This window comes from Coregonus clupeaformis, unplaced genomic scaffold, assembly GCF_020615455.1.
Source record: "Coregonus clupeaformis isolate EN_2021a unplaced genomic scaffold, ASM2061545v1 scaf2015, whole genome shotgun sequence".
Lineage (NCBI taxonomy): Eukaryota > Metazoa > Chordata > Actinopteri > Salmoniformes > Salmonidae > Coregonus > Coregonus clupeaformis.
The window spans coordinates 1-72089 of NW_025535469.1; the positions used below are offsets into that span (position 1 = coordinate 1).

Consider the following 72089-nt stretch of genomic DNA (forward strand, 5'->3'; position numbering starts at 1 on the left):
GGTTAATTCAGAATAAAGAGACTGTAGGATAACTCAGAATAAAGAGACTGTAGTTTAATTCAGAATAAAGAGACTGTAGGTTAATTCAGAATAAAGAGACTGTAGGTTAATACAGAATAAAGAGACTCACATTGTAAGAACTGTTCTCTGGTCTTGGGCTCTGGAGGCAGTACAACATCCACTATATTCACTACAGACACACAAACACATTCACAGAGAGAGGGAATGTTATCATCATACCATATTCCACATGTATATGACTAGTAGGGAATTTTCAATGGTCTAAAGTTGATGTTCTTATTATTTTCAACACACCTGTAGTGGAGATCTTGGTCCATTCTCCTTTAAGGACGTCTTCTAGTTTCTCTCTCAGTTCAGACACAGTCTTACTCACATCTCCAAAGTACTGAAGAGGACGGGCAACGATGCTGGGTAAGTCTGAAGATACACTGGTACTGGAGAGAGACTGATAACTCTGGAGAGAGAGAGAGAGAGAGAGAGAGAGAGAGAGAGAGAGAGAGAGAGAGAGAGAGAGAGAGAGAGAGAGAGAGAGAGAGAGAGAGAGAGAGAGAGAGAGAGAGAGAGAGAGAGAGAGAGAGAGAGAGAGAGAGAGAGAGAGAGAGAGAGAGAAAATAACCAAATTATTGAGAGTTTCACATAGAGTTTTAATTTCATATCACATGTAACAAGGCAGTTTAAATACCTGGAGGAAATGGATGTGATCCTCTGTGTGTGAGAGCTTCTCCAGCTCAGTGCTTCTCTTCCTCAGCTCAGCTATATCCTGCTTCAGTTGCTCCAGGAGTCCTTCAGCTTGACTCACTTGAGCCTTCTCTTGGGCTCTGATCAGCTCCTTCACCTCAGAGCACCTTCTCTCAATGGAGCAGATCAGCTCAGTAAAAATCTTATCACTGTACTCCACTGCTGCCTGTGCAGAGCGCTGGAGAGAGAGAGAGAGAGAGAGAGAGAGAGAGAGAGAGAGAGAGAGAGAGTCTGTCATTGCAGAAAGAGGACACCCCTCCCCAACTCCCAGGTCAACCCGAGCCAACCAGCTATTGGTGTCCAGGGCTCCATGTAATACCCTCCACTGGAGGACCCCTGACCTTTCCAGCACTGGGAGCTTATAGAGCACCCTCCACCTATACCCTAACTCCTACTGCACCAGATTCTTCTTTATCATGTGCATTGATGCCATGCTCTGGTTCTGAGCTCTTCACCACACCTTCCACCTCACTTAACTTTCCCTCATTCATTTCCATTGGTTAAATTAAGCAGTATATTCTCTGAAAGGGGTCCAGACAGCCTGTTCCCAACAGTGGGTTCAGTGGGATTGGATAGGGGCCCCTCTCCCTCTCTCTGACTGGAGGAGAGAAGTGAAATTATGCATCTCCTCTGGTCAATAATACTCACCTTGAGAGACTTTACAGCCTGTTGGAGCTCCTTCTCTCTCTCCTGGAATCTCTGCTGGACCTTCTGCTGACTCATTCCCAGCTGCCTCTGTGGAGAATCACTCTTCAATGAGCTATCAAGCTTTATTTGTCCAGTAGATCAATAGTATAGTAATGGGACATAGGGCCCATAGAAGATAGGGATTAATATGTTGAGGAAGTGTTTGTGTGAAATTATATTATTATATTGTTATGTGAATGATTATAGTTTTAACAGTGCACAAAACAATGAGCTCATTGGGTGTTTGATAACGAATGATAATGGTGTTTGATAACGAATGATAATGGTGTTTGACTTGTTGATACTTATTCATGTTACCATACTAGAACTTATTGATTACATTACATGTATAAGGAATATATATGTTGAGGTCAATGAAGGGTGAATAGGAACTTGGTGTATGGAAAGTTACTGAGTGAGACAAGAGGAAGTGCAGAAATATTCTGTTCAAACATGTTAGTGTTGAATATCAATGTTCCTAAAGAGGGAGCCAAAGGGCAACAGTCTAGTTTCAGTTTCTGATAAGGCAGGCCAGCTGCAGAAGGTCAAGTCAACAGATGAAGTGAGAAGAAACCTCTGGGAGGGGGGCCAAAGGGGCCCACCCCAACGACCCTCCTACTACAGTCCTATCTCACACACTTCCACTTCCACGCCCACGAAGGTTCTAGCATCAGGCAGGGCCATGACTACACCAGTGAGAGGAACCAATAAATTTCCTGCCTAGCAACAGAGATGCATGGCTGTCTAGACGTGTAAGGAGTTGACCCAGCCTAGTAGGAGGTTATAAATATATGTGCTTGTGTAATCATACATTGTCTTTGCAGCTGTATGACCCAGTGGGTGAATAAACTTGGTTTGAGATTTTTCTAGTCTTCCGTTTGAGTTTTTACTCTGTTTGTTCAGAACAGACTTTAGAAAATGGTGACGCATTTGAAGAATCTGGGTTAACATATCTATATACTCAAGGTTTGTGTTCATATTTGGTCTGCCTTGGATCGATTTCAAACAGCCTTTGTTTCTACTGTACCTTTAATTATTTGTTAATCAGACAGTCACCAACAAGTTGTTCTGGTCTTACCTGTTTCTCAGTCCTCTCTGCTGCAGCTGACACTGTATCATGGCCTTTATGTTCATCCGTCACACACAGCAGACAGATACACTGCTGATCGGTACGACAGTAAACCTCCATCAGTTTGTCATGATGAGAGCAGATCTTCTCCTGTAGTTGTGCGGTGGCTTTGACCAGCTTGTGCTTCTTGAAAGCAGGAGATTCATAGTGAGGTTGGAGGTGAGTCTCACAGTAAAAGGCCAGACACACCAGACAGGACATGAGGGCTTTCTGCTTTCTGGTCCCAGTGCAGACATCACACGTCACATCTCCAGGTCCAGCATAGCACAGAGCAGGAGGGGAAGCAGCCTGGAGTCCTGTCTTCTCCAGTTTCTCCACCACTTCAGCCAACACGATGTTTCTCTTCAGAACAGGCCTTGGTCTGAAGGTCTGTCTGCACTGGGGACAGCTGTAGACACCTTTCAGATAATCCTGATCCCAGCTTTCTTTAATACAGCCCATACAGTAGCTGTGTCCACAGGCAGTAGTCACCGGATCCTTCAGTAGATCCAGACAGATGGAGCAACAGAACAGTTCCTGATTCTCTGCCATTTTGGTGCTCTCTCCCGTAGGTTAAGCAATATCAGTGTCAAAGATGACTTTCTGTTCAGTGTCAAAGATTACTTTCTGTTTCATGGAACTCTACACCAGAGGACAGGAAGTGGCTTCCTACTTGACTGTGAATTCTGTATGTAGAGGGGATGTGGTTTATTTGATGAGGAAGCGTGACAGAGTGTTGGGTAGTAGGCAGAGATGGTTAGTATTTATGTTACATGTATTTGAAATACGTATTTTAATTACTTCTGAATAATTTGTCATTAGAATTACACTGGGCTGAACTACACTCCAATGCATTTTGTGTTTTTTTATTTTCCAAATAAATACTAAATACTTTTCTATATCATTTATCATAGCGGTTCACATGTTGTGGCCCCCCTTTCACCCTGCATTGGTAACAGAAGTCTGATAGCACTATGGTGTGATAAGAACGTCTGTTAAATGAACTAAATATAAATGTATATGTAAAAATTTTGATAAATACTTTGTTGAGGGAAAATGTACTTGATATGATTGTAATATTTTGTTGTCTCACCTAGCTGTCTTAAGATGAAGGCACTAATTAAAAGTCACCCTGGATAAGTGCGTCTGCTAAATGACTAAAATGTAAATGTCGATGTAAAAATGAATAATTGCAAAGCATGCTGAGTATTATTCTAAAGAGCTCCACCCCTAAACAAGGCCAATAATAATACCCAGTGTGCTTTACAGTTAATTTGGTATGTTCATTTTCACATATACATTTACATTTGAGTCATTTAGCTTATCCAGACTGGCTTGCTTAACTAAGGTAGATAGCAAAATACAGTATCACTGTCATAGCAAGAAAAAAGGTTTTGTCACCGTTACTGAGAATGTTGTTGCTGTTCGGACCGGTTACTTGCAAATGTATTTTTGTATTTAAAATGAATACATTACATTTAATTAAATACATTACAAAATACAAGTATTTAGTAGTTTATTTTGATACATTGATCTTGATAGTATTTTGTATCTGTATTTTGTAATTGTATGTAGTAATTTCTACCCATCCGTGGTAGTAGAATACTCTGTCTGCAGGGGGTTTTTAGGACCAGGACACTGGAGGCAAAGGATCGGTTTAAACAGGAAAATGTCCTGGAGTTTTATTAAAAATAAATGTTTCACAAATCACTTTGAAAAGGCATTGAAAAGGCAAAATAAAATACCTATCTCTCCTCAGAGCATAATTACTGGGCAATCACTTACAAACTCAAGAGATCAGGGTGTTGTTTCAGTTCTCGGAACAGGGTTCTGAGAACTGACACATCTCAGTTTTCAACCCTAATGCTGAGCTGTTGTGACTTCTATCTCAACAACAGGATGATGCCCCTCACCCAGAAGCTCTTTTGGCACTCCTCCTAGAACATTTGGTTTAGACAGAGGACCAGAAAGAGGAACTTGTGCGACACACTGTTCTAATAAAGTTTTACTGGCAGAATGTTTTCTTCATTATATCTTCTTCACACAATAACTACGTTAGTACCTTTAAGACTAACGATGTTCTCCAATTACAAGTCAATTCTTCACAAATGTTATCCACAAGTTCATCTGACTGGGGAAGTAAATATAGGGCTTCATTGACAACATTCTGAAGTATCCCTTTAAGTCAAAACTATAACTGAAATGTCTTTGGCCACCATACCAATCAAAACTACATCAAAAGAGTTCATCAAGAGGTCCATAGTCTTTGAGATAGTGGCTGGGTTGGAGACCCACCAGCCGCATGGTGGCTCACCAAACGGGCATAGAGAGTTGACTGCAGCAAGGTGTACTGCTTAACTAGGATGTGGCCCTAATTGGAGAGTGGCTTTAGGGTGGAGTACGCTTCCAACAGCAGGCATTCCCTTCAACATGTTACAGAAGATAATGTGGAGACAGAGATGGGCAGTATCTCTGTTATACGTATTTGAAATACATATTTCAATGACTTTTGAGTATTTTGTCATTTGTATTTCACTGGCCTGAACTAAAATCCTATGTATTTGGAACAAGATACTTTTGAGACCTGTAATTTGTAAAAACATTTTGTTGTTGTAAAATACAACATATTTTTCTATACCATTCTTTATAGGGGTTGGACATTTTGTGTTCCCCTTTCATCCTGCATTGGTATCAGAAGTCTGATGGCACTATGGTTTGATAAAGTGACTAGTAAATGACAAAAATGTGTACTCTGTATGTAGAGGGGGTGTGGTTTCTTTGATAAGGAAGTGTGACAGATTTTTTGGTAGTCGGCAGAGATAGTTTGTATTTATGTTACATGCATTTGAAATACATATATTAATTACTTCTGAGTATTTAGTCATTTGAATTATGCTGGGATGAACTACACTCCAATGTATTTTGAAAATACAAAATACTTTTCTATACCATTTTTTATAGCGGTTCACATCTTGTGGCCCCTCTTTCACCCTGCATTGGTATCAGAAGTCTGATAGCACTATGGAGTGATAAGAGCGTCTGCTAAATGAACCAAATAAACACGTACAAAAGAACAGTTGAAAAGCATGCTGGGTATTATAATAATGAGCTCTGCACCCAAAAGAAGGCCAATAATAATACCCAGTGTACTTTGCAATTGTTCATTTTTACATTGTCATTTTAGTCATTTAGCAGAGACTCATATCCAGAGAGACTTACAATCAGTGCATTCAACTAAGGTAGATGAACAATCTCATATCACAGTATATCCAGAGACTTACCATCAGTACATTCAACTAAGGTAGATGAACAATCTCATATCACAGTCATAGAAAGTTAAAAGCTGTTTTCTTCCGTCACTGAGAATGTTGTTGTAGTGAAGGTGTGTACTAGCAAATTTATTTACCTGTATGTATTTGTATTTTATCTACATACAACTGCAAAAGTATTTTGTATTTTAGTTTGATACATTAGTCTTTAGAGTATCTGGTATTTTTAACAAGATCCATTTTTGATGTACAGTATATTTTGCCCATCTCTGTGTTGATATATCGTCTCTCAGTGACTAACTGATTTGGTTATGGCTACCTAGATTAATGTGGAGATCACAACACCCTTCTCCCCCGACAGAGTCATCAGTAAGCACACACACGGCACACACACAGACACACACAGACACACACACGGACAGACAGACAGACAAACAGACAAACAGACACACACACACACACAGACACACAGACAGAGACACACACACGCACAGACTCACACAGACACAGACACATACACGACACACACACACAGACACACACACATGCACAAATACCATCCACATCAATGAGCCAGTCAATGTTAATGTCTCTCTCTCTCCCTCTCTCTCTCTCTGTTTCCCTCCCTCTCCCCTCCTCTCCTCTCTCAGTGCTGGGTCATGCGTGTGCGGCCCTGTCTGTCCTGGTAGCGGGCCTGTCTGAGGTCCACAGGAAGGGCTATCCTCTGACGGAGCAGGCCCTGTCAGGGAAGGTGCTCCAGGTGTCCTCCATGGCCTGCTTCTAGCTGGCTCCCCAGTACATCCTACTGGGGCTGGCTGAGCACGTATTTCTGACACACCTATTGCTGCTACATTGTTCGTACACAGAGACAAACTGGGTTTGAGATTTCGAATGTCAATGGACACCATATGTAGTTAGGATGAAGTTAGAATGTGGAGTTTTGGAACCAACTGCCAACACGGAGGATAGTATTCTGAACTCTGGAAGCTAGGGTTAGGATGCCCCCTACTGGTGTATTAGAGACAGACAAGAGACGTTTGAACCAAATGAATGCTTCTTTCTCTTCCCAGCCTTCCTCTCTTCTCTGTTCCAGGCTCTGTGATCTCCTTCCACCTGACACCCAGTCATATCAGAGGCATCTCCCTGCACTTCCTCCCCCTGTCCTACAGAGGGAGCTGTTTCCTGGGAGCCCTCATCATCCAGCTGGTCTACCTACTCTCTGGAGGTAAAGGCTTCACTTACAGATGCATCATCATAACCATAGAAACTGAAGAGGAACATACATTCATGTTGGAATGGTTGATGGGGGTCTGTCTGCATTATGGGGATTCAGTCCTATGGCCACTGATAGCACTGTTCTCCAGTCCAACTACAGGTAACTTGTACCCAAACACACTGCATGAAGGGAATCTGGAGCATTTCTTCTTCTTCTTAGCCATGTTGATGACCATAAACACTCTGATGTTCTGGTGGATATCTTCCAGGTACAGTATGAGAACCTCTCATGTATCAATATAGTCACTGTAGATGAGGCAGAGGACATGAGGAGGAGAGGAAGCCATTAGAGTTCTTTCAGTCTTGGACTTCAAGATTTTCAGTCAAACAAATTTGAGATTTTCCTTGACCCCTTGAGGTGACCTGAACAAAGTTTCAATATAGTCTGTGCAGATGAGACAGATGACAATATTGAGACAGGTGACAGTATTGAGACATGTGACAGTATTGAGACAGATCCACCCTAGCAGTCTCTCCTCCCCTGTGTCCCAGGTACCTAGACCTGAGTGTGGTGCAGAGTAGAAGAGTAGGAAGCAGCCTTCTGGCAGAGAAACTCCTGCAGTACAAGACCTGCCTGTGATTCTACGACACCATGGAACGCTCCTCCACAACAGTCTCCATAGAAACAGTGTTGTGACCTCTACACTACCTTTGTCCCCTGTAGCGCTGGACTTCCACTTGGTTTATTTATGTATGTACTGTGTATTCTTTTCATTGACAGTCAGTTTTAGACAGTTTAGATGGTCATAGACTTCAACCTTTGTGTTCCTTCCTGCTCCAATGTAATGTGTAAGTCTATTATGTGTCATCTATTTGTCTAAATGTATATACTGGTACATAGATGACTGGAAATAGCTGATTCATTGGGTCAATCAATTCAATAATAGAGCAATTCCAATGTCATGATGATGAGTTTTATTTTTAAAGATCACATTGATTCAGTAATTGATTCAGAAAACTGAATTGTTTGTATTCATACATGTACATGGGTGATTTAAAGATATTCTCATCTGAACATAAATGGATCAACAATGATCCCAGTTTCTGATTTGACTGGTTTGCCAGTACTACAGTTTACATCAAGAGAAATAGTGACACATTTACAGAGGATTGCAACAGCCAAGAGGTGATAAGGTAGACAGTAAAAGTCTGAAGCCTGAGTGTCAGTCTGTATGTGCTATCATGCCATCTGTTTAGCAAGAGCACTAACAGATCTGGGACCAGGCTACAAAGAATGTGATATGTCTAATGATTTTTTTTTCTCCCACTCTACCTCCCAGTAGCAGACTCCAGACAGGCCCTCTCTACACAGCACCTGTCTCCAGTAGTCAGGATAGGGCTGAGCTTTGTCAGTGGCTGTCACCTTCCAGTTTACATCAGGCAGGCTGAGTTCTGGATGAGCTGTATTCAGATCCAATGTCAGCTGGAGGACGTCTGACTGATGAACAACAAAACCCAATAAGTAAAAGAAAGAACATGTATGTTGTCTTTGAGAGGGTGTTTGAATATCACTTACAGAGGGACAACTCTTCTTTGGTCTTCAGCTCAGGAGACATTTGGAATTCTGTCACTATTTAAAATGTAAAATGCAACTTCATATCACATGTAACAAGGCAGTTTACTTACCTGGAGGAAATGGATGTGATCCTCTGTGTGTGAGAGCTGCTCCAGCTCAGTGCTTCTCTTCCTCAGCTCAGCTATCTCCTGCTCCAGTTGCTCCAGATGTCCTTCAGCCCGTCTCACTGCAGTCTTCTCCTGGCCTCTAATCAACCTTTTCACCTCAGTGAGTATTCTCTCAATGGACCCGATCAGTTCAGTAAAGATTGTCTCATACTTACTAACTTCTGCCTGTACAGAGCACTGATAACTCACAAAGAGAGAGGAGGGGGTCAATTTCCACTGTTACTGGATTCCAGACAACCTGTTCCCCAGTGTTGTCTTGGTACTATTTCACAAGTGTGTGGTAAAGTTTCACAACTCTTAGAAAATTCACAAAACATGTTCCAGTATTCTTACAGTATGATCTATTGACAGTATACTCTGTTCTACCCTCAGAATTGACAGAAGACCCCATGGTGGTGGTCGTGTGCTGACCGACCAGCAGGAGTGGGCAGTGGTGGAAATGGTGAGGGCCAGGAATGACATACGTCTGTCTGAAATAAAGCAGGCCATTGAGGAGAATGATGACACCTTTGCCAATGTGGATCATCAGCCTACCAACAATCACCTGCCTTTTGAAGAGGCACCAGGTATCTATGAAACACATTGACCTGGAGCCTTCTGAGAGAAACAACTGTGGGCCGAGTATGTTCAGGTACAGCACTATATACTGTATTACTGTTGCTATTAATGCACATGCTACTTCACAATATCATATTGGAACTATACTGTAAAAATAACTAACCAAAATATATTTTTAGAGGGTGATGGTGTTGATGCTGCTGTGAACCATCACTAGTATATCTTTGTTGATGAAGCGGGCTTCAACCTGGCCAAAACGGGCGCCGTGGGCGGAACCTCATCTGCCAACGGGCGTCCGTCCAAGTGCCTGGACAACGTGGGGAAACATTTCAAGAGCAGCAGCTATCTCTGAAGATGGTGTGGTAGGACGTAGACCATTACTTGATCCTACCACGCTGCACACCTCATTGTGTTTCTCAATGAAATGGAGCAGGCCTGTCAAGGTGAAGGGGTCACCTACAGTGGGGAGAACAAGTATTTGATAGACTGCCGATTTTGCAGGTTTTCCTACTTACAAAGCATGTAGAGGTCTGTCATTTTTATCATAGGTACACTTCAACTGTGAGAGACGGAATCTAAAACAAAAATCCAGAAAAGCACATTGTATGATTTTTAAGTAATGAATTTGCATTTTATTGCATGACATAAGTATTTGATACACCAGAAAAGCAGAACTTAATATTTGGTACAGAAACCTTTGTTTGCATTTACAGAGATCATACGTTTCCTGTAGGTCTTGACCAGGTTTGCACACACTGCAGCAGGGATTTTGGCACACTCCTCCATACAGACCTTCTCCAGATCCTTCAGGTTTCGGGGCTGTCGCTGGGCAATACGGACTTTCAGCTACCTCCAAAGATTTTCTATTGGGTTCAGGTCTGGAGACTGGCTAGGCCACTCCAGGACCTTGAGATGCTTCTTACGGAGCCACTCCTTAGTTGCCCTGGCTGTGTGTTTCGGGTCGTTGTCATGCTGGAAGACCCAGCCACAACCCATCTTCAATGCTCTTACTGAGGGAAGGAGGTTGTTGGCCAAGATCTCGCGATACATGGCCCCATCCATCCTCCCCTCAATACGGTGCAGTCGTCCTGTCCCCTTTGCAGAAAAGCATCCCCAAAGAATGATGTTTCCACCTCCATGCTTCACGGTTGGGATGGTGTTCTTGGGGTTGTACTCATCCTTCTTCTTCCTCCAAACACGGCGAGTGGAGTTTAGACCAAAAAAGCTCTTTTTTGTCTCTTCAGACCACATGACCTTCTCCCATTCCTCCTCTGGATCATCCAGATGGTCATTGGCAAACTTCAGACGGGCCTGGACATGCGCTGGCTTGAGCAGGGGGACCTTGCGTGCGCTGCAGGATTTTAATCCATGATGGCGTAGTGTGTTACTAATGGTTTTCTTTGAGACTGTGGTCCCAGCTCTCTTCAGGTCATTGACCAGGTCCTGCCGTGTAGTTCTGGGCTGATCCCTCAACTTCCTCATGATCATTGATGCCCCACGAGGTGAGATCTTGCAAGGAGCCCCAGACCGAGGTTGATTGACCGTCATCTTGAACTTCTTCCATTTTCTAATAATTGCGCCAACAGTTGTTGCCTTCTCACCAGGCTGCTTGCCTATTGTCCTGTAGCCCATCCCAGCCTTGTGCAGGTCTACAATTTTATCCCTGATGTCCTTACACAGCTCTCTGATCTTGGCCATTGTGGAGAGGTTGGAGTCTGTTTGATTGAGTGTGTGGACAGGTGTCTTTTATACAGGTAACGAGTTCAAACAGGTGCAGTTAATACAGGTAATGAGTGGAGAACAGGAGGGCTTGTTAAAGAAAAACTAACAGGTCTGTGAGAGCCGGAATTGTTACTGGTTGGTAGGTGATCAAATACTTACAGTGGGGAAAAAAAGTATTTAGTCAGCCACCAATTGTGCAAGTTCTCCCACTTAAAAAGATGAGAGAGGCCTGTAATTTTCATCATAGGTACACGTCAACTATGACAGACAAAATGAGAAAAAGAAATCCAGAAAATCATATTGTAGGATTTTTAATGAATTTATTTGCAAATTATGGTGGAAAATAAGTATTTGGTCACCTACAAACAAGCAAGATTTCTGGCTCTCACAGACCTGTAACTTCTTCTTTAAGAGGCTCCTCTGTCCTCCACTCGTTACCTGTATTAATGGCACCTGTTTGAACTTGTTATCAGTATAAAAGACACCTGTCCACAACCTCAAACAGTCACACTCCAAACTCCACTATGGCCAAGACCAAAGAGCTGTCAAAGGACACCAGAAACAAAATTGTAGACCTGCACCAGGCTGGGAAGACTGAATCTGCAATAGGTAAGCAGCTTGGTTTGAAGAAATCAACTGTGGGAGCAATTATTAGGAAATGGAAGACATACAAGACCACTGATAATCTCCCTCGATCTGGGGCTCCACGCAAGATCTCACCCGTGGGGTCAAAATGATCACAAGAACGGTGAGCAAAAATCCCAGAACCACACGGGGGGACCTAGTGAATGACCTGCAGAGAGCTGGGACCAAAGTAACAAAGCCTACCATCAGTAACACACTACGCCGCCAGGGACTCAAATCCTGCAGTGCCAGACGTGTCCCCCTGCTTAAGCAGGTACATATCCAGGCCCTTCTGAAGTTTGCTAGAGTGCATTTGGATGATCCAGAAGAGGATTGGGAGAATGTCATATGGTCAGATGAAACCAAAATATAACTTTTTGGTAAAAACTCAACTCGTCGTGTTTGGAGGACAAAGAATGCTGAGTTGCATCCAAAGAACACCATACCTACTGTGAAGCATGGGGGTGGAAACATCATGCTTTGGGGCTGTTTTCTGCAAAGGGACCAGGACGACTGATCCGTAAAGGAAAGAATGAATGGGGCCATGTATCGTGAGATTTTGAGTGAAAACCTCCTTCCATCAGCAAGGGCATTGAAGATGAAACGTGGCAGGGTCTTTCAGCATGACAATAATCCCAAACACACCGCCCGGGCAACGAAGGAGTGGCTTCGTAAGAAGCATTTCAAGGTCCTGGAGTGGCCTAGCCAGTCTCCAGATCTCAACCCCATAGAAAATCTTTGGAGGGGAGTTGAAAGTCTGTGTTGCCCAGCAACAGCCCCAAAACATCACTGCTCTAGAGGAGATCTGCATGGAGGAATGGGCCAAAATACCAGCAACAGTGTTTGAAAACCTTGTGAAGACTTACAGAAAATGTTTGACCTGTGTCATTGCCAACAAAGGGTATATAACAAAGTATTGAGAAACTTTTGTTATTGACCAAATACTTATTTTCCACCATAATTTGCAAATAAATTCATTAAAAATCCTACAATATGATTTTCTGGATTTCTTTTTCTCATTTTGTCTGTCATAGTTGACGTGTACCTATGATGAAAATTACAGGCCTCTCTCATCTTTTTAAGTGGGAGAACTTGCACAATTGGTGGCTGACTAAATACTTTTTTCCCCCACTGTATGTCATGCAATAAAATGCAAATTAATTACTTAAAAATCATACAATGTGATTTTCTGGATTTATGTTTTAGATTCAGTCTCTCACAGATGAAGTGCACCTATGATAAAAATTACAGACCTCTACATGCTTTCTAAGTAGGAAAACCTGCAAAATCGGCAGTGTATCAAATACTTGTTCTCCCCACTGTATGTTATTGTGTGGGACAATGTCAGGTTCCACCATTCAGAGGTGGTCCAGGCATGGTTTCAGGTCGCTCCCTGATTCGTGACCCTATACCAGCCCCGGTACTCTCCTTCCTCAACCTTATTAAATTATTTTTTTCATCATGGAGGTGGAAGGTGTACGATCGCCATCCCCATGAGCGTGCCACCCTCCTTCTGGCCATGGATGAGGCATGTGATGACATCAATGCAGACCAATGTCAAGCTTTGATTCAACATGCCGAAAGGTTTCTACAGCGGTGCATGAACAATGAGGACATTTACTGATGTGGATGAGAATTTATGGCCAAATGCTCAAGATAGGCTTGATGCTAATTAATGAGTGCTAAACATTATTTTATTTTCATTCATTTAATGTTTCATTTAATGTCTCACATCTAATTACAGACAGTACTGTGTGTTGCAATTACATCATAAAAATAAAAATAAATCCCCATGAATGATTGTAGAGGATGTCATCATTGATCACACCTTTGATTACACATTGGACAGATATCATGGAAATGATAGATTCTGTCAATTTTGTTGGGTAATGTAAGTGTATTGCCTAATGTGAAGTGTATTTTACAGTACTGTAGCATATTACTTTCAGCACTTCTAAGGGTTAATTGAAACACTTATCTTGCAGTGATTTCTATTGGTAGTTAATGATATATTTTCAATTGAGTAGTTTTAAGTTGTTTTGGTGATTAAACCAATGCTCTCATTACATTTATTTATATTTTGAATCAATGGTTGTGGGTGAGAGATGTTTCCAATCCAAATGAATGCACAATGACAGGTTTTGAATGAAAGACTGGCTGCTTAACAAGCGTGACCAGCTTGGAGTTTTATACTAAGAGTTGTGAAAATGTACCACCTGCTTGTGAAAATAGTACCAAAGTGATTAAAACAAAACCGTGATAGGATTTTTTGGGGGGATGAATTGTTAATTGATATTCAATAAGGAACACAGAGGGAAAACACAACAGAAGAAAAAAGGGGGACGCAACCACTACAGTGAGGGAAAAAAGTATTTGATCCCCTCTCAAATCAGAAGGATTTCTGGCTCCCAGGTGTCTTTTATACAGGTAACGAGCTGAGATTAGGAGCACACCCTTAAAAGGAGTGCTCCTAATCTCAGCTTTTTACCTGTATAAAAGACACCTGTCCACAGAAGCAAACAATCAATCAGATTCCAAACTCTCCACCATGGCCAAGACCAAAGAGCTCTCCAAGGATGTCAGGGACAAGATTGTAGACCTACACAAGGCTGGAATGGGCTACAAGACCATCGCCAAGCAGCTTGGTGAGAAGGTGACAACAGTTGGTGCGAATATTCGCAAATGGAAGAAACACAAAAGAACTGTCAATCTCCCTCGGCCTGGGGCTCCATGCAAGATCTCACCTCGTGGAGTTGCAATGATCATGAGAACGGTGAGGAATCAGCCCAGAACTACACGGGAGGATCTTGTCAATGATCTCAAGGCAGCTGGGACCATAGTTACCAAGAAAACTATTGGTAACACACTACGCCGTGAAGGTTTGAAATCCTGCAGCGCCTGCAAGGTCCCCCTGCTCAAGAAAGCACATATACATGCCCGTCTGAAGTTTGCCAATGAACATCTGAATGATTCAGAGGAGAACTGGGTGAAAGTGTTGTGGTCATATGAGACCAAAATGGAGCTCTTTGGCATCAACTCAACTCGCCGTGTTTGGAGGAGGAATGCTGCCTATGACCCCAAGAACACCATCCCCACCGTCAAACATGGAGGTGGAAACATTATGCTTTGGGGGTGTTTTTCTGCTAAGGGGACAGGACAACTTCACCGCATCAAAGGGACGATGGACGGGGCCATGTACCGTCAAATCTTGGGTGAGAACCTCCTTCCCTCAACCAGGGCATTGAAAATGGGTCGTGGATGGGTATTCCAGCATGACAATGACCCAAAACACACGGCCAAGGCAACAAAGGAGTGGCTCAAGAAGAACCACATTAAGGTCCTGGAGTGGCCTAGCCAGTCTCCAGACCTTAATCCCATAGAAAATCTGTGGAGGGGAGCTGAAGGTTCGAGTTGCCAAACGTCAGCCTCGAAACCTTAATGACTTGGAGAAGATCTGTAAAGAGGAGTGGGACAAAATCCCTCCTGAGATGTGTGCAAACCTGGAGGCCAACTACAAGAAACGTCTGACCTCTGTGATTGCCAACAAGGGTTTTGCCACCAAGTACTAAGTCATGTTTTGCAGAGGGGTCAAATAATTATTTCCCTCATTAAAACGCAAATCAATGTATAAAATTTTTGAAATGCGGTTTTCTGGATTTTTTTTTGGTTATTCTGTCTCTCACTGTTCAAATAAACCTACCATTAAAATTATAGACTGATTATTTCTTTGTCAGTTTGCAAACGTACAAAATCAGCAGGGGTTCAAATACTTTTTTCCCTCACTGTAACATTACAGTATGATATTCTAATGAGGCAACCACTAACATTACAGTATGATATTCTAATGAGGCAACCACTAACATTACAGTATGATATTCTAATGAGGCAACCACTAACATTACAGTATGATATTCTAATGAGGCAACCACTAACATTACAGTATGATATTCTAATGCGGCAACCACTAACATTACAGTATGATTTTCTAATATTCTAACGAGGCAACCACTAACATTACATTATGATATTTTAATGAGGCAACCACTAACATTACAGTATGATATTCTAATATTCTAATGAGGCAACCACTAACAATACAGTATGATATTCTAATGAGGCAACCACTAACATTACATTATGATATTCTAATGAGGCAACCACTAACATTACAGTATGATATCTAATGAGGCAACCAATAACATTACAGTAATCATACTCAAATCCCCTTTATTGGGCAGGAGAGTCAAAGCCTCCCGTCTACAGCTTAGCGACAGCTCCCCCACCCCGACGCACTCACACAACACACGTCCTGTAAAATAATTCCCCAGAACTTTTTATAAAAATCCACAGGCAGACCGTCTGAGAGACAGCAGCTGAGAGTTTGTGAAAGGCCAGGGAAATGTCTATTTGATTTATCTGTGACAGAGAGAGTTTGGAAAGGTCTGTGAGCAGAACCTGAGAAAACCCAGGATAATAATAATAATATGCCATTTAGCAGACGCTTTTATCCAAAGCGACTTACAGTCATGTGCATACATTTTTACATATGGGTGGTCCCGGGGATCGAACCCACTACCCTGGCATTACAAGCGCCATGCTCTACCAATTGAGCTACAGAGGACCACAGAGTTCTGCCTTCTATAAATCAGAGTACAACTCCACAGCCTCATCTCCTCACAACAGAAGTTACCCACCCAGGATCAGGCTCCCTCATCTCCCCACAACAGAAGTTACCCACCCATCAGGCTCCCTCATCTCCCCACAACAGAAGTTACCCGCCCATCAGACAAACGTAAAACAAGGGATTTTCTTGGTTTCCCCACTCTGTTTTTCCAACCCCCTCTGGTGAAACAGAGAACTGAGCCCTGTACTATAATATAATATAATGTGCCATTTTGCAGACGCTTTTATCCAAAGCGACTTACAGTCATGCGTGCATATATATATATATATTTTTTTGTGTATGGGTGGTCCCGGGGATCGAACCCACTACCCTGGCGTTACAAGCGCCGTGCTCTACCAGCTGAGCTACAGAGGACCAGGTGCAGACACATTTATGAAAGCAAAGACAAGGTCATTATTTGGGCTCTAAACACTAACAACCTACCCTTACACACCTCTTTTGCTACCCCTGCACTAAGATTTCTGTCATGGCATTTAAATGTTTTTGGTTTACATATTCCCCCAGTCTTTGCCGCCGTTCATGTTAAGGAAGTCTAACCGTGAAATCTCCATAAGAGGTGGGAGGGAAATCACCACAATCAGAAACCAGTAGAGAAGCTCATAAAGCCGCCATGCCAGAAAAAAACATCAATTTAAGCAGATTCTGAAGACATGCCCTTAAGAACCCATGACCCATTTTCTCAGCCTATACCGCTTCCTGGGTGAGAGGACACTAAACCCTCATTCTTCATCACGTGTTGTACTGACCTTACAAACCTTCCAGGATCAATCAAATAAGACTCCAGCAGAACCTTCTTTTTCCCCTTTAGTCTCCATCAGGAACCTAGAAAGTTATCTCACCGTATATACTGGGCCCTCAGCCTGACTGGCTGTCAGCACTGGATCCAATGAGCCGTCTGAAAACGAGACGCCTTGACATCCGCTCCCGCAGACTCACCTCCCCCCTCTTCCTCCTCCTCCATTGGCACGGTACCGTCCTCCTCCTCCCCAGTCTCTGCCCCCCCTGCACTTCCCCCCTGATCAGAGCCTCTTCCCAAATGACAGGTAATATTTCCTGGGATGAGCCCACCAAGCCTTTGCCCACCGGAGTCTCTGTTACTACAGAAACCTGCCTCAGCTCATGTAGCCCAGCTGCAACCCTCCCCACCACCGCTTTCTCCACGGCCTGCGCACCACCACTTGGCCATGCACTACTACCGCGTAGCTCAGTTGGTAGAGCATGGCGCTTGCAACACCAGGGTTGTGGGTTCGTTTCCCATGGGGGGACAGTATGAAAATGTATGCACTCACTAACTGTAAGTCGCTCTGGATAAAAGCATCTGCTAAATGACTAAAATGTAAAAAATGTACTCTCCTCCCTCCTGGTACCCCTGCCATTGTTTTGCAATTTTGAGTAATCACTATTTTAGTACGGATTAGTAAGGAAAAACACTATTCAGTACTACTGCAGTTGCTTTATAATTCCAATAGATGGCAGCATAAGACCATGAATGACATTTCAGAAGATTTATTTAGTTTTCTCCCTGGATACACCACCACTCCACCTCACAGAAAACTCCTCCTGCCTGAGCTTTTTACTGTCCCTTTCCACACTGCTAACGCAAGAGAAAGGACTGAAAAAGCATTTAACACATTACTGTGAAGTAATATAATGATGATTCATGTTTATTATTACCTGTTTTTATGGTCATGTTTTGAAATTATACTTCATTACTATAATGATTATCAATACGCCTGAACATTAATTCAGTCACCTCTGGTCGACAAAAACGTATTTTCCTAGTACATTAATTGTCAAATTCATCAACCAGCATCGAGCACTCTGCCTTCTCACGCAAGCAAATATGCTAACCGCGACGGTTGCATTATGTAATTTATTGGTGGGCTGGAAGATGCAGTGTTTTATCTTTTCTATTCAGAGGCTATTTACTCCCAATATGAGATAATTTTATATAGAAGGTTTTTATAATGCATGTTTACTAGGGTTGAGGTTAGCGCATCTGAGTAGGGATTATTTGGGTTCAATACCTGTCCTACCTATCAATCATATTGCTGCTTGTAGCCTATAACTGATGATCCCCACACTAGAAACACCGAAAACTATCTGTGCTAGCAAACCCTGTGTTCCACCCCTCCCCTGTGTAACCTTGAAGTTTGTTAAGAAAAACACTTGTCTATGAAAACAGACATGTTTAACGGATTCCGCTTGGCACCCAGCCGAGAGCACACGAAAACCACTTGCAAATTTACCAAAACTAACCAACTACTTGCGGTCTGTTCGTAAAAAATAAACGGAGGCAGATTAGCCACCACAACTCTTATCGAAAGAGGAGACATCTGCACCAACACACCCCTCACAAAAATCCCACTCGCAACAAGACAAACCTTTTTCATTAACACAACCACCGCCTTGTTCATTCTGGATGCAGAGTGCAGATGTTCTGCTCCAACCTGTTCGCCGACCATGAGCAAAACTTCCTCTACACCTTTCTCCAGAACGCACCCGAAGCGACAGCGTTTCTTCTCCACACGGTTGAGGCCATCACGCCGCCCTAACAAACTACCCCCCCCCTCAACTCTAAACGATAAACAGTGGAAACCAATAAACAAACCCTCCACCATCAGAAAATAAATTCAGAAAATACGCAAGAACCAAAAGAAAAAAGAATAGTAGCCCTCCTCACGAACCACAAAACTCTCACACAACCAACTTCTTCTTCTATGATATAATGGCGGTCCACAAACCAACGTTAAAGGTGCATGCCGCCACCTACTGTGCTGGAGTTTGTGGTCAATCACAGTTTACAACATTTCTAAATCCTCCTACCTAACTCAGTACTTCTGAGAAAAGAAAGAAGAGCCCTACTAACTTCTAATAGACCCTCCCCCATCCCCAAAATCCCTTCCAACCCCCCCAACCCCGTCCAACCTCAATGACCCTACACATCTTTCCCTCTCTTCAACATACTTACAACAATATAACAACACATGCTCCACCGTTTCATCGACCGTACCTTCCAGACACAAATCATTCCCATGCTTGCCAACCAGATGTAATGACGAGTTCAATGTACAATGTCCTAAGCGCAATCGAGTAAACACCACCTCTTCCTTCCTAATCTGACCTTTGAATCTTGGTCCATCGACCTTTCTGTAAAACTGTCAACTATTCATATAAATGCCGGCCCTTGTGCTCAGAGTACCATCTCTTCTGCCACACATCTTTCAAAATGGCTCTGATCTTACATTTGGCCTCACCTCTACCCAGTGGAACATTAATATCAATTATATCTCGTTTCAAAGCTCTTTTAGCTAACTGGTCTACAATTTCATTCCCTTCCACACCCGAATGTGCTGGGACCCAGCAGAATCTCACTACTAAACCCATTCTCTCAATTCTCCATAATAACATTAATACCTCCAATAGCAGGTCACTCCTATTAGATTTACCAGATGATAAACTATTCAATACAGACAGAGAATCTGACCATACTATAATTCTAACAGGTTGTACGTCCTCCACCCACTGGAGGGCAACTATTATCACCAACAGTTCAACTGAGTATACTGACAGTTCATCTGTTAGTCTTCTACATATCTGCACATCAAATTCAGGAACGTAAACGCCTGCTCCTGTGAGCCCACTGTCTGGGTCCTTGGATCCATCTGTGAAAAGTGGTAGAAAAGCATAAAAACTTCTACCAATGTAATTGTCAACCAGTTTCACTATATCACTGACTTCTGACCAATCTTTCCTTTTCTCTACCAAGGTTAGATCAACAACAGGGTCTGGGAGTAACCATGGAGGAACATCCCCTATCACCACAGAAGGGCCAACCTCCAACTCCCTCAAACCACTCTCATCAGCAAGCTTTCCAACTGTCCAACCAAAACCACTGCCTTGTCTACTAGTATATTCCCAACAGTCATCTAGAACAGTAGCAGTGGGATGCTCAACCTCACAGCCTTTCAACCTAACCCAATAAGATAATGACCATTTTTTACGCTGTATATCCAAAGGCATCTCTCCTGCCTCCACCAGTAAGGCACATACAGATGTTGATTTAAATGCACCAATACATATCCTTAAAGCTATATACTGGATTCTGTCCAGCTTCTGAAGCCAAGTCTTTACCTCTGTTCCATAAACTGTACACCAGTAATCAATTGTCGTCCTGATCAGAGCTCTATAAATATCCATCAACAATTGTCTGTCAGCACCCTATTCATAACCAGAGACCCACACAACCAACTACCATGAAAGTTAATGAATGAGAGAGACATGAACATCGTTACAATACTGTACATAGACATAATGTAACGGTTCTTCTTCTTTGATGATTAACGGCGGTTGGAATCCAATATGTTGCATTACCGCCCCCAACTGGACTATAATATAAATCCATTATACTTTGTGACACAAAATGGGAAAAGGGGAAATTATTATAATAATAAAAAAACACCCTTCCAACTAACCCTACACTCATTAAATACCCACTACCCAATTCCACTACTTTGACCCTATCTGCTCCTGCACCATGCCAACGGCCTGGGAGGACAGGAAACCACAACTCAACACACCCTGTAACTCTTCTGAAGTCTAATCTTGTATGCCCAAATAGTTCTCTGCAGCTGCCACCACAACATCTATTTTCTGTGATTTACATTCAATTTCATTCAATTTCTGCTGTACAGTTGATAACCATTGCTATGAACGGCAAGAAGCTAACTTTACTGAAGCATATATCACTCGTTGATCTATCCCTCTGTGCTGGCACAGATCTACTACTCACAGGGATCCTCTCAGGATCTCTCACCCTTGACCCATTCTCCTCTACTTTCTTCACTGTCTCAGCATACGACACCTTCTGCACTACTCTGACTCTAGCCACCTCAACCTGCCTCTCTCGCACCGGACACTTCAGATCCCCAGCAACATGGGCATCCCAACAGTTGACACACACAACTTTATCGACCGAAACTACACAATCCTCTATCCCATGCCCTCCTGCACACTTCCCACATCTTGGAATCTCCCTCCTACAAACTGCTGCAACATGACCATAAACGTTGCACCTGAATCAGCACAGTGGATTCGCCACAAAAGCTCTAACAGGATAACTTATATTTCCTACCATGACTGTTGGGTAAAGACTCAAAACTCAAAAGGACTGACAGTGACTCCTCTGTTTCACCACGCTCACCACCAGGTCTGTGTTGCACCAAACGAAACACAAACAAATATCACTACAGGTTACCTTCACTGATTCAACTGCACCCAACTCCTTTCCCACCCACCCTGAAACTACAAATGGATCTGCCAAAAGGTATGGATCCACGTTCTCCTACAATGTATCTCCTACTGCACCATATTCTTCTTTATCATTTCCATTGATGCCAGGCTCTGGTTCTGAGCTCATCACCACACCTTCTACCTCACTTAACTCTCCCTCATCCATTTCCATTTCACCTCCTGAACTCAGTCTGGCGAATGGCTCACTCTGTTTGCACTTGAGTTATAACATTTGAACGTTTTTATTCCTTTGAAACTTTTGTGAGTGTAATGTTTACTGTTCATTTCTGATTGTTTATTTCACTTTTGTTTATTATCTATTTCACTTGCTTTGGCAATGTAAACATATGTTTCCCATGCCAATAAATCCCTTTGAATTGATTTGAATTGAGAGAGAGAGAGAGCTCCATGTTAATGTAAAGGGGACATGAGTCAGTCATGATTTCTCAAGGTTATGTGATGAGGTAGCCCTGCCTGCGACTTCAAAATCAGTGTCGGCCCTCAACTCAATAGGGAACGTCCTCTTGGTGTAACGGTCAAGATGATGGTTTCTTCCTCAGTAGACCCGGGTTCATATCCCGCCGGTGACATTAAGCAGTCTATTCTCTGAAAGGGGTCCAGACAGCCTGTTCCCAACAGTCGGGTCAGTGGGATTGGATAGGGGCCCCTCTCTCTCTCTCTCTGACTGGAGGAGAGATGTGAAATGGTGTGTCTCCTCTGGTCAACAATACTCACCTTGAGAGACTCCACAGCCTGTTGGAGCTCCTTCTCTCTCTCCTGGAATCTCTGCTGGACCTTCTGATGACTCATCCCCAGCTGCCTCTGTGGAGAATCACTCGTCAATGAGCTATCAAGCTTTATTTGTCCAGTAGATCAATAGTATAGTAATGGGACATAGGGCCCATAGAAGATAGGGATTAATATGTTGAGGAAGTGTTTGTGTGAAATTATATTATTATGTGAATGATTATAGTTTTAACACCAGACAGGACATGAGGGCTTTCTGCTTTCTGGTCCCAGTGCAGAAATCACACGCCACATCTCCAGGTCCAGCATAGCACAGAGCAGGAGAAGCAGCTTGGAGTCCTGTCTTCTTCAGTTTCTCCACCACTTAGGCGAGCACAGCACTCCTGTTCAGAATAGGTCTTGGGGTGAAGGTATGCCTGCACTGCACTCAAGCTGGTTTATTTAGTACCCCAGCGCAGGTTAAGTAGTGGAAAGAACATGTTGGGTTATTTTGACCCAGACAGATTGGTTGCGTGAATAACCCAATAGTTTGGGTTGTTAGTATTAACAGAACACGTGTTAATTTATCCATCAGTTGGGTATTTTTTACTCTCATGCTTGGTTGACCTAGCAACTGGGTCTGTTTTAATGTCATGCTTGGTTGACCTAGCAACTGGGTCTGTTTTAATGTCATGCTTGGTTGACCTAGCAACTGGGTCTGTTTTAATGTCATGCTTGGTTGACCTAGTAACTGGGTCTGTTCTAATGTCATGCTTGGTTGACCTAGCAACTGGGTCTGTTTTAATGTCATGCTTGGTTGACCTAGCAACTGGGTCTGTTTTAATGTCATGCTTGGTTGACCTAGCAACTGGGTCTGTTTTAATGTCATGCTTGGTTGACCTAGCAACTGGGTCTGTTTTAATGTCATGCTTGGTTGACCTAGCAACTGGGTCTGTTTTAATGTCATACTTGGTTGACCTAGCAACTGGGTCTGTTTTAATGTCATGCTTGGTTGACCTAGCAACTGGGTCTGTTTTAATGTCATGCTTGGTTGACCTAGCAACTGGGTCTGTTTTAATGTCATGCTTGGTTGACCTAGCAACTGGGTCTGTTTTAATGTCTTGCTTGGTTGACCTAGCAACTGGGTTTGTTTTAATGTCATGCTTGGTTTACCTAGCAACTGGGTCTGTTTTAATGTCATGCTTGGTTGACCTAGCAACTGGGTCTGTTTTAATGTCATGCTTGGTTGACCTAGCAACTGGGTCTGTTTTAATGTCATGCTCGGTTGACCTAGCAACTGGGTCTGTTTTAATGATTTGCTCGGTTGACCTAGCAACTGGGTCTGTTTTAATGTCATGCTTGGTTGACCTAGCAACTGGGTCTGTTTTAATGTCATGCTTGGTTGCCCTAGCAACTGGGTCTGTTTTAATGTCATCCTTACTGTAGGTTATTTTAAGGCGTTTACATACTGTAAACTCAAATTTTCCTTATTAAATTCTTCTATAATATGTAGAGTATTTATTACATATTATAATAAGGTATACCACTATATTATAGCCCAACAATGAGACATACGTGGACTTTTAGGAAACTCTATAAGCATAATTGAAGCTACAAAAATGTCAATGTTCAACCTTAACGTGCTAACTACGCAACAGACCAGATGAACAGGAATTATATTTACTCTCATGGGTGGCTAAAAATAACTATCTGAAAGCCACACCCCTACTAAACTATGCCTACAGTCTTCTGATCTGACCTGCTGGGTCATATCTCAATAACCAAGCAACAATAACACAACACCCAGCATCCATAACCCAGCAGTTTTTAAAGAAAACAACCCAACTTAGTGACCCAACGCCTGCAACCCAACATTTGGGTCAACCAAACAACCCAGCATTTTTTAGAGTGTGGGGACAGGTGTAGACACCTTTCAGATCATCCTGATCCCAGATTTCTTTAATACAGCCCATACAGTAGCTGTGTCCACAGGCAGTAGTCACCGGATCCTTCAGTGGATCCAGACAGACGGAGCAACAGAACAGTTCTAGATTGTCAGCCATTTTAGTGCTTTCACCTGAAGGTTGAGCAACAGGGTGTCAAAGATGACTTTCTGTTTCATGGAACTCTACACCAGAGGACAGGGAGTGGCTTCCTCTTGACTGTGTACTCTGTATCTACAGGTTTTTGGGGGATGGAAGTCAAGCTAAGAAGATGACGTTGCATACAGCTGTGTCCACAAGGAATAGTAACTGGATCCTTTGGTAAATCCAGACAGCAGAGTGGATATTTTAAAAGGGCCTCTGCAATGTCCATACAACAAACTGCACAGCAGAGTATCAGAGATAACTTTAATTTCTTTGAAAGTCTGAGTGGTGGGGGAGGCCTTTTAGATCTGTTTGGAGACGTTAGTCCTGGATGGATGCACTGAGGTATATAGGGATGGAAGCCATAGTGACGTGTAACCAAATATAAGGTTGTGGTAAAACATTACAACGTTTTAAAGGTTCCATAAATGTACAGTGACCTATTCAGAAGCCACAGTGGTGAATGATGAATATGTCAAATCAAAAGTTTTATTTCATTTTCAGTCATGTAAAATGATCATAAATTGTAAAGAAACATGTGGATGCAGTGGGGTGCAAATACCTCTGTAGAATTAATTAAGCGAGAAATGGCAGTGGAAACGCTTAATGCAAAAATATTGATATAATAACCATCATATTGAAGTAAACTTGGAGTCACACGATGATATGTGGTGTGGTCCTCCCACTACAACTCGGGAAACCATGCAGTTTATTAAGCTACAGATGAAATAAGTTATGATGAACTTCACAGGGTGGTGAAAGTGCACAGTGATGAGCTTGATGCTCCTTTCCAATAAATATCGAGGGTCTTTTTGTCCATAATAATGTCATCATGTAGGCAGCCTATCCAGAGTGGGCGTGTTCACTATATAATGCCCCCAAAACATCTGACAAAACCATCGGTAGAGTTGAAAATGTGATGGAAACCCATTTAACATAACTTTTTAAACCGGTACATGGGAATTTAACTGCAAAAATATATTAGTATTTTCTAAAATATATATTTGTATGTGCATTACGTCATCACGCACAGCCATTTATCTTCAACACGTCAATTTGATGGAAACATCTCTGCTGGTAAAATGCACATGTTTTTATGAAGATTTTACAATGTTCACATGAAAATCTGACACCAGTCAAATGGAAACAGATTTTCATGCGAATATTCAAAAATCTGCATAAAAACAATATCCTCATCTATAAACAATATCCAAATAGAATAGAATGGTAAATTACGTATTGAATCATTTTGGAGTCACTTGTATTGTAAATAAGAACATAATATGTTTAAGTGGCTCCAAAATAACACAATACATTATTTACCATTCAATTCTATTGGGCACAACATCATCTGAAACACAACCGAAACACACTGCAAATGCATCCAACAAGAGTCCCAAGCTTGATGTAGTCATAGCCTGCTAGGAATATGGGACCAAATACTAAACTTTTGACAAACTGTAATACACTATAAGTGAATTTGTCCAAATACTTATGACACCTACATATGGAGGGCCTAGATAAATACAGTATATTCATTTCTAAACAGTAAAACAGACATTAATGAAAATAGCCTCAAATAAAAGGTGACATTCTGTACTGTCGCCTCATATAAAACATTTAATATCAAATCTAAAATGCTGGAGTATAGAGCCACATTCATAGTTGAATAAATTCAAAAACCAAGGGTGGGTCAAAATTATTCAATAAAACAACTTGGCCATGAAGAAGTTTCAGTAGATTAGGAACTGCTTCCTATAAAGCTATGTGGTGTATAATGTAGCTGGACATTGTAAAGTCTGCTTCCTATAGAGCTATGTGGAGTATAATGTAGCTGGACATTGTAAAGTCTGCTTCCTATAGAGCTATGTGGAGTATAATGTAGCTGGACATTGTAAAGTCTGCTTCCTATAAAGCTATGTGTAGTATAATGTAGCTGGACATTTTAAAGTCTGCTTCCTATAAAGCTATGTGGTGTATAATGTAGCTGGACATTGTAAAGTCTGCTTCCTATAAAGCTATGTGGAGTATAATGTAGCTCGACATTGTAAAGTCTGCTTCCTATAAAGCTATGTGGTGTATAATGTAGCTGGACATTGTAAAGTCTGCTTCCTATAAAGCTATGTGGAGTATAATGTAGCTGGACATTGTAAAGTCTGCTTCCTGTAAAGTTATGTGGTGTATAATGTAGCTGGACATTGTAAAGTCTGCTTCCTATAAAGCTATGTGGAGTATAATGTAGCTGGACATTGTAAAGTCATACACACAATTATATTACTTCTTATTGACATTCAACCTGGGAATGAAAATTTAAGGAATTAATGTACACACGTACAAAACAAATCCTGCAACAAAGGATCAGGTGTGAATGTTCTGGGGGGTCTAAGTGTACCCCTAACCAGTTTGAATACAATGTTTGATTTCACCCCCAGACCCCAAAACACACCCCATTCAAAACAGTTTCAACAGCCCTCCACCCGATGTAACTCAATATTAAGAAGGCATACAGTCAGTGTACAGCCCAATGCACTACCCCCAGGATCACAACAAGCCCCTCACACCTGGGACAACACACACAATGTGAATGGAAATATATTATTATATTTTCTATATATTACAATCACAAGAAAGGGTGTTGGTTATTTTAGTTTTACAAGTAACCTTTCTTGCACATGTCCTTACTTTAAAAATAAGCATGTTTGGTCTTGTTTGAATCAGCCCATTCTCTAGTTATAAATAAAATAACCATGATTGGCAGAATGTTTAATTCACATCTCTGGCTATTAATAGATTGTGGAACTATGAAAAATAGGGAATAATGTTCCCAACACACCCACCTCACAGTTCCTACACAGACTCTGAGGCACCATGCAGGTCTGACACCAGAGGAGGCTGGTGGGAGGAGCTATAGGAGGACGGGCTCATTGTAATGGCTGGAATGGAATCAATGGAAGGTATCAAACACAAACATACAAAACCACATGTTTGACTGAGTTCCATTTATTCCATTCCAGACATCACAATGAGCCTGTCCTGCTATAGCTTCTCCCACCAGACTCCACTGCCTGACAACCATTCTATTGTCTTGAGGACTTTACATCCATTTGGTCTGATCAAAGAGCAGGACACCCTTTCAAATAGATACATCATCTCAGCCTTGATGACTAAACTAATCAAAGACTAACACACACACACACCACAGTAATCAGCGAGGCAGAGAGCGAGAGAGAGAGAGAGAGAGAGAGAGAGAGAGAGAGAGAGAGAGAGAGAGAGAGAGAGAGAGAGAGAGAGAGAGAGAGAGAGAGAGAGAGAGAGAGAGAGAGAGAGAGAGAGAGAGAGAGAGAGAGAGAGAGAGAGAGAGAGAGACGGGACATCAGGTAAAGTTCTGGAGATGAGGGAATATGTGTGCAGAAAGAAACCCTCCAGTATGGTTAGGCCCAGTATGGACTATCAATACAAGTGACCATTTAGAATGTGATCCAGTTCAATGGGTCTTAACATAACTGGGGGATGTCAGCCATGAAGTTGTCTAAACACAACTGGAATATAATTTGTTTCTGATTCATTGTTAATGGATTTTTTATTAGGAACACAGGGGGAAAACCTAACACAACAACACACAACACACAACCAATAAAAACACAAAGGGGGAGGAAACCACTAAAGTCATGACCATATTGTCATTTTCTAATGACAGGGAGAAAACATGTAAAATCTAGAAGACTACTTTAGATCTGGTCAAAAGAAGCCTAGTGCACTATACATGGAACAGGGAGAGATTTGGGACAGAGACAGTAACTCCTGTATGGAAATCTTCATTCTAATGACAACCACTGACATTCCAGTATGATATTCTAATATTCTAATGCCAGTGAGCAATCTCCACCCTATTCCCTATGTAGTGCACTACTTTTAATCTGGTCAGAAGTAGCCTAGTGCACTACGTAGGGAACAGGGTGTCATTTGGGACAGATTCAATAACTCCCCTGGGTATGAATTGTCTCTCTATCTTATCTGTCTTCTATATTATGTTCTCCTCTCCTCCTCTCCTCTATTCACTCTATTCTATCATCCACACCACATGCCAGCTTCAACACAATCCATTTACAAGTTAAAGACACACCTTGGAATATACAGCAAAGGAAAACTACTACTATATGTATATTTTATTTTCTATTACCATAAATCATATTTAATAACTGAACAGTAGCAGACCTAACTTCATCTGTTCCTGACTCTGGGTAGTGGATTAAAAAGACCATCAATCTCCAATGATATTAAAGTACAATTCTGAACATTACTGATATACTGAGTGGCAAGTCAAGATATCTAATGGTTTTTATTGTTTGGTTAATAGCACCACCTGCTGGTCAGGTTTAATATTGCTTGATTGAGCAGTATGGGAGAATAAAAGATGCCAAATTTAGGGTCGGATTCCCTGACATCTCCATTGAACATGCTTTTTAGTCTAGGACTAGGCTTCATCTGTGTCCGGGAAACCGGCCCATATAGTTCAATTAGCAAGTAAGTAACATTACCTGTTCCATGATACTGAGTGTAGTATCGAGTCAAATGTTGCTAGTCATTGCTGATAAACAAAGGAGTCCGCTCATACTGAACCTTGATCATAAGTTTATTCATATCACAAGCTTTCAGCATGAGTTTACGGATGTCATGACCACCCGGAGAGCGACGTCCCAGATTGCAATGGCCGCTCTAACCTCTTCTTCCTTTTTACCCAGTATATATAATCTTCCCAAGATATGGGTGGCTCTCTCTACTGTCCAATCCCCTGTCTACAACACACACTTCCTGTATTTTGTATGTGGCGTCACACTAAAACATTCCCTCTGACACTAAATAAACATCCCTTCAGTTCCACTTAAAAAACATTAACAAAGTCATAATCTTCATATACGACATTCCCCCCTTCGAGACTAAAAAGTCTCGAAAACAAACAGAATAGGATTATGACAAGTAACAATTTATCTTATTGAGTATCTTTAACATTAAACCCAAAAACTTTTCCCTCTGGAGTGTAAATACCTTTCTATGAAATATGAACAAATCTTTATGGAGTGTAAGAGCGAAAAACTGTCTGGCAGCCTTCTTTCCAAATATCCATCCATCAATCAAGACAGTAAAATTCTCTCACGGTCCCTCTGCCCCAGGCAACCACCTAGGTACTCCCGATGAATTCATAAATCTTTATCAATGCATTTGAAACTATGATGCAATTAAATACACATGTAAGCCCCTGCAAACAAAATACTATCCAAAAAATGTCCACTCTCAGGCTGGTCGACCCATCGGACCCTACAGTGGATCTCTATCCCTGCCTAGACTCCATGTCCCTAAGCATTCCCGAAATAAACAAAAACATCTAAGATCCCCACATGTATCCAATAACATCAAATATCATTCTACAAAAATTTATACCTAAGAATATGACACAAATTATGTATTACACATGCAAATATGTCTATATTTCATTGCAGACACTGGAATGTAGTCCACTACACTTCATCTCCTCCGTAGTCTCCTCTTCCAATGCATCGTTGATGATGGAATCGGAACATTTCCACACCTTCCTTGTTCCATATCCTCCAGTCATTCTCCTTTCATATTGTCCCTTCATATTGTCCTTGTTTGAGTATTTCAATCTCTACAGATTCCCCCAAATGCTTCTGGAAGAAAAGAAAAGACCAAACAGTATCTTTTGCGAAACAACATTTTCAAATTAAAACATCAATATCAACTAAGAATATAAAAAAATGATATAAAATGATTTATGAATCACATCATCCTATTTCCCCCCTTTGATTCATAACATCATACTAAAATCACACTAATATAGAATTTTTTTTTGTTGAAAAATTATCAAATAATCAAAAAGGATATTTATCCATCAATACTCCATCCAGTCCCACTTGTCCATCTTCATCCAGATCAGGAACAGTCAACAACGGCATCTGAGTGTTGTCTCCAGGCATTACAACTCCAACCCATCTTAATATCATAGCTTTCGCAAAGGTCAGTAACAAAGTACAAAAGCAAAACATCACACAAAGCGCTATCAGAGCTGCAACAAAAATCTGAACCATCACTGCTCCTACTGGGCCTAACTGATCTTGCAACCAAGTCTTCGCTGACCATCCAGGTCCTTCAGATCTACCAAACGCATCCCTTATATTCTTCAACGCATCTATAACACTCGTGATATTATCGGAACTATCTGGGATCAAAGTATAACAATCATCCCCCCGTCAGATTCATAGCCAAACATAAGCCACCTTGTTTTGCTAAAATATAGTCAAGAGCCATGTCATGTTTCAACAGCGTCAGTCTGTGACTTCTTTGAGTATTTGACAGAAGGTTAAACCCTCTTATTGTTTCATTCGCAAACCCCTGCAAAGTATAGGTAATATTATCAATATGATCTGCCAAAAATGTTACACCATACCATGGAAAAAGTCCCAGTCCCCACTTCTCTCCTAGACTTATCCTCCAATGGTAGGCTTCAAGACTATGAAATGTCGCCATGTCTCTTTTCACCCTATTTCCAACCCTAGCTTCAGATTTATCTGTGTCCGGTGCTACCCCTCTTTTAATGGTAAAAGCCTCATATGGAAGCTTCAACGTTGACATGTAACAACATCCTGTCCATCCATAGGGTAAGAATATATATGCTTTATCACCACAAACCCACCAAATATCTCTAAAATTCCCAATAGTCACATTGCCAGGCAAAATCTGATCTTCCACCATCAAAGTCTTGCTGTTCTTACTACTGGGAACATAAAAAGTAACATTATATTTCTCATCTCTAACCTTATGTTCATGCTTACCCAAAGTCATCATATAATCATCACAATCTGATATTCCCATGAACATACCCTTTCCATCATATGTTTTATTAGAACAAAAACAACTTTTAGCCCTCACTGCTTTCACCTCCAATGCTTCAGGGTTCGCTGTTACCTGATTTTCCTTCCCATCTAACAAATTCACATAGGGTAATTCATTTAACCAAGAACACCTAAACCTAGGCTTAAACAAATGTTTTGACAACGACATTATTTTATCTGTTAATGATTGTTGCTGATACAACAGCCATGACAAAGCATAAGATTGACACATACTCGATAGAGGTTGAGCGACCATCTCTAAAATGGAACCCCACGTCTCTGGTGCTGGAATTCTCAACAGACATGGACCCTCAAGATTCCTCACTGATCTTACAGAATGAGTTAACTGCTGGAACCAAAGATGTCTACCTGCCCATTCATCTTTAATCTTCAAAACAGAAGAATCAAATCCATATGCCTTCCATTTAGTTTATCTTTTCCCTAAAGAGCGGTATTGATCAGATGTATCTTCTGATGTTATGTTGAAATCAAAGAACTCATCCTGTACCTCCATGATATTATCTTGCACTATTTCAGATGAATCTATATTGTTCTCTACCACTATCTGCTGAGTCACTCTTGCTACATCCTTTAATTTCAGAAAAGTTGTTGTCGGTGTCGGTGTCATACTTCCTACATTTGTTATTGCCGTCGTACCATTAATCCCTTCCAAAGTTACCATTAAAGTAGTTGATTTAGGTGATGTATTAACACCCTTAACTACTTCTAGTGGGAAAGCTACCGATATCCTCTGTGTATTATTTACTGTTGGAGTGGCTACTGTAATATACTTCTCCTGAACTCCTTTGGTGACTGTGGAAGCTTCAACAGACTTCAACTCTTCCATTATAAGCGTCACTTTACGAATTACATAGCCTTTTAACCAATAATTCTTAACCGGAACAAATTTTAATGCTTGCACTAGATAAGTACACATATATTCTCCCTGATCTTTCTCTGTAACATTACGCAAAATAAGTGCACAATCACTCATAACCCTCTTCCCCTTCATATTGTTGTACAAAATATACTTCCTTTGACTAGGGGGCACCGCTTCTACATCTGGTCCTGATAACAATACTTCTTCTCCATAATTATCTCTCCATGTGGGAGGAACGTCCCCTCCCCCACTCCATCTCTCACAGCTACAAGGAAGATGAGCTGTATCACCCATCCTAACCCTAATAACAGTCTTTTCTTCTAAAATTGGTGCTGGAGCTATTGGTTCCCTTGTAATCAAATGCGATATATTTATGGCTTTACTAACTATCAATGTTGAAAGAGTTAAATTGCTTCTCACTGTTGTTATAATAGACTGAAGTGTTGATGTTATTGTTGTTACTTCATCCATTCTCCCTAAGACTCTTAACTCTTCACTTGTATTTCCATCTATCACCACTAGTGTCACTACATTAACTATCAGTCCTAACTCTAATCCCTCACTTTCAACCTGTTGATTATAAAAACTACATTTATAATCACCTTGATCTTCCTGCTGGGAATTGTAAATATAGATACCGCAATCACCCTCAATCTTCATTGTTCTCTCATCATTTAGCAACGCATACTTTCTCAATGCAATTGCTTCTAACAGATCTAAACTCCTGCCATATCTATCTTCCCACTGAACTCTAAATTTCCCTTCACCACTGTTCTCGCTCGTGCACTTACATGGGAGCTGAGCTGACTGTCCTAGAGTTACTTCAACCCTAGTTTTCGTAATGTTTTGGTCTGACTTTTCTCCTAACTGGTCTAGGCCTACTTTGTCTAACTGAATCACTAGCTTCTCCTGTAACAGAGTTGCCCTTGGTGCTCTCTGCTGCTTCACATTCCACTGAAATATTCCCTGTTGCTTCTGGGACGTATTGAAAATCAATTTCCCCAAATCCCCTTTCCTTTCCATCCATTGCATAGTCATCTCTGGCATCATCAGAAGTGTAAACATTATCAACGTTATCCCCAACATTGACAATCTCTCCCTCTTCCTGTTCTCCCCTATCTCCATCCTCTCTCTCTGCGCGTGGCACCTCTTCTCCAGGCGCTTTAACACAATGTGACAAATGATACCACGTAGGAGACCCCCTAACCTGGACAGCTGTTCCAGTACTACGAACCACTTCAAATGGTCCTTCACGACGTTCGTTATACCACTTCCTTCTGAATACCTTTACGAATACTTTGTCCCCCGGTTGTACTGTATTCCTCTTTTCCTCCTCAAGCTCCTCCTGCACCTCTTCTTGTCTTTGCCTGTCAGAAACATATGTGGACAACTTTTTATGAAAATTGGCCATATATGTAACCTACGCTCTCATTTCATCTTCCAACAGAGCCAAGCTTGGACCCTTTCCGCTTGTTCGCAAACAAGGCGTAGGCATCCTTCTTCCTGTTACCAACTCATGGGGTGTCATACGTAGATCACGCAACTCACTTGAGCGACACACCATTAGTGCTAAAGGAAGCGCCGCTATCCAGTTTAGACCCGTATGTTGACAAATCTTCACAATGCGATTTTTCAAGACACCGTTCATTCTTTCACACATCCCTTGACTTTGTGGGTGATAAACTGCTCCAAGACGTTGCTTAATTCCCAATTTTTGCAACATCAATTTAACTGATTTATCCACAAATGCCCTTCCATTGTCTGAGGATATTCGATCGGGTAATCCCCACCTGCTTATGACTTTACACAAGAACTTGGCAAACGACTAAACATCTTTTAGCCTAGTCTGAAATCTCTTGGTGTAGGAATGTAACCAAGAATAACAGTCACCCCTTTTAACTTTATTTTTCAGACAGATTGTCTAATAGGCAGTCTAATAGATTGTCATCCTTCCTATGATATTATCTTTTCAAGCAAATATGATTCCCAAAAACCCTACTTTTTTTTAAATATTCTACCAGACAGCCGTCTAGTGTACATCTTATTGTACAGTTCAATTTACACAATGCATCTCTTCCCAACAATGCAATAGGTATATGTTCTAATATTAGTATGTCTATTTTAATTTCTCTTTGATTTTTTATAGCAGAGCTCAATTGGTTCCTTAAGAGTAATTAGCTGTTTTACTACCTCAAATCCCTATCCTAATTAGTTAATTTTACATAGTGAGATGTTTAACCTCTTTAGGCTCAACACAGATAAAAGCTTTTCCACTATTCACCATCACTTCTCATAGTCCTTTTTATTTTCACTTCAATTGTTGGATATTTTCTTCCTCTCCCTAATCGGTGCTATCAGCTGACACCCCCCTTCGGATCTTCTAGGCACTCTAGAATCCTTGCTCCTTTAAGGGTTCACCTGGAGAACAGGTGATCTTCACTTGCTCCTTTATCTTCCTCAGAAATTCCTCTGTTGTTTCCTCCTGGCGCATTGTACTCACAGGTAAAGTGACCAATCTGTCCACAATTATAACACTCTTCTGAAAGTTGCTGGAAGTGTGGCTGAAACCTTCCTCCTCTTCTAAGCCTTCTCGTCCTCTTCCTCTCCAATTCTGTGTCTGTCCAGAAACTGGCTGTGGATATGAAACAACTGGTACCGTCCTTGGTGGCTGGTACAATTGCATTTGACCTTGTTCAGTTGAAGCTGTAGCAGTGATTGTTGATTTGGTTCACTCTGATTCTTCATAACCAAAGCTTGTTTCTTCTCCTTCTTATTCTCCACCAGTTGTATTTGATTGAGTCTTCTGAGAGTTTCTTGGTCCTGTTCTTTCTTGTTGTTGACATATCAGTATTCTTCAACAGCTTATATTCTAAGTTTTGCCCTCGAAATATCATCTTCCATCATCTTCTTACTTTTCTCTCTTTACTTGGCCTCAATGTATTCTTCTCCTCCAATTCTTGGGATTCTTTTCTCAGCAGTTTTTCTTCTCTTCTGTATCTTCATCTTTATCTTCATCTTTCCGAACCTCATTCTTCTCTTAGTTTCCAGACATCTCGGTTTTTTCTTACTTCTGGAGTTTTGGATTCATTTTTATTGTCGTTTCTGCTTGTCCTCTATCTATTATTCAATCACTTTCATCATGTTGATGACGTCAGGGTTAAGATTCCCTCGACTAGCTATGGTTTGTTCAATGTCAGGCCAACTTTTGTTTCATTTGCCGGATAACCTAGCAATACTTTAGTTAAAGGATTACTATTTTGTACTATATCAACAGGTGTAATTACCTTCATAGTCCTGATATCTTTTTCCCATTGTACCAACTCTTTTATATTCCTTTATTGTGAATTATTTTATTTCAGACTATATAGCCTATGGCTTCCCCCCTTTAATTATTAATATAAACTAAACAATAATTTTTTTTAAAAATTAAAATAAAAAATCTATTAAAAAATCAATAAAAAAATTATGAATAATGAAAAACAATTTTTTATTTCTATATCCTATTTTACCAATTCATCAATTAGTGGCTATCTTACCACAACCCATCCGGAAAGTAAATGCAAGTAGTCAACTTCAGAGCAATCCAAAAATAAAGACTTCCAATCCTACAACACTACAATACCCATAAACCCCCTTGCTTTATAAGCACCCAATTATCTTAATTTTACAGAATAATGTCAGTACTCGATTTCCAACAGAACTGTAATCAAACCAACTGATGCACAGAAACTCAAAAAATTCAAATTTTAATGAATCAGTATTTTGCCAAGTCTCTGTGAAATTGTCATGACATCAAATATCCTGTAGGGGAAGATTTTGTAAACAGAACAGCACCAAAACCTTTTGACTCGATCCTCTGTCGCGTCACCCCTTGTCACGTGATGTACACGTCAGCACCTCACTTTCTTTCTCTCTCTCTCCTCTCGTCCCATCGTTCCTATTTCCTCTCATATGACAAAAGAGCATAGAAACAGACAAGAATTTAGCAGTTTATGCAATCGTTGAGTCACTTCAACCATTCAATATTCCTCCAGTCACATTCGCTCTAAGAATTAACTCAGGAATAATTATAGATAGCTCAATAACATTTTTATTTTATTTATTTATTTAATTACTTTTATTTTTAATCCGTCAACATATCTCTCTCATTTATCAATTCAATAGGTCTCAACAAACAGTTTCATCTTCAAACAACAGCCGATGTAACAACTAGAAGATTCCATTCGTGTTCAAATCTCTTCTCTTTGTTCCTTCGTCTGTGTCTCTGTCTCCCCCCCTTGCACCCAGTGTAACAGAAGCATATGCTCCCTACGTCACTCTAGTGTCGTAAAATCACACGCGTTGTAGTTTAGTAAAATCCCACGTGTTGTAGTGTAGTGCGGTAAAATCAAACGTGTCATTATCTAGTGCCGTAAACTCCCACGTGTTGTAGTGTAGTGCCGTAAAATTAAACGCATGTGCAATACATTTAACGATACGATTTCCAGACAACAGAACGTTAGCATTCTGCTACAGCTCCTCTCTTTTACCCCTTATAGTCAAACAATAACACTTAACAGAGCTCACAAAGCATAGAACGTAAATTCTACACATACAAACATAATTTAAGAGGCTTTATTCCATCGCAGTGGCCCTCTAAGGTCACATGTTAGCATGCAGCATATTAGCATTTAGCATTAGCATTTAGCTCTGTATGCAACATGTGGCATGAAACAATGTACCCGACATTGCGCCTTAAATTACTTTTTCCTTTATCACTAACTTTAGGCTGCCGTGAGTTATGGATATTCTATGAGAGGTTACATTAGACAAATGCTTCGTCAACCACCAGCTGAGCGGTAACATGCAATAAAATGTATATTCCAAACTCGAGTTCCCAGAACCCACCTAATCACACCGAATGCGTTATCAGGATTTATGGCCCACCCTAGGGGTCGCCTCGTTCCGAGGGCTTATCAAATCCGCAATGTTCTAACTTGTATACATATCTTGGCCTTATTCACTGCCATCGATTGTTCTTGACTTCCTATTCAAGCAACATATCTCTATAGCCAATCTATAGGCTCTCCCCCCTTTTGCGCTGTTTACCAGTGCAAAAAATTTATAATGATTAGCCAGACCCCCAGTTCTCAGCAATAAAGCAACACGAGCCACACATCGGTCCTAACGGTACATCTCTCCAGTGCACACCCAAATAGCATCCAAACGAACAAACTCCCAAAGCGGTGAGAAAAAACTCACCCTTATCTGGCCATGACTTCAGAACGAGTTAGCTTGGCGCTTGAATGGAACAAAGAAGAGATGCAGACCCTCCCTTTTCGTGACGCCATTTGTAGTATCGAGTCAAATGTTGCTAGTCATTGCTGATAAACAAAGGAGTCCGCTCATACTGAACCTTGATCATAAGTTTATTCATATCACAAGCTTTCAGCATGAGTTTACGGATGTCATGACCACCCGGAGAGCGACGTCCCAGATTGCAATGGCCGCTCTAACCTCTTCTTCCTTTTTACCCAGTATATATAATCTTCCCAAGATATGGGTGGCTCCCTCTACTGTCCAATCCCCTGTCTACAACACACAGTTCCTGTATTTTGTATGTGGCGTCACACTAAAACATTCCCTCTGACACTAAATAAACATCCCTTCAGTTCCACTTAAAAAACATTAACAAAGTCATAATCTTCATATACGACACTGAGGAAAATGACATTGAGACAGAGAACCAATTGAGAAAACTTTTCAATGGTTCTGAATGAAAACCAACATACATTAACAGCAAACATCATGATTAATGTAAATGTAGAATACTAAAACATTGCATTTGATAAAAATACGTTATTAAGTTTTAATTAAACTCTGAAGACTAAATCAGTCAGACAAAAATAATTGTACAGAAAAATTAATCATCACATCTGGAGACCATCACCACCAGCATGACTAGTATCTATGTGGACCCTACTACAGTTTAACTAGCTCAGCTATAGACTACATCAGCATGACTAACATCTCTGTGGACCCTACTACAGTTTAACCAGCTCAGCTATAGACTACACCAGCATGACTAGTATCTATGTGGACCCTACTACAGTTTAACCAACTCAGCAGAACAATTATAGAGATAAAACCCAGGATATAGGGGCTGAGTGAATGTGGTCTGGACTCTGTGGAGGAGGGTCATTGTATCAGAGACACTGTAGAAGGACAGAGTACCTGCCTTGTGATCCAGGTACACTCCTACTCTGGAGGACTGAGGGCCTGATACTTTAGTCACAATATGATTGTGTCTGAACCAATAACCACCTCTAGAGCACTTTAAACTCCAGGACTTGTTATTCTCTCCAAACGCACCAAATGCATTACCTCTATCTGTTCTGCTGATGTCTTTATATGAGACTGCTGTATCAACACACTGCCCACTCCACTCCACCTCCCAGTAACAGCGTCCAAACAGACCCTCTCTACACAGAACCTGGTAGATGTTTGTGAATCTGTCTGGATGGTCAGGATATGGTTGGACTTGGCCTGTACGTGTCACCTTTCTGTTTCCTTTAGACAGAGAGAGGAGTGTGTGTGCTGTGTTTGGGTCCAGTGTGAGCTGACAGGAATCTGGGAGAAGAGAAGAGCAGAGACCAATGAGGGGAGTTAGAACAATAAGTTAAGTCAGATACTGTATCTACCCAGTCTTTGATTAGAGCACAGCAGAGATCAAATCAGAGAAATATGAGGAGTCAGATAGATACCCAGTCTTTGATTAGATCTACTATTGCTATATATTTCTAGAGGGATTGTTAGGAGTGTCAGTAAAAAGAGACTGTTAGTTACTTCAGAATAAAGAGACTCACATTGTAAGAACTGTTCTCTGGTCTTGGGCTCTGGAGGCAGTACAACATCCACTATATTCACTACAGACACACAAACACATTCACAGAGAGAGGGAATGTTATCATCATACCATAATCCACATGTATATGACTAGTAGGGAACTTTCAATGGTCTAAAGTTGATGTTCTTATTATTTTCAACACACCTGTGGTGGAGATCTTGGTCCATTCTCCTTTAAGGAAGTCTTCTAGTTTCTCTCTCAGTTCAGACACAGTCTTACTCACATCTCCAAAGTACTGAAGAGGACGGACAACGATGCTGGGTAAGTCTGAAGATACACTGGTACTGGAGAGAGACTGATAACTCTGGAGGGAGAGAGAGAGAGAGAGAGAGAGAGAGAGAGCAGAACCAATTGATTGAGAGTTTTAATTTCATATCACATGTATCAAGGCAGTTTATTTACCTGGAGGAAATGGATGTGATCCTCTGTGTGTGAGAGCTGCTCCAGCTCAGTGCTTCTCTTCCTCAGCTCAGCTATCTCCTGCTTCAGTTGCTCCAGGAGTCCTTCAGCTTGACTCACTTGAGCCTTCTCTTGGGCTCTGATCAGCTCCTTCACCTCAGAGCGCTTTCTGTCAATGGAGCGGATCAGCTCGGTAAAGATCTTATCACTGTCCTCCACTGCTGCCTGTGCAGAGCGCTGTTAAGAGAGAGAGAGAGAGACTGACTTGTCTTACTTTAATGAGCCATCCTCATTACACTAACACCACCCCCTCCTAAAAACACATTGCGTGCCACCACAACCTCCACACAATCACATTATACAGTACCCAACACCACAGTACAATACACCATCCAGCACCACATTACAACCGTACATCCAACCCCTCCTCTCCAGCCGTACAGACAGCCCCCCTGAGCCCCCATACCTCCTGAAACATCTCCACACTGTTGATCATTTTGTTCAACTCAAAACTAAACCCTAAGGCGTCAACAGTAATGGCATTACCCTGGCAACACAGAAAAAACATGATGAACAGTCTGTCATTGCAGAAAACGGACACCCCTCCCCAACTCCCAGGTCAACCCGAGCCAACCAGCTATTGGTGTCCAGGGCTCCATGTAATACCCTCCACTGGAGGACCCCTGACCTTTCCAGCACTGGGAGCTTATAGAGCACCCTCCACCTATACCCTGCCATGCTCTCAGCCCCCACAACCCCCTGCCACTGATGCCCCTTCACTCCCGCTAAGCTCCTGATGTGTCTAACCTTGACACTGAGGGTGTACAGCACCTTACCCCCCACCTCCTCAAACTCCCCCAGGCTCAGAGTGTTTTTTCATTTGTTTAATTTTTTTTTTTTGGGGGGGGTGGATCAGCTTAATATTGCAGATAGATTCTATCTTCTATCAATGTAATTGTCTGCATCACTTCCAATCCCCCATGTTTTTTATGTATATACTCCCCTTTATTACTTTTCAACCCCGCCATCCTTTCCCTACTTGGAGTAAATTAGTGAACAACAATGCCCAGGCCTCTACTTCCGGTCTATACTTACTATCTAAACCTTATGGACAGAGTTAATTTTATAATAATTCTATTATATATATATATATATATATATATATACTTTTTTTGCTCCTGAACTTCTTCTACTCTCAACCTCTCCGATCATTTTCATGATGTCCATCCGGTTTGCTTCTATATGCCATATCTTTCTAACTGTGCTCTTTCCCAAAAGCTCCCAACATACAACCTATATACTTATTATGGACACAGTATGCTTACATTATTAGCTATCTTTGTTATTATTTGTTGTTATTTGTTAGTAGTCCCATCCTTCAACTCTATTCAATACCTCCCATCTATCTCTTAACACCATCCATATAGGATTTCTATTTGCCATATATATTTCAACCGTACTGTGATGTTTTACAAAAGTTCTGAACCTTTCTATTCTCATTGCTTCTACAGATTGTGAATAAAAAATTTAAAAAATTGCTAAAAGTATTATTATATTATTGATTGATTGACTATGACTTTTCAGATCACCCAGTAATGCTTCTGCAAGGTTAGCTCCAGGTAAATATTGCAATCCTTTAGCCATTCCTGGACCTGTGTCCAAAAACAAGCTACAAATAGACAGAACCAAAACAAATGATCTAATGATTCTGTCTCTTCACAGCAATATCTGCAGAGCTGGGAAGATTGTATCCCCCACATAAATAACAGGTAGCAATAATTATATAATAATTTAAATTGAAGATTCTAATAGTGTCGTTTGCGTGTAGTTCATAAACCTATGCGCAAAAACACAATTAATGACGGCTGTCAATCCTTTGGTCCTTAAGTGAAACTGATATACTTTTTTATTTATCACAGTTTTCCTTAACCAATTATGTTCTTTAATGCAAGGCTAACAGACAAGTTCCTTACTTTCTCCCCCTTCCACTTTCCTCTTCCACTTTTGCGGTAAGGCTGCAATTATTTGGTTGTAATTTTGGGTAGAGCAGACATTTCCATATGTTTTTGTTAGCTGCATGTGCGACATAACTCCACCAGTCCTACCGATGATATCATTTACGAAGATTATACCTTTTTTAAACATTCTGTCAAAATATAAAGTTATTTTGTCAAATAGTATATTTGAATTTAACCACAATATTTGTTGCATTATTTGTTCTGTAGTTTCTGGAGGATTAAATTGAAATTGCAACCAACTTTCTATGGCTTGTTTTAGAAATAGTGATATTTGGGAGATGATTTCCTTTTCAAATAACTGCAAATGAGTTGTTGCAATCTGAATAAAGGGAAAAAGGCCTTTCTTGAACATTGGGTGAGACAATCTTACTAATTTGCTTGAGAACCAGTTCGGATTTAAGTATAACTTTTGTATGACTGAAGCTTTTAGTGATAGGTCTAATGCTTTAATATTTAATAATTTCTGTCCTCCAAATTCATATTCATTATATAAATATGCCCTTTTAATTTTGTCTGGCTTGCCGTTCCAAATAAAATTGAATATTTGTTCTCATATAATTTAAAAAACCGACCATAAGCAAATAGGTAAACTGGGATAATACTAAAGAGTTAATCAGGGTGATTTTTCCACAAATTGACAGGTATTTTCCTTTCCATGGTAGTAAGATCTTATCTATTTTTGCTAACTTTCTATTAAAATGTATTGAAGTGAGATCATTTATTTCCTTTGGGATATGTATTCCGAGTATATCCACATCACCATCAGACCATTGTATTGGTAAACTACATGGTAATGTAAAAATTGTATTTTTTAGTGATCCAATACGTAATATAGTACATTTGTCATAATTTGGTTGTAATCCAGAGAGGTTAGAAAATGTATCTAGATCCTCTATGAGGCTGTGGAGGGATTCTAGTTGAAAAGAAAACATGAATAATCAGCGTACAATGACACCTTTGTTTTTAAGCCCTGTATTTCTAATCCTCTGATATTATTATTGGATCTGATTTTAATAGCTAACATCTCGATGGCCACAATAAATAGATATGCCGATAGTGGACAACCTTGTTTCACTCCTCTTGACAGTTGAAAACTTTCTGAGAAATAGCCATTATTTACTATTTTACACCTTGGGTTACTATACATGAGTTTGACCCATTTTATAAGAGATTCTCCAAAATTGAAATGCTCCAGGCATTTATATATAAACCCCAGTCGAACTTTATCAAATGCCTTTTCGAAGTCTGCTATGAATAGCAGGCCTGGTTTCCCATATTTTCCATAGTGGTCTATTGTTTCCAATACTTGCCTTATATTATCTCCAATGTATCTTCCATGTAAAAAACCTGTCTGATTAGAATGAATAATATCCGACAATACCTTTTTAATTCTATGTGCTATACATTTTGCTAGGATTTTTGCATCACAACACTGAAGTGTAAGGGGCCTCCAATTTTGTAAATGGACTGGATCTTTATATTTTCCACTTGTATCCTGTTTCAGTAATAATGAGATCAGACCTTCATCTTGAGTGTCAGATAATCTACCATTTACATAGGAGTGTTTAAAACATGCTAATAACGGTCCTCTTAGTATATCAAAAAAGGTTTGGTATACCTCGACTGGTATGCCATCCAACCCTGGAGTTTTCCCAGACTTAAAGTCTTTAATTGCATCCAGAAGTTCCTCCTCTGTAATTTCACCTTCACATGAGTCTTTCTGTGTGGCTGTTAATTTGACATTATCATGTCAATGGGGCTGATGTGGATGCGGAGTCGGAGTCAAGTGCAGGACACAGAAGCTCAGTCAAACAGACTTTACTAGTCAAATATACAATGCAAAAATAAACGGGCCTCAAACACTGGAGGAGAGAGATTACGCAAGCAGTGCGTAAAACACTAACTAAATGAGCACAAAACTCTGACATCAACGGACAGGCGGACAACAACACACAAACTCACATACACAAAGCAGAAAACTTATAGGACCCATAATTAGACACAAACGGACAGAGGTGCAACAGACAGACCAAACCAAACAAACATCGAAACATCCAACGGTGGTAGCTAGTACTCCGGGGACGACGAACGCCGAAGCCTGCCCGAGCAAGGAGGAGGAGCAGCCTCGGCAGAATCCGTGACATATCAATAGAAAGAAAATCTCTACAATTAGCTTCAGTTAGAGGAGATGGAGGCGACTGAAAAGAAAACATATGCTTAAAGTACTTTGTTTCTTCCTTCAAAATATCATTTGGTGAATTATGGGTGACTCCGTCAATTGTAACCAGTTTCATTAAGTTCTTTTTGGTAGCATTCCTATGTTGAAGATAAAAAATATTTTTGTGCATTTTTCCCCATATTCCATCCAGTTTGCTTTATTTTTATAATATATTACACTTGATCTTTCTTGAATAAGTTTCTCCATTTCTTTTTGTTTTTCCTCTAATTTATTCTGAGCCTCTATGTTACAGTTTTTATTGCCATCTATCTGTTCTGTTAGACTTTCTATTTCCTTTCTTAGTATAAACTCTTTTGACCTAAATTGCTTTTGTTTTCGAGATGAGTACTGAATCGCATGGCCTCTAAAGGCACATTTAAAGGTGTCCCATACAATAAGGGGATTCGCTGTACCTATGTTATGTTGGAAAAAGTCAGTTATAAATTCCTTTGTTGTAATTATAAATAAATTATCATCCAATAGGCTTTGATTAAATTTCCAAAATCCTCGCCCACGTGGAAATTCAGTAAGAGTAATGTATATGCCTATCATATGATGGTCCGACCGCATTCTGTCCCCTATCAACACTTATTTTTACTTTTGGTGCCAACGAGAATGAGATAAGAAAGAAGTCAAGACGACTAGCTTGATTCAGTCTCCGCCATGTATATCTCACTAGATCAGTATATTTAAGCCTCCATATATCTACTAGTTCTAATGTATCCATGACATTCACAATCTCCTTAAGAGCCTGTGGGTGATTGTTTGTGGTGTGATTTCCTTTACGGTCCATTGAGCTATTTAAAACAGTATTATAATCCCCCACCATAATAATATTGTCTTGAATTGCTTGCAGGCTTGATAATTTATTATATATATTGTCAAAGAATTGTGGATCATCATTATTTGGTCCGTAAAGGTTAATGAGCCATATCTGTTTATGGTCCAATAACATATTTAAAATAATCCATCTACCTTGCGTATCTATTTTGACAATTTGCACATTCGGATTGAAATTACTATTAATTAATATCATCACCCCTTTTGAATTTCTTTGCCCATGGGAGAAGTATATTTCCCCCCATTCTTTTTTCCACGCTACTTCATCTCGAATTGTTGAATGAGTTTCCTGTATACAATAGATATTATATTCCTTCTCTTTGAGCGATGTAAATATTGTTCTTCTTTTGTTATTATCAGCTAAGCCATTACAATTATAACTGGCTATACTTATTTCACCATACACCATAATGAGATACAAGTTTCAAGACTATTTATCATTATATATGTTTGTAAATTTACCAATAAGAAATACCGTAATGATAGAGTGTCCATATAACTGTACCATGATATTTGCATTGCTACGGAGTAACCCTTCAATTGTTCTCCTCTAATTCCCCCGCTAAAGCCCCTCCCCATCCCAAGTTGAGCCGTCATGCCAGTGATCAGCATCCCACCCACGTCCCTCCGGATCCCTAAGGCCCCGAGGGGCCAGGACCCATCCATCGAAAACAGCACACAGTGCCACCCACAAAACAGAAGCAGATTAACCGCCAAAAGCATTTCCAATGCTTTCACCTCTCTATATATATATCTATATAACTATTTAAAAAAATATATGCATATCCTATTTTCCATCATTATCAATTAATATGCGTAATAATGTTGGCAGTTCACATGTAGGATTCTAACATATAACCCGGATTGCCATTGTATTACATTTAATTCATTGACAAGCAATTATTATCCTAGCAAATAATTCCTGTGGTCCATCCCATACCCCCCCTCCCCCCCAACATCCCCACCCCCCCACAACAGATGCCAGACAAGCACACACGCACATACTCACATACTCCAACACACTCAACCCCTCTCCTCCACAATCCACCATAAAATCAGATACTCAACGGCTGTTATATCCCAGAGCCCAACTCGAGAAATAACTTGATTTACGAGTGCACATACAGTTAAAGCTGATTGAGAAAGCATGCAGATTGAGCAGAATTTGATAACAATGTGAGATTTGATTAATCTACTTAATCTATGTCAAGTCCTAGGTGATGGAGATCAGATCCACCCTCTTCACCTGAGACACAAACACTATGATCCCCTGTTGTAACCATTTTCCCAAGCATCTCTGTGCGGTCAGACCTTTGATTATTTTGTGCCACCTGGGCCACAATGATAAACCCCCTCTCTGATTGTCCGAGTGTGACCCCCTCCCCATGAGTTACTGCAGCCAGTGTTGCCAGCACTGCCACTACCTGGCTCAGAGTGTTAAAAGTCAGTAAGTCCTCCGGACTCTCCTGCCAGTCCCCAGTCTCTGCTGTCACTTGCAGTGGTGGAAACGGTGGTGGCCCCTCCTCAGGCTGCTCCAGTCCCCTCCTCACTGGGTCAGGCAGAGCCTCCAGCAGCCTAAGAGACGTTTGTCCCGCCTGCTGTGCCGACTCTTGGGGGGTTTCCACCCCCCGGCAGCCGCAGGTCTGCTAGTAATAATAATAATATGCCATTTAGCAGACGCTTTTATCCAAAGTGACTTACAGTCATGCGTGCATACATTTTTGTGTACAGGTGGTCCCGGGGATCGAACCCACTACCTTGGCGCTACAAGCACCGTGCTTTACCAGCTGAGTCTCTTGATGCCTGCTGCCATTAAAGGTCCCTAAAGGGTGGCTGAATGAGCGGACCTCAAACGGATCAGTGGTTTGTGGAATATGGGCTCCTCCCATACCCATGGCCCAGGCACCACACCCCCCTCTCGTGTGGGCCTCAGCAGCTGCCAGGCCCTCAGTACTGCAGCATAGAAATCAGAGACCCCTGCTGTATTGAGTCTCTCCGGCCGCATGATGAAGAGCTGCTGAACCAGCACCAAACCACCAGCCCTCCTCAACAGAGCACATGCTGGTTCCCTCCAGCCCACCTCCGTACGGTACAGTAGCCTTTGCACCGCTTTGAGTCAGAACGATGGAACTGTCCCTGGTGAATGCCCCTCCCTACCCAGACTGGCCTACTGAGCCCTCCCCACACCTTGACCATCCATGAAGCCCCAGCGTACAACATTTGAACACAGGCCCCACAACCAAAACTACACATTGAACAGATATTCATGGTCCACCCTATCAAAGGCTTTCTCCTGATTATGAACAGATTGTCTGTGATTAGGTGTCCTGATACACAGTTACCCGCCCATCTTATAGTCCACACAGAGCAATGCCACAGGCCTCCAGTACTTTATGTCGCTCAAATCCCCTTTTTTGGGCAGGAGAGTCAAAGCCTCCCGTCTACAGCTTAGCGACAGCTCCCCCACCCCGACGCACTCACGCAACACACGTCCTGTCCAATAATTTCCCAGACCTTTAAAAAAAAAATCAGAGGCAGACCGTCTGAGAGACGGCAGCTGAGAGTTTGTGAAAGGCCAGGGAAATGTCAATTTGATTTCTCTGTGACAGAGAGAGTTTGGAAAGGTCTTTGAGCAGAACCTGAGAACACCCAGGATCACAGAGTTATGCCCTCTATAAATCAGAGTACAACTCCACAGCCGCGGCCTCATCTCCCCACAACAGAAGTTACCCACCCATCAGGCTCCCTCCTCTCCCCCACAACAGAAGTTACTCCCCCTTCTGCTGTCCCCACCTCTCCCAAAAGCCTTGGAAGCTTGAGCAAAAAGTGACATCTTGGAAAAGCTTTACATGGAATTTCCAACAGCACACCTGCCTGGCCCCTGGTGAAACAGAGAACTGAGCCCTGTACTAGGTACATACACATTTATGAAAGCAAAGATAAGGTCATTGATTTTGGCTCTAACCACTAACAACCTACCCTTACACACCTCTTTTGCTACCCCTGCACTAAGATCTGTGCCATGGCTCAGCACCTGCGCCCCCTTACACCAGACCCCCAATACACTTCGTTAATCACATCACTGTGTGTCTCTTGCAAAAAAATCACGTTTAAATGTTTTTGGTTTACATATTCCCCCAGTCTCTGCCGCCGTTCATGTTAAGGAAGTCTAACCGTGAAATCTCCATAAGAGGTGTGAGGGAAAACACCACAATCAGAAACCAGTAGAGAAGCCCATAAAGCCGCCATGCCAGAAAAAAACATCAATTTAAGCAGATTCTGAAGACATGCCCTTAAGAACCCATGACCCATTTTCTCAGCCTATACCGCTTCCTGGGTGAGAGGACACTAAACCCCTCATTCTTCATCACGTGTTGTACTGACCTTACAAACCTTCCAGGATCAATCAAACAAGACTCCAGCAGAACCTTCTTTTTCCCCTTTAGTCTCTATCAGGAACCTAGAAAGTTCTCACACCGTATATACTGGGCCCTCAGCCTGACTGGCTTTCAGCTCTGGATCCAATGAGCCGTCTGAAAACGAGACCGCCTTGTCCTCCGCTCCCGCAGACTCACCTCCCCCCTCTTCCTCCTCCTCCATTGGCAAGGTACTGTCCTCCTCCTCCCCAGTCTCTGCCTCCCTGCACTTCCCCCCTGATCAGTGCCTCTTCCCCAATGACAGGCAATATTTCCTGGGATGAGCCCACCAAGCCTTCGCCCACTGGAGTCTCTGTTACTACAGAAACCTGCCTCAGCTCATGTAGCCCAGCTGCAACCTCCCCATCACCGCTTTCTCCACGGCCTGCGCACCACCACTTGACCCTGCTCTACAATCCTCCCTCCTGGTACCCCCTCCAGTAACCTGCCCCGTAGCAGAGCTAGACCCAGCCTCTGCCTCCTGAGTCCTAGTAGGCTGGACAATAGAACAAGTAAAAATTCACTTAAGGCTGTAAAACGGCCAAAGAACATTGGCTGAGCTGGAACACTAGCCTGAGGCCATAGCAAATGAATTGAAACTAACCATCACTGAGCCTCTTCTGACTGGAATGATCCTTAGAATTCCATTTTCCCTAAATGGCACCAACAAATGTCTACCTTTTTATTTCACCACTACAATCTGTTCTTAGGACGAAACAGAAAAAAATAAGTAATAAATAAGAACTGGTGTAGAAAGTAAACATCCACACCTCAATGGTGCCAAGTGTGCTAATGTCTGCATTACCAGGAAGTAGGATTGTTTTTAAACTTCTGACTATTTCTGGTCTAGCGATCGATGACAGCAGAGTACACTGCCCAACCTGATGTCATTAGAAAGAGGAGATTATCCTGATTAAAATGGAGTCTGACTTGAAATATACCATTGTGAGATATTTTGTGAAATAAAGAGACATACCTATATTTCCCCTAAAGGAAACAATGGGACGACCTCAGAGTTCCAGGAGTACATGTTTTTTTTGTTGACGTTTTAACTACCAGCAATACGCTGCCCAAACTTACATCATTAGAAATAATTGGTTATCTTGATTAAAATGATGTAGAACTTCAAACAATTAAAATTAATACATATATTTGACATGATTGGTGAAATAGACAGACATGTCCCTATTTCCCCAAAACAATGGCAGTCTGAAAGTTCTAAGAGCAGTCTTTTATTTAACCAGTTTACTATTTATCTACTACCATTTTGCCTTTTTGTGGATTGTTTACATTTAGTTTACATTTACATGTGAGTCATTTAGCAGACGCTCTTAATCTAGCGGTTAAGAGCGTTGGGCAGTAATCGAGGTGGTTGGGCAGTAATCGAGGTGGCTGGTTCGACTAGGTGAGAAATCTGTACCCTTGTACATCGACAGATTTAGGCACTTAACCCTAGTCGTTCTGAATAAGAGCATCTGCTAAATGACTCACATGTAAATGTAAACCAGGCCTCTGTGAAAGCGAGGCAATAACTTATTAACTTTACATTATTCCCAGACAGACTCCTCTGAAGGCAGGCAGGCAGCACACTCCTGAAAACTAACTGCTCAGCAAAGCAAAGGCTCGTTTGAGAGCTACCAGATTTATATAAAAAAAAGCTCATTTTCAGTGTCTGTGTCCAGTGTCTGTGTTTATATGTTAAGGGGGTATTACTTTGGCAGATAATGTCACCCATCTAAATATATATATTATTTTTTATATAATTAACTAAAAGTATGGTGTTTTTGGTTTATGTTAGTTTCATTGTTTGTTATGCTATGAATTGTTATTTTATGGTTGTAAATGTCAAATGAACTAGAACATTTTATATTTAGCAATTTTGAGTAATTACTACTTTAGTAAGGATACACTTAGTACGGATATACACTTTATTCAGCACTACTGCAGTTGCTAAATAATTCCAATAGATGGCAGCATAAGACCACGAATGATTTTTCAGAAGATAAGTTTAGTTCTCTCCCTGGATACACCACCACTCCCCCTCACAGGAAAACATGTTTATTCATGTTTATTATTACCTGTTTTTATGCTCATGTTTTAAAATTAGACCTCATTACTATACCGATTATCAAAAAGCGTGAACATTAAGTCAGTCACCTCTGGTCGACAAAAATGTATTTTTCTAGTACATTCATTGTCAAATTCATCAACCAGCACAGAGCCACTCTGCCTTCTCGAACAAGTAGCCAACTCAACAAGCCCCGCAAAAAGCTTGTGCCGTCAGCGGCAGCGAGCACTCTGCCTTCTAGCACAAGCGAGGGGCATGTTGAGGTACATTTTCTAACCGCGATGGTTGCATGATTTATTGGTGGGCTGGAATATATGAGATATTAAGATGATGTCATAATGCATGTTTACTAGGGTTGAGGTTAGCACATCTGACTAGTGATTATTTGGCCGGGGTTCAACACCTGCTAGAGTTAATATTTTGTTGCTCTCCCAAAAGCAACACAGGCCTAATACGAGATATATAGCTAACTGTAAAGTAATGAGTGACCTTTTTAGAAAATCATAGGACATAGTCTTTGGTTGCATGCTATTTTATGCTTGTAGCCTATAACTGAGGCTTTGTGGTCTTATGCAGCCATCTATTGGAAATATTTAGCAATTAAAAGTTATTAATTCACGTAAAGACATTGGTGAGGCAGCTGAGAAATAAAGTGTATTTTTCTTATTAATTCTGGAGATCAGTCTCAAACCTGCCCCACCTATGATATGCCAATTGCTGGACTTTCACATAGAGGTTACTAGGTCACAACCAGTTCAAACCACATTTAAAAAATAAAACAAATGTGTTGTTTATCAAGTGTTCTGCCTTGCAATAATAAATATAATAAAATGACTAATAAAGGTTACATAGGTTTTATTTAAAAAATAACAAGAAATGCTATTTAGTACTATAATGGTATTTACTAACATAAAATTATTACTAAAATAGTTTCTAAACGTGTTCTAGGCTACCCTACCCTAGAATTAGGGTTAGGGGTTAGAGTTAAGGCTAAAATAGGTTATAAGTAGGGTTAGAGTGTCTGTATAGCACTTTGTGACATCTGCTGATGTAAAAAGGGCTTTATAAACACATTTGATTGATTGATTGTTAGGTTTAGGGTATTTAAAGCAAAAAAATGAATAGGTTTATAGCTCTCTTGCTCCTCCCTGTGGCCTTCTGTGGGTACTACATACCTCATTCACGACACTTGCTAGGCTCATTATCTGAGGTAGCAACTGTGTCAGATCTATAAATCAATGAGCTACACCTATCCATTTAGTTTACAACTCAGTGAACCTACGCAGCATTCGCTCAATTCAATGCCTACGAACTTACAGATTTTCGACCACAACATATATTTTCTGTGATTTACGTTCCATTTCTGCGGTACAGTTAATAAACATTGCTATGAACGCTAAGAAGCTAACTTTACTAAAGCATATATCACTAATTGGCCTATCCCTCTGTGTTGGCACAGATCTACTACTCACAGGGTTCCTCTCAGGATCTCTCACCCTTGACCCATCCTCCTCTACTTCCTTCACTGTCTCAGCATACGACACCTTCTGCACTACTCTGACTCTAGCCACCTCAACCTGCCTCTCTCGCACCGGACACTTCAGATCCCCAGCAACATGGGCATCCCTACAGTTGACACACACAACTTTATCCACCGAAACTACACAATCCTCTATCCCATGCCCTCCTGCACACTTCCCACATCTTGGAATCTCCCTCCTACAAACTGCTGCAACATTACCATAAACGTTGCACCTGAAACAGAGCAGTGGATTCGCCACAAAAGCTCTAACAGGATAACTGATATATCCTAACATGACTTTATCGGGTAAAGACACAAAACTCAAAAGATCTGACAGTGACTCCTCTGTTTCACCACGCTCACCACCAGGTCTGCGTCGCACCAAACAGCGGGAATCACAAACACCAGGAATCTTCATCTTCAATTGTTCCACCTCCACACTTAACATTACCCCAGAAAACATTCATTTCAATGGTGCCCTGTTCCTAAGAGCAAAGCAAGAAACAGACCTTGACCCAAGTTGCGTGACACGGAGCGCCCACTCCCTCTGGTCAGAAGAAACACAAACAAATATCACAAGTCCACTACAGCTTACCTTCACTGATTCAACTGCACCCAACTCCTTTCCCACCCACCCTGAATCCACAAATGGATCTGCCAAAAGGTATGGATCCACTTTCTACAACAATGTATCTCCTACTGCACTAGATTGTTCTTTATCATGTCCATTGATGCCAGGCTCGGGTTCTGAGCTCTTCACCACACCTTCTTCCTCATTTTTCTCTCCCTCATTCATTTCCATTTCACCTCCAGAGCTCAGTCTGGCGCACGGCTCATTCTGTTTTTACTTGAATTATAACATTTGAAATGTCTCTATTACTTTGAAACGTTTGTGAGTGTAACGTTTACTGTTAATTTCTGATCATTTATTTCACTTGCGTTTATTATTTATTTAACCTGCTTTGGTAATGTAACATATGTTTCCCATGTCAATAAAGACCATTTAATTGAATTGAGAGAGAGTGAGAGAGAGAGAGCTCTCTGTTAATGTATAGCGGACATGAGTCACTCATGGTTACTCATGGTTATGTGATGAGGTAGCCCCGCTTGTGACTTTAAAATCAGTGTCGGCCCAGTAGGGAATCTCCTCTTGGTGTAATATAATAATATATAATATGCCATTTAGCAGACGCTTTTATCCAAAGCGACTTACAGTCATGTGTGAATACATTTTTACGTATGGGTGGTCCCGGGGATCGAACCCCCAAGATGTTGGTTTCTCCCGCAGTAGACCCGGGTTCATATCCCGTCAGTTACATTAAGCCGTGTGTTCTCTGAAAGGGGTCCTGTTTCCAGTCAGTGGGATTGGATAGGGGCCCCTCTCTCTCTCTCTGACTGGAGGAGAGAAGTGAAATGGTGTGTCTCCTCTGGTCAACAATACTCACCTTGAGAGACTCCACAGCCTGTTGGAGCTCCTTCAGCTCCTTCTCTCTCTCCTGGAATCTCTGCTGGACCTTCTGCTGACTCATCCCCAGCTGCCTCTGCGGAGAATCACTCTTCAATGAGCTATCAAGCTTTATTTGTCCAGTAGATCAATAGTATAGTAATGTGACATACAGTGGGGAGAACAAGTATTTTAAACACTGCCGATTTTGCAGGTTTTCCTACTTACAAAGCATGTAGAGATCTGTAATTTTTATCATAGGTACAATTCAACTGTGAGAGACGGAATCTAAAACAAAAATCCAGAAAATCACATTGTATGATTTTTAAGTAATTAATTTGCATTTTATTGCATGACATAAGTATTTGATACATCAGAAAAGCAGAACTTAATATTTGGTACAGAAACCTTTGTTTGCAATTACAGATATCATACGTTTCCTGTAGGTCTTGACCAGGTTTGCACACACTGCAGCAGGGATTTTGGCCCACTCCTCCATACAGACCTTCTCCAGATCCTTCAGGTTTCGGGGCTGTCGCTGGGCAATACGGACTTTCAGCTCCCTCCAAAAATGTTCTATTGGGTTCCGGTTTGGAGACTGGCTAGGCCACTCCAGGACGTTGAGATGCTTCTTACGGAGCCACTCCTTAGTTGCCCTGGCTGTGTGATTCGGGTCGTTGTCATGCTGGAAGACCCAGCCACGACCCATCTTCAATGCTCTTACTGAGGGAAGGAGGTTGTTGGCCAAGATCTTGCGATACATGGCCCCATCCATCCTCCCCTCAATACGGTGCAGTCATCCTGTCCCCTTTGCAGAAAAGCATCCCCAAAGAATGATGTTTCCACCTCCATGCTTCACGGTTGGGATGGTGTTCTTGGGGTTGTACTCATCCTTCTTCTTCCTCCAAACACGGCGAGTGGAGTTTAGACCAAAAAAGCTCTATTTTTGTCTCATCAGACCACATGACCTTCTCCCATTCCTCCTCTGGATCATCCAGATGGTCATTGGCAAACTTCAGACGGGCCTGGACATGCGCTGGCTTGAGCAGGGGGACCTTGCGTGCGCTGCAGGATTTTAATCCATGACGGCGTAGTGTGTTACTAATGGTTTTCTTTGAGACTGTGGTCCCAGCTCTCTTCAGGTCATTGACCAGGTCCTGCCATGTAGTTCTGGGCTGATCCCTCACCTTCCTCATGATCATTGATGCCCCACGAGGTGAGATCTTGCATGGAGCCCCAGACTGAGGGTGATTGACCGTCATCTTGAACTTCTTCCATTTTCTAATAATTGCGCCAACAGTTGTTGCCTTCTCACCAAGCTGCTTGCCTATTGTCCTGTAGCCCATCCCAGCCTTGTGCAGGTCTGCAATTTTATCCCTGATGTCCTTACACAGCTCTCTGGTCTTGGCCATTGTGGAGAGGTTGGAGTCTGTTTGATTGAGTGTTTGGACAGGTGTCTTTTATACAGGTAACGAGTTCAAACAGGTGCAGTCAATACAGGTAATGAGTGGAGAACAGGAGGGCTTCTTAAAGAAAAACTAACAGGTCTGTGAGAGCCGGAATTCTTACTGGTTGGTAGGTGATCAAATACTTTTGTCATGCAATAAAATGCAAATTAATTACTTAAAAATCATACAATGTGATTTTCTGGATTTTTGTTTTAGATTCCGTCTCTCACAGTTGAAGTGTAAAAAATTATTTTATTATGTTGCTATGTGAATGATTATAGTTTTTATGGTAGGCGTACATGTATCAAGGGGTTGAGGCTGAACTTTGGACTCATAAAAGGGCATTCAGAATGATAATGTTGTTTGACTTTAGAAAATGGTGAAACATTTGGAGCAAACTCAATATACTCAAGGTTTGTGTTCATATTTGTTCTGCTGAGGATCGATTTCATTTGAATGATCTCATATTCAAATAGCCTTAGTTCCTACTGTATCTTTATTTCTTTGTTTATCAGACAGTCAGCAACAAGTTGTTCTGGTCTTACCTGTTTCTCAGTCCTATCTGCTGCAGCTGACACTGTATCATGGCCTTTATGTTTATCCATTGTACACAGATAACAGATACACTGCTGATCGGTACGACAGTAAACCTCCAGCAGTTTGTCATGATGAGAGCAGATCTTCTCCTGTAGTTGTGCGGTGGCTTTGACCAGCTTGTGCTTCTTGAAAGCAGGAGATTCATAGTGAGGTTGGAGGTGAGTCTCACAGTAAGAGGCCAGACATGCCAGACAGGACATGAGGGCTTTCTGCTTTCTGGTCCCAGTGCAGACATCACACGCCACATCTCCAGGTCCACCATAGCACAGAGCAGGAGGGGAAGCAGCCTGGAGTCCTGTCTTCTTCAGTTTCTCCACCACTTCAGCCAGCACGATGTTTCTCTTCAGAACAGGCCTTGGGGTAAAGGTCTGTCTGCACTGGGGACAGCTGTAGACACCTTTCAGACGATCCTGATCCCAACTTTCTTTAATACAGCCCATACAGTAGCTGTGTCCACAGGCAGTAGTCACCGGATCCTTCAGTGGATCCAGACAGATGGAGCAATGGAACAGGTCCTGATTCTCTGCCATTTTGGTGCTCTCTCCCATAGGTTAACCTATGGCAGTGTCAAAGATTACTTTGTGTTTCATGGAACACTACACCAGAGGACAGGAAGTGGCTTCCTACTTGACAGTGTACTCTGTATGTAGAGGGGGTGTGGTTTATTTGATAAGGAAATGTGACAGAGTGTTGGGTAGTAGGCAGAGATGGTTAGTATTTATGTTACATCTATGTGAAATATGTATTTTAACTACTTCTGAGTATTTTGTCATTTGAATCACACTGGGCTGAACTACACTCCAATGTATTTTTATTTTCAAAATACAAAATACTATTTTGTACCATTTTTTTTAATAGTGGTTCACATTTTGCATTAATTGAAAGTCGCTCTGGATAAGAGTGTCTGCTAAATGATTAAAATGTAAATGTACATGTAAAAATGTATCATTGCAATCACTTAAAAACTCAATTTAAAGAGATACTTCGGGATTTAGGCAGTGAAGCCCTTTATCTACTTCCCCAGAGTCAGATGAGCTCATGGATACCATTTTAATGTCTCTGCATCCAGTATGAAGGAAGTTAGAGGTCGTTTTGGGAGCCAATGTCAACTAGCGTTAGAGCAATGACTGGAAGTCTATGGCATGCTAGCAGGTACCATAGACTTCATGGCGCTAACGCTAGTTAGTAATTGCGCTAACGCTAGTTAGAAACTTCCTTCAAACTGCACACAGAGACATAAAAATGGTTCCATTCATTCATTGATTTTTAGAACATTTTCAGTTCCTTGTATAATTTCAGTGGAAAGTACAAATACATGATTTTTCAGATGATGGGAGTAAAACAGGCAAATCTATAATGTTTATTTATGCTCCATAAAGTTGTCCTAGAATCTGTTGTTACCCTGACCTCTCCCACAGATTCCATCAGGTTACTACATTCAGACCATGAACTCTAACCTGCACCTGAACAGCTTCCTCCTGCCCATCGGTGCCATGAACGTCATCAGCATCCTACCTCTGCTGCTGCTGGCCCCTCTCATGGAGTGTGTCACCTCCTGCTACCTGTCCATGGAGAAAACACCCTTCTCCCCCACCAGAGTCATCAGTAAGCACACACACACAGATACACACACACAGATACACACACATACGCACCGCACAGATACACACATACACAGACAGACACACAGACACACACATGCACAAATACCATCCACATCAATGAGCCAGTCAATGTTAATGTCTCTCTCTCTCCCTCTCTCTCTCTGTTTCCCTCCTTCTCCCCTCCTCTCCTCTCTCAGTGCTGGATCATGCGTGTGCGGCCCAGTCTGTCCTGGTAGCGGGCCTGTCTGAGGTCCACAGGAAGGGCTATCCTCTGACGGAGCAGGCCCTGTCAGGGAAGGTGCTCCAGGTGTCCTCCATGGCCTGCTTCCAGCTGGATCCCCAGTACATCCTACTGGGGCTGGCTGAGGTTCTCGTCACCCCCGCCTGGGAGTGACAGAGAGCCAGCACGTATTTCTGACACACCTATTGTTGCTACACTATTAATACACAGAGACAAACTGGGTTGGATATTTAGAATGTCAATGGACACCATATGTAGTTGGGATGAAGTTAGAATGTGGAGTGTTGGAACCAACTGCCAAAATGGAGGATAGTAATCTGAATTCTGGAAGCTAGGGTTAGGATGCCCCCTACTGGTGTATTAGAGACAGACAAGAGACGTTTGAACCAAATGAATGCTTCTTTCTCTTAGACAGTATAGACCTACTAGTCTGTGCAGATGAGACAGGTGACAGTATTGAAACAGGTGACAGTATTAAGACAGGTGACACTATTGAGACAGGTGACAGTATTGAGACAGGTGACAGTATTGAGACAGAGGACAGTATTGAGACAGGTGACAGTATAGAGACATGTGACAGTAGAGACAGATGACAGTATTGAGACAGGTGACAGTATTGAGACAGATGACAGTATTGAGACAGGTGACAGTACTGAGACAGATGACAGTATTGAGACAGATGACAGTATTGAGACAGGTGACAGTACTGAGACAGATGACAGTACTGAGACAGGTGACAGTATTGAAACAGGTGACAGTATTGAGACAGGTGACAGTATTGAGACAGGTGACAGTATTGAGACAGATGACAGTATTGAGACAGACTACAGTATTGAGACAGACTACAGTATTGAGACTGGTGACAGTATTGAGACAGGTGAAAGTATTGAGACGGGTGACAGTATTGAGACGGATGACAGTATTGAGACAGGTGACAGTGTTGAGACAGGTGACAGTATTGAGACAGACTACAGTATTGAGACAGATGACAGTATTGAGACAGATGACAGTATTGAGACAGGTGACAGTATTGAGACAGGTTACAGTATTGAGACAGGTGACAGTATTGAGACAGATTACAGTAGAGACAGATGACAGTATTGAGACAGATGACAGTACTGAGACAGGTGACAGTATTGAAACAGATTACAGTATTGAGACAGGTGACAGTATTGAGACAGGTGACACTATTGAGACAGGTGACAGTATTGAGACAAATGACAGTATTGAGACAGAGGACAGTAGAGACAGGTGACAGTATAGAGACAGGTGACAGTAGAGACAGATTACAGTATTGAGACAGGTGACAGTATTGAGACAGATGACAGTATTGAGACAGGTGACAGTACTGAAACAGGTGACAGTATTGAGACAGATGACAGTATTGAGACAGATGACATTATTGAGACAGGTGACAGTATTGAGAGAGGTGACAGTACTGAGACAGATGACAGTAATGAGACAGGTGACAGTATTGAAACAGGTGACAGTATTGAGACAGATGACAGTATTGAGACAGGTGACAGTATTGAGACAGATGACAGTATTGAGACAGGTGACAGTAGAGACAGATGACAGTATTGAGACAGGTGACAGTATTGAGACAGATGACAGTATTGAGACAGGTGACAGTATTGAGACAGGTGACAGTATTGAGACAGGTGACAGTAGAGACAGATGACAGTATTGAGACAGGTGACAGTATTGAGACAGATGACAGTATTGAGACAGGTGACAGTATTGAGACAGGTGACAGTATTGAGACAGATGACAGTATTGAGACAGATGACAGTACTGAGACAGGTGACAGTATTGAAACAGGTGACAGTATTGAGACAGGTGACAGTATTGAGACAGATGACAGTATTGAGACAGGTGACAGTATTGAGACAGATGACAGTACTGAGACAGGTGACAGTATTGAAACAGGTGACAGTATTGAGACAGGTGACAGTGTTGAGACAGGTGACAGTATTGAGACAGGTGACAGTATTGAGACAGATGACAGTATTGAGACAGACTACAGTATTGAGACAGACTACAGTATTGAGACTGGTGACAGTATTGAGACGGGTGAAAGTATTGAGACGGGTGACAGTATTGAGACGGATGACAGTATTGAGACAGGTGACAGTGTTGAGACAGGTGACAGTATTGAGACAGACTACAGTATTGAGACAGATGACAGTATTGAGACAGATGACAGTATTGAGACAGGTGACAGTATTGAGACAGGTGACAGTATTGAGACAGATTACAGTAGAGACAGATGACAGTATTGAGACAGATGACAGTACTGAGACAGGTGACAGTATTGAAACAGATTACAGTATTGAGACAGGTGACAGTATTGAGACAGGTGACACTATTGAGACAGGTGACAGTATTGAGACAAATGACAGTATTGAGACAGAGGACAGTAGAGACAGGTGACAGTATAGAGACAGGTGACAGTAGAGACAGATGACAGTATTGAGACAGGTGACAGTATTGAGACAGATGACAGTATTGAGACAGGTGACAGTACTGAAACAGGTGACAGTATTGAGACAGATGACAGTATTGAGACAGATGACAGTATTGAGACAGGTGACAGTATTGAGACAGGTGACAGTACTGAGACAGATGACAGTAATGAGACAGGTGACAGTATTGAAACAGGTGACAGTATTGAGACAGGTGACAGTATTGAGACAGGTGACAGTATTGAGACAGATGACAGTATTGAGACAGGTGACAGTAGAGACAGATGACAGTATTGAGACAGGTGACAGTATTGAGACAGATGACAGTATTGAGACAGGTGACAGTATTGAGACAGGTGACAGTATTGAGACAGGTGACAGTAGAGACAGATGACAGTATTGAGACAGGTGACAGTATTGAGACAGATGACAGTACTGAGACAGGTGACAGTATTGAGACAGGTGACAGTATTGAGACAGATGACAGTATTGAGACAGATGACAGTACTGAGACAGGTGACAGTATTGAAACAGGTGACAGTATTGAGACAGGTGACAGTATTGAGACAGATGACAGTATTGAGACAGGTGACAGTATTGAGACAGATGACAGTACTGAGACAGGTGACAGTATTGAAACAGGTGACAGTATTGAGACAGGTGACAGTGTTGAGACAGGTGACAGTATTGAGACAGATGACAGTATTGAGACAGATGACAGTATTGAGACAGACTACAGTATTGAGACTGGTGACAGTATTGAGACAGGTGACAGTATTGAGACGGGTGACAGTATTGAGACGGGTGACAGTATTGAGACAGGTGACAGTGTTGAGACAGGTGACAGTATTGAGACAGACAACAGTATTGAGACAGGTGACAGTATTGAGACAGGTGACAGTATTGAGACAGATGACAGTATTGAGACAGATGACAGTATTGAGACAGATTACAGTAGAGACAGATGACAGTATTGAGACAGATGACAGTATTGAAACAGGTGACAGTATTGAGACAGATGACAGTATTGAGACATGTGACAGTACTGAGACAGATGACAGTACTGAGACAGGTGACAGTATTGAGACAGGTGACAGTATTGAGACAGGTGACAGTATTGAGACAGACGACAGTATTGAGACAGACTACAGTATTGAGACTGGTGACAGTATTGAGACAGGTGAAAGTATTGAGACGGGTGACAGTATTGAGACGGATGACAGTATTGAGACAGGTGACAGTGTTGAGACAGGTGACAGTATTGAGACAGACTACAGTATTGAGACAGATGACAGTATTGAGACAGGTGACAGTATTGAGAAAGGTGACAGTATTGAGACAGGTGACAGTATTGAGACATATTACAGTAGAGACAGATGACAGTATTGAGACAGATGACAGTACTGAGACAGGTGACAGTATTGAAACAGGTGACAGTATTGAGACAGATGACAGTATTGAGACATATTACAGTATTGAGACAGGTGACAGTATTGAGACAGATGACAGTATTGAAACAGATTACAGTAGAGTCAGATGTCAGTATTGAGACAGATTACAGTATTGAGCCAGGTGACAGTATTGAGACAGGTGACACTATTGAGACAGGTGACAGTATTGAGACCTGTGACAGTATTGAGACAGATGACAGTATTGAGACAGGTGACATTATTGAAACAGGTGACAGTATTGAGACAGATGACAGTATTGAGACAGATTACAGTATTGAGACAGGTGACAGTATTGAGACAGAAGACAGTATTGAGACAGATTACAGTAGAGACAGATGACAGTATTGAGACAGATTACATTATTGAGACAGGTGACAGTATTGAGACAGGTGACACTATTGAGACAGGTGACAGTATTGAGACAGAGGACAGTAGAGACAGGTGAAAGTATAGAGACAGGTGACAGTAGAGACAGATGACAGTATTGAGACAGGTGACAGTATTTTGACAGGTGACAGTACTGAAACAGGTGACAGTATTGAGACAGATGACAGTATTGAGACAGACTACAGTATTGAGACAGATGACAGTATTGAGACAGATGACAGTATTGAGTCAGGTGACAGTATTGAAACAGGTGACAGTATTGAGACAGGTGACAGTGTTGAGACAGGTGACAGTATTGAGACAGATGACAGTATTGAGACAGATGACAGTATTGAGACAGACCACAGTATTGAGACTGGTGACAGTTTGAGACAGGTGACAGTATTGAGATGGGTGACAGTATTGAGACGGGTGACAGTATTGAGACAGGTGACAGTGTTGAGACAGGTGACAGCATTGACACAGACAACAGTATTGAGACAGGTGACAGTATTGAGACAGGTGACAGTATTGAGACAGATGACAGTATTGAGACAGATTACAGTAGAGACAGATGACAGTATTGAGACAGATGACAGTACTGAGACAGGTGACAGTATTGAAACAGGTGACAGTATTGAGACAGATGACAGTATTGAGACAGATTACAGTATTGAGACAGGTTACAGTATTGAGACAGGTGACAGTACTGACAGTTGACAGTATTGAGACAGGTGACAGTATTGAGACAGGTGACAGTATTGAGACAGGTGACAATATTGAGACAGATGACAGTACTGAGACAGGTGACAGTATTGAAACAGGTGACAGTATTGAGACAGATGACAGTATTGAGACAGACTACAGTATTGAGACTGGTGACAGTATTGAGAGGGGTGACAGTATTGAGACAGACTACAGTATTGAGACAGATGACAGTATTGAGACAGATGACAGTATTGAGACAGGTGACAGTATTGAGACAGGTGACAGTATTGAGACAGGTGACAGTATTGAGATGGGTGACAGTATTGAGACAGATCACAGTACTGAGACAGGTGATATGATATGTGTTATGTGTCATCTATTGGTCTAAATGTATATACTGGTTCATAGATTACTGTAAATAGCTGATTAATTGTGTCAATCAATTCAATAGTAGAGCAATTCCAATGTCATGATTTTGACTTGTATTTTGAAAGATCACATTGATTCAGTAAGTGATTCAGAATACTGAATTGTTTGGATTCAAACATGTACATGGGTTATTTAAATATTCTCATCTGATCATAAATGGATCAACAATGATCCCAGTTTCTGATTTGACTGGTTTGCCAGTACTACAGTTTACATCAAGAGAAAAAGAGACACATTTACAGAGGATTGCAACAGCCAAGAGGTGATCAGGTAGACAGTAAAAGTCTGAAGCCTGAGTGTCAGTCTGTATGTGCTATCATGCCATCTGTTTAGCAAGACCACTAACAGATCTGGGACCAGGCTACAAAGAATGTGCTATGTCTGAACATTTAAAAAATGTTTTTTACAATTATGTTAAAAAGGGGAATTGAACCAGATCATAGGCCTACTGGAAGACTGTTAACAACCCAGAAGCTCTCCATCAATATGTCTGAAATGGTTGAAATCATCTGTATCTACTGGTAATTATTCAGATATGATGTTGTACCAATCCCAAACCCAGGATAGAGGGGCTTAGTGAATGTGGTCTGGACTCTGTGGAGGAGGGTCATTGTGTCAGAGACGCTGTAGAAGGACAGAGTTCCTGCCCTGTGGTCCAGGTACACTCCTACTCTGGAGGACCAGGGGACAGATATTTCTGTTTGATTAGCATTGGGCCAAAACCTACAATGGGGGAATAGCACTCCAAAGTCCAGGACTGACTGTTACCTAGAAATGTAGACTCTGGGACCTTTCCTTTCCTGATGATCCCTTTATATGACACTGCTATTTCAACCCATCCACCACTCCACTCTACCTCCCAGTAGCAGACTCCAGACAGGCCCTCTCTACACAGCACCTGTCTCCAGTAGTCAGGATAGGGCTGAGCTTTATCAGTGGCTGTCACCTTCCAGTTTACCTCAGACAGCCTGAGTTCTGGATAAGCTGTATTCAGATCCAATGTCAGCTGGAGGACGTCTGACTGATGAACAACAAAACCCAATAAGTAAAAGAAAGAACATGTTTGTTGTCTTTGAGAGGGTGTTTGAATATCACTTACAGAGGGACAACTCTTCTTTGGTCTTCAGCTCAGGAGACATTTGGAATTCTGTCACTATTTAAAATTCAATGTAAATAAATATTAAGAGAAGAACGTGTTGGGGGGTTAAAAACATCATATCTTAGATCATATGTGTGCACTCCCTACCATTTTTAGACATAATTCCATCTCCTTCACATTTTGTCCAGTTGATCTTTCAGTTCAGGAGGATAAAACGTGATGCCGTCAAAGGAGAGGTGTGAGTTGGCAGGCAGGATGGGAGAGGCCACAGGCTCAGGAGAGTCATTTTTATTTTATTTTTTTATTTCACCTTTATTTAACCAGGTAAGCCAGTTGAGAACAGGTTCTCATTTACAACTGCGACCTGGCCAAGATAAAGCAAAGTAGTGCAATAAAAAACAACACAGAGTTACATATGGGGTAAAAAACATAAAGTCAGAAATACAACAGAAAATATATATACAGTGTGTGCAAATGTAGCAAGTTATGGAGGTAAGGCAATAAATAGGCTATAGTGCAGAATAATTACAATAGTATTAACACTGGAATGCTAGATGTGCAAGAGATTATGTGCAAATAGAGATACTGGGGTGCAAAATAGCAAAATAAATAACAATATAGGGATGAGGTAGTTGGGTGGGCTAATTTCAGATGGGCTGTGTACAGGTGCAGTGATCGGTAAGGTGCTCTGACAACTGATGCTTAAAGTTATTGAGGGAGATAAGAGTCTCCAGCTTCAGAGATTTTTGCAATTTGTTCCAGTCATTGGCAGCAGAGAACTGGAAGGAATGGCGGCCAAAGGAGGTGTTGGCTTTGGGAATGACCAGTGAGATATACCTGCTGGAGCGCAGACTACGGGTGGGTGCTGCTATGGTGACCAATGAGCTAAGATAAGGCGGGATTTGCCTAGCAGTGATTTATAGATGGCCTGGAGCCAGTGGGTTTGACGACGAACATGTAGTGAGGACCAGCCAACAAGAGCGTACAGGTCACAGTGGTGGGTAGTGTATGGGGCTTTGGAGACAAAATGGATGGCACTGTGATAGACTACATCCAATTTGCTGAGTAGAGTGTTGGAGGCTATTTTGTAAATGACATCGCCGAAGTCAAGGATCGGTAGGATAGTCAGTTTTACGAGGGCATGTTTGGCAGCATGAGTGAAGGAGGCTTTGTTGCGAAATAGGAAGCCGATTCTAGATTTAACTTAGAGAGAGACTTAAGACCCTATAGGGAGAGATGAGAGAACTGTTAACAAATGAACACATTCCACCAACATGGGGAGAAAGGCCAGATATGACACTTTGAGAGACATATTCTACTGTTGATAGACCAAGTGATGTCACCTGGAGGAAATGGATGTGATCCTCTGTGTGTGAGAGCTGCTCCAGCTCAGTGCTTCTCTTCCTCAGCTCAGCTATCTCCTGCTCCAGTTGCTCCAGGAGTCCTTCAGCTTGACTCACTGCAGTCTTCTCCTGGCCTCTAATCAACCTTTTCACCTCAGTGAGTATTCTCTAAATGGACCCGATCAGTTCAGTAAAGATTGTTTCAAACTTACTAACTTCTGCCTGTACAGAGCACTGTTAACTCACAGAGAGAGAGGAGGGGGTCAATTTCAACATGCTGTTACTAGACTCCAGACAACCTGTTCCCCACTGTAGGGCTTTTATTGTCTCTGTTGAGCAGTATCTGAGTATTTAATATATACAGTGGGGAAAAAAAGTATTTAGTCAGCCACCAATTGTGCAAGTTCTCCCACTTAAAAAGATGAGAGAGGCCTGTAATTTTCATCATAGGTAAACGTCAACTATGACAGACAAAAATAGAAAAAAAAATCCAGAAAATCACATTGTAGGATTTTTATGAATTTATTGGCATATGATGGTGGAAAATAAGTATTTGGTCAATAACAAAAGTTTCTCAATACTTTGTTATATACCCTTTGTTGGCAATGACACAGGTCAAACGTTTTCTGTAAGTCTTCACAAGGTTTTCACACACTGTTGCTGGTATTTTGGCCCATTCCTCCATGCAGATCTCCTCTAGAGCAGTGATGTTTTGGGGCTGTCGCTGGGCAACACAGACTTTCAACTCCCTCCAAATATTTTCTATGGGGTTGAGATCTGGAGACTGGCTAGGCCACTCCAGGACCTTGAAATGCTTCTTACGAAGCCACTCCTTTGTTGCCCGGGCGGTGTGTTTGGGATCATTGTCATGCTGAAAGACCCAGCCACGTTTCATCTTCAATGCCCTTGCTGATGGAAGGAGGGTTTCACTCAAAATCTCACGATACATGGCCCCATTCATTCTTTCCTTTACACGGATCAGTCGTCCTGGTCCCTTTGCAGAAAAACAGCCCCAAAGCATGATGTTTCCAACCCCATGCTTCACAGTAGGTATGGTGTTCTTTGGATGCAACTCAGCATTCTTTGTCCTCCAAACATGACAAGTTGAGTTTTTACCAAAAAGTTATATTTTGGTTTCATCTGACCATATGACATTCTCCCAATCCTCTTCTGGATCATCCAAATGCACTTCAGACGGGCCTGGACATGTACTGGCTTAAGCAGGGGGACACGTCTCGCACTGCAGGATTTGAGTCCCTGGCGGTGTAGTGTGTTACTGATGGTTGGCTTTGTTACTTTGGTCCCAGCTCTCAGCAGGTCATTCACTAGGTCCCCCCGTGTGGTTCTGGGATTTTTACTCACCGTTCTTGTGATCTTTTTGACCCCACGGGGTGAGATCTTGCATGGAGCCCCAGATCGAGGGAGATTATCAGTGGTCTTGTATGTCTTCCATTTCCTAATAATTGCTCCCACAGTTGATTTCTTCAAACCAAGCTGCTTACCTGTTGCAGATTCAGTCTTCCCAGCCTGGTGCAGGTCTACAATTTTGTTTTTGGTGTCCTTTGACAGCTCTTTGGTCTTGGCCATTGTGAAGTTTGGAGTGTGACTGTTTGAGGTTGTGGACAGGTGTCTTTTATACTGATAACAAGTTCAAACAGGTGCCATTAATACAGGTAACGAGTGGAGGACAGAGGAGCCTCTTAAAGAAGAAGTTACAGGTCTGTGAGAGCCAGAAATCTTGCTTGTTTGTAGGTGACCAAATACTTATTTTCCACCATAATTTGCAAATAAATTCATTAAAAATCCTACAATGGGATTTTCTGGATTTTTTTTTCTCAATTTGTCTGTCATAGTTGACGTGTACCTATGATGAAAATTACAGGCCTCTCTCATCTTTTTAAGTGGGAGAACTTGCACAATTGGTGGCTGACTAAATACTTTTTTGCCCCACTGTATGTTGTGTAAGTGATGTCAAAAAGGTTTACATGTGACTTTGTTTACATGTGACCATGTTGTCTGCACCCAAACCAAGGGCTGGATTCTATCCATATCGAGAAGTATCACGGAAGATCTGCATTAAAATGTCAAATACATTTTCGACATGTGCAGCGTTTACTGTGAATGCAGTCTCCACGAGCGCGGGAACATTGCCTTTAAATTTAAACTATCTATAACGTGGATCATCCATGATACTTCTGCTATACAGACTGAATCCAGACCCAATTTAGATAAAAGTCTGTCCTGATAAGAACATCTGCTAATTAACCCAAAGTTTTTACGGTATACAGTTGATAGAATAATTATTAATGACTAATTATTACACCCTGAAACTGTGTGAAATGTGTTAGAATGTGTGAGTGTAGGACCAGTAAAGACTATGACATTGAACTACTATTTAGCAATGTGAGTAAGAGTTAGGCCAGACAACAAAGGACAAGGAGAACTGTCTACAGACAACTGAGAAACCAAGATAAAGAGGCCTCCCAGTTTAGGGAGGAGAGAAACTGTTAGGCTTTTTAAGGAGTATGAAACATGGTGCAGAATATTGTGAGAACGGTGATAACTGAGGAATTCAGGGAGTAGGCTATGATAAGAAAGTGTGTGTGTATGTATGTGTGTGTGTATGCATGTGTGTGTGTGTGTGTGTGTGTTTGTGTGTATGTATGTGTGTATGTATGTGTGTATGTGTGTGTGTGTGTGTGTGAACTGATGGTCAGGAGAGCAGTTTTAAAGTGGAAAACTACAGCCCGCCTACAGAGGGGAGGGATTTTTGTATGACGTATGAGTATAAAAGATGGACTCTGAAATTGTGATGGCAGAATTCTCAATGAATACATCTCTGACTATGCAGACCGGGACTGTTCGTTTCTTGATCCTTTTGGGAGACGCACAGAGACACTGAAATAGTTTGTTAAATAATTCACATAACAACAGTAAATGTCCAACACTCAACTTCAGAGTCCCGAGCCTGTCTCAGCTCCTGCATCTCCTTCTCTCTCTCCTGGATTGTCTTCTGGGATTGCTGCTGACTCTCTCTTAATTGCCTCTGCAGAGAGAAAATTGTCAATTTTCCATAATGATGATAAAAACCATGGTTCCACTAGGTGATCTACTTCAGTCAAGCAGGGGAACTAATACATCTGAACATATTTGTTGGACCTCGGACCCCTCGGATACTATCTCGAAAAGTTTAATTTTTCTACATTTTGGGATTATCAATAACACCAGTGAACTGAACATCAGACATGTATAGTAAAGTGACGTTTAAGCATCCAATCATTACCTGTTTCATCCAATATTTACCTGTTTCATCCAATATTTACCTGTTTCATCCAATCTTTACCCGTTTCATCCAATATTTACCTGTTTCATCCAATATTTACCTGTTTCATCCAATTTTTACCCGTTTCATCCAATCTTTACCTGTTTCATCCAATATTTACCTGTTTCATCCAATCTTTACCCGTTTCATCCAATCTTTACCTGTTTCATCCAATCTTTACCCGTTTCATCCAATATTTACCTGTTTCATCCAATCTTTACCCGTTTCATCCAATCTTTACCTGTTTCATCCAATCTTTACCTGTTTCATCCAATCTTTACCCGTTTCATCTAATCTTTACCTGTTTCTCAGTCCTCTCTGCTGCAGCTGACACTGTATCATGGCCTTTATGTTCATCCATTGTACACAGCAGACAGATACACTGCTGATCGGTACGACAGTAAACCTCCAGCAGTTTGTCATGATGAGAGCAGATCTTCTCCTGTAGTTGTGCGGTGGCTTTGACCAGCTTGTGCTTCTTGAAAGCAGGAGATTCATAGTGAGGTTGGAGGTGAGTCTCACAGTAAGAGGCCAGACACACCAGACAGGACATGAGGGCTTTCTGCTTTCTGGTCCCAGTGCAGAAATCACACGCCACATCTCCAGGTCCAGCATAGCACAGAGCAGGAGGGGGAGCAGCCTGGAGTCCTGTCTTCTTCAGTTTCTCCACCGCTTCAGCCAGTAGAGTGTTTTTCCTCAGAACAGGCCTTGGGGTAAAGGTCTGTCTACACTGGGGACAGCTGTAGACACCTTTCAGATCATCCTGATCCCAGCTTTCTTTAATACAGCCCATACAGTAGCTGTGTCCACAGACAGTAGTCACCGGATCCGTCTGTCGCCAATTGGATTGAAACTAGGATTTTAGAATATTCACATGAAAATCTTTCGCCAATTGAATGGAAACAGATTTTCATGCCAATACTCTAAAATCCGCTTAAAAACAATATCCACATCTATAAAAAAAAGTCACTTGTATTGTAAATAAGAACATAATATTTTTAAGCGACTCCAAAATTACACAATACATTATTTACCATTCAATTCTATTGGGAACAACATCATCTGAAACACAACCAAAACACACTGCAAATGCATCCAACAAGAGTCCCAAGCTTGATGTAGTCATAGCCTGCTAGGAATATGGGACCAAATACTAAACTGTTGACTAAGTGTAATACACTATAAGTGAATTTGTCCAAATACTTATGACACCTTCTTATATTTGTATTTGATCCCATTCCACCTATTCCACTCCAGCCGTTACCACGAGGCCGACCTCCCCAATTAAGATGCCACCAACCTCCTGTGCTAGATAAAGTACATTCATTTCTAAACAGTAAAACAGATATGTATGAAAATACCCTCAAATAAAAGGTGGCATTCTGTACTGTTGCCTTATATAAAATATTTTATATCAAATCCAAAATAGTATAGAGCCAAATAAAACATTTTAGCTTCACTGTCCAAATACATTCAAAAACCAAGGGGGAGTCAAAATTATTTCCAAGATGTTGAACTAAAACAGCTTGGCCATGAAGAAGTTTCAGTAGATTAAACTACTTCCTATAAAGCTATGTGGTGTATAATGTAGCTGGAGTGAAACTGTTTCAACATGCCCAACCAAAACCCCTCCTCTCCACCCCACAAACCTGATCAGTCAGAATAGACCTTTGGCTCCTCAGATAGCCTGATCAACTACCACTGATCAATGGCATAACACATCTTTGTTCCACAATTAACCAAGAACTCTACTTGATCAAAAGCACCAAGTCTTTTGTCTCACATATACAGTAGCCCAATGCACTACCCCCAGGGCCACAACAAGCCCCTCACACCTGGGTCCACACACACACACACACACACACACACCCACACACACACACACACAGACACACACACACACGCACACTATAATTCCAAATGGTTGCACATAGTGACTCTTTCCACTTTGTCCTATCTACATCAAATTGGTTCAGTAGTTATCAGTTTTGAGCAGTTTGATTAAGTGATTATATTGTTAACAAATTACAATTCAATCATATAAAAAGTAAAGTGAATATTGCATTCTGAAAAGAAGATACTGAGATTGAATACAGTGGGGGAAAAAAGTATTTAGTCAGCCACCAATTGTGCAAGTTCTCCAACTTAAAAAGATGAGAGAGGCCTGTAATTTTCATCATAGGTACACGTCAACTATGACAGACAAATTGAGAAAAAAAAATCCAGAAATTCACATTGTAGGATTTTTAATGAATTTATTTGCAAATTATGGTGGAAAATAAGTATTTGGTCACCTACAAACAAGCAAGATTTTTGGCTCTCACAGACCTGTAATTTCTTCTTTAAGAGGCTCCTCTGTCCTCCACTCGTTACCTGTATTAATGGCACCTGTTTGAACTTGTTATCAGTATAAAAGACACCTGTCCACAACCTCAAACAGTCACACTCCAAACTCCACTATGGCCAAGACCAAAGAGCTGTCAAAGGACACCAGAAACAAAATTGTAGACCTGCACCAGGCTGGGAAGACTGAATCTGCAATAGGTAAGCAGCTTGGTTTGAAGAAATCAACTGTGGGAGCAATTATTAGGAAATGGAAGACATACAAGACCACTGATAATCTCCCTCGATCTGGGGCTCCACACAAGATTTCACCCCGTGGGGTCAAAATGATCACAAGAATGGTGAGCAAAAATCCCAGAACCACACAGGGGGACCTAGTGAATGACCTGCAGAGAGCTGGGACCAAAGTTACAAAGCCTACCATCAGTAACACACTACGCCGCCAGGGACTCAAATCCTGCAGTGCAAGACGTGTCCCCCTGCTTAAGCCAATACATGTCCAGGCCCGTCTGAAGTTTGCTAGAGTGCATTTGGATGATCCAGAAGAGGATTGGGAGAATGTCATATGGTCAGATGAAACCAAAATAGAACTTTTTGGTAAAAACTCAACTCCGTCGTGTTTGGAGGACAAAGAATGCTGAGTTGCATCCAAAGAACACCATACCTACTGTGAAGCATGGGGGGTGGAAACATCATGCTTTGGGGCTGTTTTTCTGCAAAGGGACCAGGACGACTGATCCGTGTAAAGGAAAAAAATGAATGGGGCCATGTATCGTGAGATTTTGAGTGAAAACCTCCTTCCATCAGCAAGGGCATTGAAGATGAAACGTGGCTGGGTCTTTCAGCATGGCAATGATCCCAAACACACCGCCCGGGCAACGAAGGAGTGGCTTCGTAAGAAGCATTTCAAGGTCCTGGAGTGGTCTAGCCAGTCTCCAGATCTCAACCCCATAGAAAATCTTTGGAGGGAGTTGAAAGTCCATGTTGCCCAGCGACAGCCCCAAAACATCACTGCTCTAGAGGAGATCTTCATGGAGGAATGGGCCAAAATACCAGCAACAGTGTGTGAAAACCTTGTGAAGACTTACAGAAAATGTTTGACCTGTGTCATTGCCAACAAAGGGTATATAACATAGTATTGAGAAACTTTTGTTATTGACCAAATACTTATTTTCCACCATAATTTGCAAATAAATTCATTAAAAATCCTACAATGTGAATTTCTGGATTTTTTTTTCTCAATTTGTCTGTCATAGTTGACGTGTACCTATGATGAAAATTACAGGCCTCTCTCATCTTTTTAAGTGGGAGAACTTGCACAATTGGTGGCTGACTAAATACTTTTTTCCCCCACTGTATGTATCCAAATTTAAAGATGAAATTGGAGCAGTGAACAAGTGACTATTGTGCATTTGTTTGTTGTACTCATTTAATTGAAAATGTGTTTATATTTTTGAAACATGAGACATTTTGAGGATCTGATTTAAATTTTTGTGCTTAGAGTTGTGAAAATGTTCCACATACTAAATTCACATCTCTGGCCATTAACAAAACATAATTGAAACTTTAAAAGTTTTTAATGTTTCTGAAAAGACCACAA

General features: G+C 41.5%; 1 protein-coding gene, 1 long non-coding RNA gene and 2 pseudogenes across 2 annotated transcripts; 1 reads left to right on the plus strand and 3 right to left on the minus strand.

Moving 5' to 3' along the window:
* The first annotated feature begins 6454 nt into the window (after positions 1-6454).
* Positions 6455-7735, plus strand: LOC123488014 (annotated as a pseudogene).
* A 748-nt stretch (positions 7736-8483) lies between these two features.
* Positions 8484-8962, minus strand: LOC123488013. The gene is made up of 3 exons (XR_006659938.1): positions 8725-8962; positions 8615-8642; positions 8484-8536 (listed from the first exon to the last, which is right to left on the minus strand). It is a non-coding gene; the product is annotated as an uncharacterized LOC123488013 (long non-coding RNA).
* A 29201-nt stretch (positions 8963-38163) lies between these two features.
* LOC121540824 (tripartite motif-containing protein 16) lies at positions 38164-55666 on the minus strand. The gene is made up of 6 exons (XM_041849941.2): positions 55067-55666; positions 53075-53170; positions 39551-39784; positions 39293-39452; positions 39108-39167; positions 38164-38871 (listed from the first exon to the last, which is right to left on the minus strand). The coding sequence occupies exons 1-6, from the start codon at positions 55664-55666 to the stop codon at positions 38348-38350; spliced, it is 1674 nt and encodes a 557-aa protein (XP_041705875.2). The 3' UTR covers positions 38164-38347.
* Positions 55667-64697: 9031 nt separating this feature from the next.
* On the minus strand, positions 64698-68969 carry LOC121540115 (annotated as a pseudogene).
* Positions 68970-72089: the final 3120 nt, after the last annotated feature.

Coding starts and splice junctions, on each gene's coding strand:
- LOC121540824 (XM_041849941.2), bottom strand. CDS start 55,666: ATGGGAGAGAGCACCAAAATGGCAGAGAATCAGGACCTGTTCCATTGC. Junction 53,171..55,066: donor CAGATAGGACTGAGAAACAG/GTAAGACCAGAA, acceptor GATTCTCCGCAG/AGGCAGCTGGGGATGAGTCA. Junction 39,785..53,074: donor AGGCTGTGGAGTCTCTCAAG/GTGAGTATTGTT, acceptor CTCTCTTAACAG/CGCTCTGCACAGGCAGCAGT.